This window comes from Merops nubicus, unplaced genomic scaffold (assembly GCF_000691845.1).
Source record: "Merops nubicus isolate BGI_N331 unplaced genomic scaffold, ASM69184v1 scaffold18206, whole genome shotgun sequence".
Taxonomy (NCBI): Eukaryota; Metazoa; Chordata; class Aves; order Coraciiformes; family Meropidae; genus Merops; species Merops nubicus.
The window spans coordinates 1-55,362 of NW_008614569.1; the positions used below are offsets into that span (position 1 = coordinate 1).

The 55,362-nt window shown below is 45.8% G+C and overlaps 2 protein-coding genes across 2 annotated transcripts; one reads left to right on the forward strand and one right to left on the reverse strand.

The window, feature by feature from the left end:
• Positions 1 to 4,847: 4,847 nt before the first annotated feature.
• TACR2 (tachykinin receptor 2) lies at positions 4,848 to 14,088 on the forward strand. The gene is made up of 5 exons (XM_008942288.1): positions 4,848 to 5,251; positions 8,529 to 8,723; positions 12,089 to 12,245; positions 12,851 to 13,047; positions 13,893 to 14,088. Exons 1-5 carry the CDS (start codon positions 4,848 to 4,850, stop codon positions 14,086 to 14,088), a joined length of 1,149 nt encoding a protein of 382 aa, XP_008940536.1.
• A 3,783-nt stretch (positions 14,089 to 17,871) lies between these two features.
• Positions 17,872 to 52,183, reverse strand: HK1 (hexokinase 1). The gene is made up of 18 exons (XM_008942287.1): positions 52,142 to 52,183; positions 48,778 to 48,940; positions 43,557 to 43,705; positions 38,623 to 38,742; positions 35,799 to 35,894; positions 34,463 to 34,562; positions 34,188 to 34,371; positions 33,813 to 33,968; positions 31,605 to 31,838; positions 29,575 to 29,879; positions 28,843 to 28,991; positions 28,620 to 28,739; positions 26,692 to 26,787; positions 25,894 to 25,993; positions 23,580 to 23,763; positions 21,347 to 21,502; positions 20,429 to 20,662; positions 17,872 to 19,696 (listed from the first exon to the last, which is right to left on the reverse strand). The coding sequence occupies exons 1-18, from the start codon at positions 52,181 to 52,183 to the stop codon at positions 19,552 to 19,554; spliced, it is 2,733 nt and encodes a 910-aa protein (XP_008940535.1). The 3' UTR covers positions 17,872 to 19,551.
• Positions 52,184 to 55,362: the final 3,179 nt, after the last annotated feature.

The window sequence follows — 55,362 nt, forward strand, 5'->3', positions numbered from 1 at the left end:
GTTTGTTTGTTTGTTTGTTTTCTCCTCCTCAATTTCCTTTGCCGAACTGCTGAGGGGTTCATCGTTCACGGCTAACCCCGCAGCTGGAGTTGGCAGAAAATAAATACATTGCTCCTCAGCCAGCCACCCAACTCTGCTGCTGGAGTCCAGAGCAACACAAAACCTCTGCAATTTTAAGATGAAAATACATAAGACTGAAACTGCTGCCTGGGTGCTGGGGTTTATTTGATTAAAGGTGCGTAAACGTTGCAAACCAGAACCCATACACTATACAGCCAAGCCACAGCATTTACCTTCTTCATAACACCCATGCAAAGAGGGTTCCGACCTGCAAATAACACCGCGCAAGCGCAGCAGGGGACAGGCACGGTGCCCAGGCTGCCTTTTCTGCCAGCGTGGGCGTTTATCCATGTCCCGCTGCCCTGACAGTGGGTCAGTGTTGGGTCTTACTCTGTGATCATGAACTGCAAGCGCCATTCATGCCTACGAGACGAAATAAGCCCTTTCAGGCTGTCAGCGCTGCACTCCTGCCCCACAAAGGACTATTTTCCTCGAGGGGAAAAAAGTCTCATTCAAAGTGGCAGACAATTGCCACAGAGTTGGTTTCTGCATCCTGGCCCAGAGCAGGGACAGACAGCATTGAAAGTCAGTGTCTGGCATCAGAGGAGATGAAGTGCAGCAGCATTTATTCTTAAATTACCTAGCAAAGAATCTGGAAAACGTCCAAGCTATGTGGTCAGTCACACGTCGTTTTGTTAGGTACAGACAATAAACCAGTAGTTGCTACCAAAACCACTCTTATAAAGCCTAAAAAATGTCCTTGGATAATTCTATTATAAAAAGCCCTGTTGTTTTTGCATGCAGTGCTAAACTCTGCTTCTGTGAAAGAAATAATCCAGCCCAGGTCCCTGCCAACAACAGAGCAGCTCATCGCCCCTTCCATTTCTGACAATAATGCGTAATAGAAGTCCTAGAGTACTCTTCTAAAATATCAACGACTTTAGTTGAGACAAATTTGCAAATATCCCTGAGACTTACCAGTGGCATGCAGGCTGGAAATTGCATCACACATTGTCTAAGTACCAGGATTTAGAGTCCACTGCAGGTTCTTCATGTCTCATGGACATCCTTCACATCCAAACTCTGTCACTTACACTTTTTCCTTGTTTGTGTATTTAACTAAATTGATAGTTTATGTTTGACTTTCCTGACTTCTTACCTTTTTGTTTGTGCTCTAATTGCTGCAAATAAAATTTCAGGGCACAACTGGCTAGGTGGGAAGCCAATTAAAAGGAGTGCTCATTTTCCTGTTTTCTATTCACTCGGAATTGAGCCAATATGTCAAAATAGATTCCTGTTATGAAACCGCATAAAATATATTGAATAATCTTTTTCTTTGTCTGAATCCCAGAGTTGTCTAGAGAACAAAATGACAAGATTTCTGGATACAATTAGTATAGCTTAGCAGCAAATGGTGGTTTAAAGTAAGCTGTTATGGATTGCCTGCGGACCTGCTTGGTTGCACTCTCTCCTCTTCAGTGTGATGCAGCACAGAGCTGCAGGTTCCCAGCCAAGAGTTTGGCACCTGTGCCAGCATCAAGGCAGATCATGCATTACAACATCTGCTCCCGAGTCTCAGCTAGTGGTGGTTTTGTCCACATTAAGGATGAACGACTTCCATGTTTCCGCCCTCACCTCCCTCCAGGACTACCTGGGTTGTTGCAAGTGTGTACAAGGTATGGTAGATCCCATAGGCAGTCTTCAAAAGCCACAGTCTGAAAAATGTGGGAAGTGAACCCGCAGCTAGCCCTGCACCAAGGTGTGTCAGAAGACCCTGAGGTTTTCAGAGCTACTAGCAGAATTTTTGCTGCTTTCTTCCAGCCCACACCTGGCTGATAAAGCTGCAATCTGGCTGCATGTTGCCCCACCCAAGGTGGATGTTCATGGTCCTCACATCCTACTGTCAGTGCTGTTCCCTAGACAATGTCCTCCCTCCCACAGCAGAGTCCAACACACAGTACAATTAAAGCCTCTACTGCCTGTATTACCCTGTATTCTTTTTCCAGATCACAAAATGCACCTTATTCGCCCTTCTTGACCTTCCAGAACGGCATCTTTTGTTTGCATCTCTCACCCTATGTTCAGGGATTGGTGACTCAGCATGGTAATGTTTAGCCTTGAGAAATCCTGCCCATAATAAAAGCAACAGTGAAACCAGCCAAACCCCAAACTCCTGCTCTCAGATAGTCCCTTTCCCCAGTGTAACTCCAAAATCATTGTTGAGGTGAGTTTTGGCCATAGTTGTAGGCAAGTGTGACTTTCTGGAGGAATTTCGAGCCTGCCTTAGTAAAATTCATTCCCATTGGCATATCAAAAGGCACACGTCAAAAGACATCACTGGCCTGTCTCCAGGACAATGAGATTCTCAGTCCACAACCAGCAAATGAACAAAAGGTGTGGGTGTGTATAAATGAAAGCTGACTTGTTTGATGAAATATTGACCAAAGGGTGGTTGCTCTCTGATTATCGACCTAGTAACAGATCAAGGACCAGGGAAGATAGTTCAGAAGAAGGTTCCTAGGAAACGTGGGCACCCTTCCATCTTTAAAATCAGGCAAGAGAAGTTATGGTTACACCACTGAAGCATCAAAAAGTACACTCGTTTTTTTAAGTGCTTGCTTGAATTCTGCTTTCTATAACAAAGACTGATAAGGCACTTTAGCTGCACTCTCAGCTAAACATACAGAGGGTTTTGCTCTCCTTGGAATTTGAAGAGATTTGAGCAAGCCAAAGGACAAAAATCTGAAGAACACTATTAGCTGTTGAATTCACATTGCAAATAATGAGCAGCCCTCCTGGACTGTATACAGAAAGTGGAAGGTTCATAAGCTGTTTAATGAGGTGTCAGCGGAAGACTTTCAAGAGGGGCCTGGAACAGTTTTGTGATGCACAAGGGAAGGTATGTACAAGTGTTTTTTACAGTTTCTGGGTAAGGCAGTGAATGGGTTCACCTACAGGGAAGTCCATTGTGAGGAGGAGATATTGCACGTAGTGCTACAGGTATTCATTTCTAAAAAACAACACTTGGGCAATACTCTCTTGGGGAAGACTTGCTTTAAAGAGTTGCCATAGTTAGGTGATGGGAAAACTGAAGGCTGCTTCCAGAAATTAATGAAAAATGGAAAGAGTCCAAGCTGAGCTGATGGAAGGATCCTGAATGGATAAATACCACCCTGTTAGGGAGGAGCCTGGCACAGCTACAGCTCCAGGAACTAGGGGAGATGGAAAACCACTGCCATCATTTTAATATCTGTAACCAGGTTTTAATACCTGAAACACTTCTGGCTTCCAGCAGAGCAGGCATGAGCCAGTGCCAAGTACTCTTTGAAATCTCAGCCTCGACGTGTTGCTTATGTTTATGTCATTTACTGCAAATCTGAGAGTGAGCCAGAGAGCTGTGTGCAGAGCGGAGATCGCAGTAAGGGGTTCCACTTTCCTACAAGGACCAGATATTGCTCCTTGCATGCATCAGGCCAATAATTTTCTGCAGCACACTCTGGGAAAGGGGATGCAGCCGTCCAGGGGAATGCCCCTTGTTCAGCCCTTCAGCATTACAGAGCGTGCAGGCTGGGAGCTGAGGCGCCCCTGGATGTTTCTGTCCTAGAGAGCAGCCAGAGAAGGAGTGCTGGAGCTCTGGATGAAATCTTGGGAGCCAGCTTCCCACTGAAGCCTCATTAGAAGTCCCAGCTCAGGACTGGCCATCACAAATGCCTCTCTCCTGGTGCTATTTGCTGGTGACCTTTCAAGCATCAATAGGACACGTTGCTATAATTTAAATAAATTGAATCATACCAAATCTACTCAAGGAGGCTGGTCAAGTCATATTTTACAGGACAGTCACTATTAATTAAAACATATTAAGAACGTGGATAAGCCTCCAGATAGTTGCAGAGAGCATGACTACCTTGCTAAAATTGTACCAAATGTATTTTCTTTCTTGCTTGCTATGAGAGCTCACAGAAAGCCAGGGAGGGTCCCGGAAATGCAAGGATTGCAGGAATGGTAAACCTGGCAAAGCAGCTACTCTTGCATTTAAGCCTGTAAAACCTTGATATAGCAGCACATCCATTTCGGAGGCTATTTCAAAACAAACAGAGAGAGGGGGAAAAAAAAAAGTTTCAAGTACCGCTTTGCCATGTTTCGGTTGATGTCAGATTGGTTGTTTAAATTTTGCTTGCTTGAGTCTCCACCTCCTTTCAAAGTTCTCTTAAAACCTGTGGAGGATTTATCCCAGTACAGCTCCTGTCTCGTACTTAACAGTTACACAGGCAAAGAAAGACGAACGTCCTCAGGCTGGCTGCAGAGGATTCGGATACCTGGTGCCTTGGAAAACTGCTGCTTTCCACTTGGATTGAGGTGTTCTCTGGCGGGATACTTCCACTTATATTTTCTTGGCCCTAAAAATAATCTTAAGGAAGACACTGCCTGTCACTGACCTGGAAAACATCTTCCCCCTTGCTCCCCATTTTTTTTTTTACTTCCTTTTTTTTTTCTTTTGTTTTTAGAAGAAAAAGAAACTCAAGGGGGTGAAGTTGTTCTTCAATTTTTACTCTTCAAGCATAGGTTAAAATGCCAGGCAAGAAGGCAGCCCTTGGTATCACTCATCTCCTCCTGGAACTGCATTGCATCATTTGGAAAAAAGGACAAGAGGACATGAGACTTCTCATCCCAATGTCTTTTTAACAGCACTTAGTCACACACACAGAGATTCATAACACCAGCATCTACTGCAAGAAAATGAGGAGATGCCAGAAAATTTTATTTTATGCTTAGCCAAAGAAAAAACCATGAGCACATTTTCCATTTTAAATGCTACCAGCATTTCACAGGCTGAATCCCTCGAGGACAGTGGCAACTGGACAGCAGTAACCCAGTTTACCCAGCCAGGATGGCAAATTGCTTTGTGGGCTATCACCTATTCCTTCATCATTATCACATCCATCATTGGCAATGTCATCGTCATCTGGATTATTCTCGCACATAGGAGAATGAGGACTGCTACCAATTACTTTATCGTTAATCTGGCTCTTTCAGATTTGCTGATGTCTGCTTTCAATACCATCTTCAATTTTATTTACGCCAGTCACAACGTCTGGTATTTTGGTGAGGAGTTCTGCAGGTTTCAGAACTGGTTCCCCGTCACCGCAATGTTTGTGAGCATTTACTCCATGACAGCCATGGCCGCAGAGAGGTAAGAGGCAAATGGAGAAGATAAGGTCAAAAAAAATCTATTTTAAGTTATAAAAAATTGCAATGCTTCATGCAATTCACCCCCACTTACTGTGTCAGGTGCCTTATCAGCAAAATGGGAGGAGTGCCAGGCAAATAGACTGTGGGGTTAGATACTAGCTAGAGCATGAAAGGAAGAATCTGCTGTCTTATTCCTGGTTTGAATCACATCCGAATGTGAAACCAGTGGAAGGAGCTGGTATTTTATTATTCCTGTGTTACTGATTTTAAATTGTTTCCCAGTCTTCCTACAAACTTTTTTTTTTTTCTTAAAACCACAAGAAGGATCTCCTCAGTTGGCCAGAGCTGGAGTGACATATGCTGCAGGATGCTGAAAATACCAGCATCCACAATCCCACTTGCGAGTTCAGCAAACCACCAGAAATAATGGGAATTGGATCAGAAATAGCAAAGTCTGCTCCAATAGTTCACAAGAATGACTTATTCCAAGAGGGAGGAAAATAATTACAGTGATTTTGTTTGACTTCTGAGGTAATTTGGTAGTTTCATAATACTCTCTTACATCTGCCAATTCTCTTTTACTCGAGCTTAAATTTGTGGGCTCTGAATGTGTTTACAGCCCATTGTTAAGTAGTGTAATGGTGGTTTTCTTTTTACTAGAAAGCCAAAAAGTCCATGGGAATTTCCTCTTTTAATGGCAATGGCATGTAAAAGAAGTAGAGGAGGTTAAGCTCCCTTCTAGGCTCTCTGCTCTCTCCTTCTCTTCATCTTTCCCATCTTCCCTCCACTTCTTCCGCTCTCTGCATGGCGTTGGGAACATCTGTATCTTCTCCTTCACACACCCCTGCCGCAAACCCACACTGAAGGTCTCCCCTCAGTGTCCAGAAACACCTGGCAGCTCTTTATCAAGCCCTGGTGTTGACTTTGCAGTTTCCTTCAGGTTTCCTCCATCCCTTATCGAGTGTGTGCATCCATGAGCCCTTCCAGTTCCCTTGGGAGCAGAGCCAGCGTCCCTCCGGAGCCATCCGGAAAGCGTTGCTCCCTGAGTCATCGAGGTTGCTGTCAGAACTCCTGACCCTGCTCCCAGTTCAGCTCACCCCAGCACACCCAGGAAAGCCAGCGATAGACAAATCAAACCAGATAAAGAAAGTGGCAGCAAAAAGGTGGCTTTGCCTGTAATGCCCTCTGAGACCCGCCCAGGAGCTGGGGACATGGCACAGCCAGGCAGTGGCCCCTGCGGTCACTGAAGGATCACTAATAAGCACAGGGCTAAGCGATGTGTTTATCAGCCTGCAGTTGTCCAGATGAAAGCAAATCCCTATTTAGAAGCAATGGTAGCTCAGTTTTAGACTCGAATATTCTTTTGCTGATCCTGGCTTTAAATCAAGGGTTGTCGGTAACTGCTATTTTATACATGTGGTTTGTCAAAGAGTATACCTATACATTTTAAATAGATCAATTTCAGCCTGTGCTCATGTCTCCCTACTAATACTCTTTGATGATTTTTTGTAAAAACACCTATACAGCCAAAATCTCTTTAGTCACCACGTGACTAATGCACCGATCAGAAAGAAAACTTGGCATCTCACTGCAAACCATATTTAGCTATTCTTTGCTTAACCTTAAAATAGATCCTGACACTGTCTCCTGGAAACTTGCGCCTTCCATTTATTGTTATGAGAACTTGTGTCCACTTGGGCTTCGTTGTTTAGCTTTGATAGAACAATGCCTTTTGAACTGGTTTATTGTAAGGAAGGAGGCTAAGAAGTGACAGCACTTTAAGTCATCTTTGTCTGCCATGGAAAAAAGGCCCTGGCAATATTGCCCATCGTTGGGATTAGGATCACTCTTTTTCCCCGTTTCAAGGTGCTCTATGTACCAGACCAGCTATTTCCACCCCACACTTCCTGCAGTGCTCCAGGCAGATGTAATATATCAGCTCAAGTTTCACCCTCCAGTGAGCAAAGCTTCCTAGGACCTCTTCGGAAAGCATCCAAGAGTGTCCGAAATTCGGTTTGCTTTGCTTGCATGGGACAAGGAGCAGAAGAAAGGTGCTGGGAATGTGGCCCCAGCATTCTGGATGTCACAGGGAGCTGGACATGGAGAGTGAGCACAGGCAGCACAAGCAGTAGAGGGGCAAAGGCAGCCCTGCCACACAGCAAGAGCAGCCAGGAGATCTTAGCAGATTTAAAACCTCCTAGCTTGCAGGACCTTGCCACTGGATTCCTCCCTGACCAGATCTGAGTGCTGTATAATACTGCCTGTGATGAGCTAAAGAAAAGCAAGGTGACATGACCAATTTATAGGCAAATAAGACTCTGTTGCCATGCAGCTCTGGCTTACTTACTGTGCCTTCTGTCCTGCAGCAGCAGGCGGGCAGAGCTCCCTCCCCTCAGCCTGGCCAAGAGACAGCACAGAGTTTGTCAGATTTTTGCTATGAAAACTAGGAGGCAACTGGCATTTTCCACTCTCTTTTGCCTTTGCAACAGCCACAACAAAGAGTACGGAAAGCATGACAAGAAATGCATAATTGATTATGTACTTGTTATGATACCGTGCATTTCTACACAGGGAACTTAAAACCAGAGAGTGACCCAAGTAATCTAATAGTCAGATGTGCTGTGAGGGCTCTGAGCAGGTGTGGGATGAAAGGGTCAGACTTTCCCTTCCACTGCAAGCATAAGGGCTCTAGCATTTACCAGCAGTTGTGGATGGCACATGAGTTTTCCACAGCTAAAAATCAGTGGGGAAAAACTCAGGGTAAAGGATACTCTAGACCCCTCTTTGCTGTTTTGATAATAGAGGGCATAAGTTTGACATAAATCAGGGGAAACAGAGTGTTTGGGGGTTCTTTTTGGTAAAGGGAAGAGAAAAGGGCATGGTATTAAACAGTGCATAACTCCAAATTAATACTGGCAGTTCACAGCATGAATTTTCAGACCAAACATATAAAGCATTTGAAAAGATTTAAAAAATTAAAGAGTAAAAAAAAAAAAAAATTCAAAGAGGAATACTTGAGAAGACCATATGCAGAAGGCATAAATGATGGCTTCCTCCTCACACTAGAAGCACCCATCCACATGGTTTTAATATATTCTGCCCTAAGACTTGCTATCCTCCTCTCCAGGAAGGATTTTTAATTATTTATAGATTGAAACCTATCAAAATGTCTCTATAAATAAAGCCAGCCATAGCATCCTGCTGAGTTTTTACACTTGCTGTGTTTGTTGTATGGTTTGCTAATGCAACTACAAAAGCATTGCCTATTTTTCTTGCAGGTATGTGGCCATAATTCATCCCTTCAAGCCCAGGCTCTCTGCTGGAAACACCAGAGTCATCATAGGGATAATCTGGCTGCTGGCATTTGCACTTGCCTTCCCACAGTGCTTCTACGCTGAGATCATGGTGGACAACGGAACGATGAAATGCATCGTCATCTGGCCTGGGGACGTGGGATCCAAGCACCAGCTCGCGTAAGAGAAACAAGAAAAACCCCAATTCATGCAAAAGTTAACTAGGAAACAATCTCCAAGCTTGGCTTCAGGTAGTCCTTGGAGAGAGGAGAAGGGGGCACCATGCAGCAGAGGAATAGGGGTCTGTGGTAGCCCATCAAAGCTCAGTTTAAGCCAGCTATGGCAAGATCTGCCAGATGGTCATGGCTCAGGGCAAAGAAGGGTGATGCACCATCCTCCCCTGCTTTGAAAACTGGTTATAAGGTCTAAAAACCCTAGAAACAGGGCTCGGTGGTTTTGAGAGAAACCACTGTGAAAAGTCTCAAAATCAGCAATAAATCCTAGTTCCAAAGATTTTGGATTTTCTTTACCTGTCAGGCAGGAAGAAACTGGGTATCTTTAATGCTGAGAAGTCACATAGTTAGATAAAAATTATGCTGCTCTCTGTGGAGGAAAAAAAAAGAAAAAATACACCAAAAAAAAACCAAACAAACAAACAAACAAACAAAAAAACAAACAAACAAACCTGAAGAACATGTTTCAAACATCCTAGGGTTTTATAGACTGACCTATCTGGGCACACATCTGTGCTCCCTAAAGCTCCTAAACCTCACAGCAATTTCCTCCTGCTTTACAGGAAGATTGTTCAGCCAGATGAAACAAGCCATACCCCACACTTAGGGGATCTGCTGCAATTAATTATTATTCAAAGCATGTGATACACAGAACAGTTTGAGAAATTCATCAAGAAAAACATATTTATATGAAGTAGTAATGGAAGAACTGTAGAAAAGGAACAAATTGATTAAGAAAATGGAAACAATTTTTCAGCCAAACCCAAGTGCTAAACTCCCCATGCCCATTCTTCACTGTGAATGCTTTTGCCCAGCTCCATGCACTGGGGACATTTTCCCCTTCTCAGTCTTCATCTCTGTCAGACAGCTGGATGCCTCCTATGGTTTATTACTACCAAACTAACTGGTTTTCACACTAATATGTGCAAAGTTCCAGGAGGTTCATGTAAGTTTGGCTAAGCTACAGCATATTCAGCCACTGGCAGTCAGCTGTCCTCAGTCTCCAGAGTCAGAGCAGAGCAGAGAGTAAAATCAACTTCACATCAATATTGGGTGATGTTCCTCCCAGCGCTTCTTGGTTGGTACCCCATGGCATGTGGCAGGGAACACAGCATACCAGGCTCCTGTTGACTGAGGAGGAGGGGTGGCAGGAAATCACTTATATAAAGTCACTGATGACTATTTAATTTAGATGAAAAGAGTAAGGTCTATTTCTCCCACACCCACAGTTTGGGAAGGAGTGAAACAAGGGTTTCCCAGGATACAAACAAAATCTCTACAGGCTGGAAAGACTGGTCTTAAATATGGCAAATAATGGGCCAGGTTCGCTCTGGGATCCACAGCTGAAGAGCAGCAGCTCCTGAACACAACACATCGCTTCCTTCACTGGCTCGCTCTCCCTGAACAGCCTCAGATTTGCACATCTCAGTAGCTTTCTCAGAAAGGAAGTTGAAAGCAGCACTCCCCTAGAAATCACTTTGAGTGATGGATGTGCAATACAGAACACAGAGAAAAAGCCACGTGCAGCCATTCACGTCCTAGTCCAAATACCGAGGAAAAGAAATACTAAGAAAAAAAAAAAAGAAAAAGAAACCAAAACCACAAAGAAATGGAGAACTGATTCCTCTGACTGTGGGTCCTCCAAATCCTTTGTAGTTCAGTAAAACCAGCCCTTAAGTTTTCTAGACTTCAAAACAAGAGAAAATCCTTTTCTCCAGAAAAAAATGTGTAGAATTATGATAAACACAAGTGAAAAAAAAAGAACAGGACCATGCACTACTCTGACTGCCAGTGTCTGCAAAATACTGGATGTGAAGGGAAGGAATTTGTAGAATTTTAACCAAAATAACAAACTTTAACCACAGAGGATTTTTTTTTTTCTGATGACAGGTTAACTTTTCAGCAAAGCAGCAAAACTACACAACTAAAAGTTTTTTTGCCATGTGCTCAAGCATAGGATCCCACCCTCTCCTTCTTCTCCCAGAATGGGGACTCTAAAAGGGCTTTGCTGAGCTCCACACATAGTATTAGACCTTCAAGAGAGGTGCCACTCTGAGGACAACCAGGGAAGGTGGAAAACAGGCAGGGACAAACTTGCCACATTTCACAAATATAGTATTTTTCTACATGGAGCCACCGCTCTGGTATTTGCAACCACCCCGAGGAGCAAACACCACCAAGCAGCCCAACACCCGTTTTGACAGCGCTCTGCAGAGCAGGTGACCTCGCTTGAGCATTGTCATACTGAGAAAGGCCATTTGCACCCAGCCTTTTGTGGTCATCACCACCAACACCCGTTTTGACAGGCTCTGCAGAGCAGGTGACCTCGCTTGAGCATTGTCATACTGAGAAAGGCCATTTGCACCCAGCCTTTTGTGGTCATTGCCAGCAGCCTGTGCCAGAGCCCTCCTGCCTAATCCTCCGTTTTACACTGTTTATGTTAATTTGACAGCTGCTGTAACCAAGTGAGCAGTTTGTTCCCTCCCCATAAATGGTGGTCGCTTAAAGTAATCAAACCCCAGCATGAGTTAACCAGCAGAAGCTTGCGGAGTAACACAGAAAGTTTGGAAGGGCAGAGCTAAAATACAATGGAAGGAGATGCCAGAGCTTTTGGCTGGAGCAGTAACCAAGTAGCCTGTTGGTGATATGTAACTGTGCATGCACATGCAAATAGAAACAGCCAGCAACACAAATACAGCAATGGCTGCCACTCACTTTCTGCGTGCTGCAGGCAGGCAATACTTCCTCGCTGTCTGCAGAGTCTTCCCTGATGACTTTGTGCACCCTGTGAGCAGCCAGCTGCATATTGCAGTCCCTAATCTAGTTTTCATTTTGCAGTCGCAAATCCAGTTGTTTGGGTTTTTTTCCACTGTTGCTGAGCTAAGCTGTGGGTACTTTTGCATTCAAGTTACTCTGTAGTTTTCAAACTATTTCTTTTCCATACCTGTGATTTAAAGGTTTGTATTTTTATAGCCACAAGTCCCAGTCGTCTGTCTTTCCTGACTGCAGTAGGATAGCAAAGTTCAGTGCAGGTGGCCATGGACTGTAACCCTCCAGTAAAAGATAAATGACGTTACTGCACCTTGAAAGAGCAGTGAATCCAGTCCAAGGACTGATCACCACACGAGAGACACGAGTTTCAGTTGTTTACAGAAGTCCACATAATGATGTTTGTGGGCAAAATTTCTGCTTCTTTATGCTTTGGTGTTGAAGTGAAGGGGAGCCAGACATATATGTCCAAAAGATAATTTCTGAAAGATCCTTCAGGAGTCATACGGCCTATGAAAAAACCTGCTTGTTCTTCTTTTTCAGGTATCACATGGCAGTGATCGTGTTGATTTATTTACTGCCTTTAACGGTGATGTTTGTTGCATACAGCATTATAGGAATTACTCTGTGGAGCAGTGCGGTTCCAGGCAACCACCTTAACAGAATCCGCTACGAACACCAAGTTAATGCAAAAAAAAAGGTCAGAAGTGAAACTTAAAAATAATTACTCTCAGCACACCAGCTGTGCTGGCTCCAGATCCAAAACGGAGCATGCATTTGATACAAAATCTTGTGGGATTGGGTATGAAAGGCTGACAAAATATTTTGAGCCAGGGGTAAAAGGCATCACCCAGAAAGTATTAAAATTAAAAAAAAAAAAAAAGGTGCTCTACATGCAGCAGCCAGCTTCCAAAGAAGAAGGGCTCATGTCAGTAGGCAGCAAGCCAGTTCCCAGCACTCCTTAGAGAGACATGTGGATAAACCAGGGAAAAATGCTGGACAGGGTGGAGAGGTTTCAGTGCAACAGCAGTTGTCACATTTCCCTACCACATCTCTCTAATGTAGGATTTCCTCTGCAAGAAAGTCCACTCGGTGCACTGGGAAACACTGGCTCAAACTCTCTCTCTGTTCCCAGTTTCTGTCAGGGCTGGTTTCTTCACCATAGCTGCCCGGGTCTAGATAGCATACACAGCACTACAGGAGGGCAAAACAGACCCAAACCAAAAGCAGCATTTCCCATACCCGAGGTAAGCCCAGACCATCACCCAGAGGTGCAGGAATAACACACTGGTTTTGTTTTCCTAGTTTGTGAAGACCATGGTGGTAGTGGTGATCATTTTTGCTGTCTGCTGGCTGCCCTATCACATATACTTCATCCTGGGGAGCTTCAAGGAAGACATCTACCAGCAGAAGTACATTCAGCAGGTTTATCTTGCAATCTTTCTCCTTGCCATGAGTTCCACGATGTACAACCCCATCATATACTGCTGTCTTAACCAAAGGTGAGTAGGGTGCACGTGTGTGCACAGAGAAAACAAAAATCTCAATCTAAAGAAGCGTAACTCTTTGGAGGTGAGAAAAACTGTGATTTTCAACTGCAGTCTATAGGCTGAGTAGATAAGTTGATTTTACACCCTCTTAAATAATGTGAGATGAGCCACACTCCACGGGTGAGATTTTAACTCAACCCATTTCTGCCTCTGAATAAAGTGCAGCCGGCTGGCGTATGATCAGCGCAGCCACATTTGGACCCGTTCCCACATGCAGCCTCCTTATTTCCAAGGAACAAGGGAGGAATCTGTAATCCCTGCAACACATCTGCTGACCTAATGCTGGGCCAGCTCAGCCACCTGCTCCTCCCAGGGCACCATCTCTCCCAGAGTAGCCCTGAACCCCCCACATAGGCACTGGGCTCACCCCTGAGGGGAGCAAGTAACCCCCGGGTGACCTGCTGAGAGTCCCATCTGGGCACGCTGCCAGGGGCGAGCGGCTGGAGAGCACAACCCGGTCGTGCCAAGAGATGTCTCTCTTGCTCCGTGCTGAGAACGGGCTGCTCTCAGGACACTGGTGTGGCAGGACACTGAGAGCATGGGGAGCTGCTCTGGCTGCCCTGGGGATTTCATTGTTTTGCCATATTTACTTAAAATATAAGGAAATCTGATCATAAACTCCTGTTGCTTTTCCCTCCATGGCTTTATACATTTAGCTTTTCACCTCACTCTTGATTTCAGTAGAAACTTTTCATATCTGTGGTCATTCAGAGGTAGAACCGAGTCATGGATTTGTTCTTTCTCTGTACAATTAAAAAGATCATTTCACCGTTTAATTTATTTTTTTACATTTACAGGTTTCGTTCTGGCTTCAAATTAGCCTTCCGGTGGTGCCCATGTGTAAAAGCGACTGAGAAAGACAAACTGAAACTTATGTCCCCATCTCTTTACCAGACAACCCACAGGAAGTCAAAAGACCCAAGTTTCAACACAGAAACCCAACTGAATGAGAAAGAGAAGACATCATTTGCCCTCACTCAGCTAACGCTTTGATTTTCTCTTGCTGGTTCCAGCTCTATCCTAATACAGCATTTCAAGGCAGCAGATTGTAGAAGCCTGAGGCAGGTCTTTTTTGCTTTTGTTTCCTACAAGACTTTTTCAGATTAAATCAGGATTAAAAGCAGCCTACTGATAATACTTACGTAGATCCAAATATCATCCAGTTACCGGCCAGTAGATGCAAGTTCAGCCCTCCCTTACACCAACAACTGCAATACAGAGCAGAGAGATTTTGCCCACGAGGCCAAAAAAGCAGTGAAGCAGACCTGAGGCAGTGCCAATCAGTAGAATATTAATTATTCTCTTCCAGATAATGATGTCCTGCTTTCTGTTCCACCAAGACACTTAAATCTGGAAAAGAGATGATGGAGCAGGAGGGCTGGCCCAGTTCGGAAGGACCCGCAGGGCTGCATGGGCATCTAAGTCCCATGGCTCAGCAGTCCCAAGGTGGACAAGACCATGGAACAAAGCTTGTTTACAACAAAGGCAAATATTAACAGATCTAGACTGAGAACCCTACCCTGAAAATTTTCTGAATTATGGGATTTTCAGGCCTGCAATTTCACCAGCACCATCTCTCATCAGTTAAAAGCGAGAAACAGTTCCTTAAGACACCATAACTATATAGATTTCTACAACCTTGTACCAAAAATGATGTCATGTTTCTATTAAACTGTGCCCAGGTGATTCCCCCAATTTCACATGGTTAATTGCAGTGCCTAATTTAGAGAGTGAGGCTCTCTGAAGAGCCAGTAGCTGGGGGTAGGATGCTATGGGTTGATCAAGGCTCACAGATCCAATCTGCATCCACCTCCTTTCCCTCTTCTGAGTCCTAACCACAGTCTGACCCATTGCTATCTTCTCCCAGACAGTTCCTTCATCTTCCCTTTCCTGACTTACCCCGTATTTATCACCACTGTTCTTCTTTTCTCAGACATGAAAATAAATGCTGAAATATATAATCTTCAAAGCCTGAAGCATTATGTTCAGGAATGCAAAACAGGAGAAGCTGAAATATAAACATTATATAGAAGTAATTCAGCTTTTAATACTGGTGTGATGAGTAGCACCTCACAATCAACTTCATCTTTTGAGACAGGTTTGTATATAATATCACAGAGCCATACCTTAGCATAAAAATAGCACCTTCAATGCCAACAAGATCCAGTTATTTGAAATATTCCACTTTGCTCTGTGAATGCAGAACTACAAAGTCTTGTGAGGCTTAAATTCCCAAGGCTGTTTCAATACAGGAACCAGCAGATACATCTTCCTTCTCCACTTAAATCTTCACCTCCCTGGCTGCTGTGGAGAACAATTATGTTACACAGAGGCCCAACAAACTTGTCTTCCTCATGGGACAAAAGAGCACATGGCTATATACCCTTCTTCAAAAGTTCACTGGTTTAAATCATACCAGCAGGTAGTTTCTAGTCCAGATATTATCTGTGCAGCCCTCTTAACTGGCCAGCTTGCTCTTCCTGAGGCTGCACTGCTGGCGTGCATGCAGGGCAAAGGAGAGCAGTAAGAGGCATTTGCAGACAGCCACCACCAAGTCTTCCTTCTGAAGGGACTCAAAACCATTTGGGAGGGCTGCTGTGCAAGGGACACATCTCTGGGATTGGACCAAAGGTTACAAAGACTCTTGCTCCAGGGAAGTGAAGCACACCTACCACAGAGCTCACTATTTCATACATGTAAATTGTACCACTCCCATGCCCAGGTGATGTGGTTGTAAGGCTTTTAAACCCTTGAAATCCTGCAGCTTTCTAATGCAAATCTTTTTAGACCAAACAGATCTATCTTAAGCATCCCATCTTCCCCTCCATCTTCCGTCACACCTGAACAGACAGAGCCTATTCCAGATGCCCAAGTGTCATGCACGTTCTGGCAGTGTGCCCCCTGTGCAGTCCTTGACAGACACCAATGTTTTCTGGCAGCTCAAGGCATCTCTCTCTCTTGTTTGGGTGCAGAAAGCAGAGGATGATTTCTTCATGTTGCAAGCCAGATTTCCCTCCAATGCCCTGGAGGACTCTCACTGCAGATCCTGAGAAGCTTCTCCGCCAGAAACAGCAATAACTAGTTAAGAAAGTAGAGATGCTCTGAGCTCCTGATAGATACTGGAAGAAAAGGCATGCCAGGGCAGACTACGTTATTTCCTGGGATAGAACAGGAACACCATGCTTCAAAGCAAATACATGTAATTTTCCATATAAATACAGGCACGATTAAATACCATGCAGTAGTAAAACACCTCCAGGTCAGCAATAAATCCCTCCTCTGCAGTTATTCATGCTCTAAGTAGCAATGGAGCTCCTGCAGCCAGTAAAGAAAAACATTTGAAGAATCTCCCTTTTATGGCAAAAGAATGAACAAAAAGCACAGAACTGGGTTCAGAAGTTTAGAAACACTTTATTTTGCCTTCTGCTATTTTCTTAAGAAAACAAAACAAAACAAAATCTGCTTGTTTTAAAACCCATTCAAAAGGCTTCTGAGAGAACCCCCAGAGGAGTAAGGAGCAGATGACATTACAACAGTGGTATGCAAATGGTCTTTTCCCCAGGAAATATAAGATTTTTGTGTTCATATTGCAGTAATTACAGCTTAACAATTAAGAGGACTATGATTTTATTCACCAAGCCTAAAAGCTTTAAGTAAGACATCTCAGTCATTGCTTGGATAACATTGGAGACATTTCTTCAGACAGTTAATAGTTTGTGATTCACTTGGAACAGTTTCCTAGGGGTAGGAAGTACTCTGGAAATGGAAACCCCACCGTGTCTCCCTTTGGAAAAAGAACTGTCGTGTCTTATCAAGTACATCACCTCTGGTCCACAGTAGGAAAAGTTGCGCTGTTAGAAACACAAACTCACTCCCTAATTGTTATGAGCTGGATCCAATAAACAAAACGACCTATGCCAGCATCTCCAAAATTCAGTCACCCTGAGACCAAGTTTAACTTCCACTTCTCGTTCATCCTCTATCCTGCACTGAGCCTAGCCCTCAGATGCTGAAGTGCTTCAAACCCAGGTCCCCAGGCTCAGCTCACACCACTCCTGCAGCACTGCTGGTGGCAGGCCCAAGATTTGCAAATCTCCAAGCAACTAAAACGCAATGTGTCCCCCTGTGCCCCAAAAGATTCTCACCTTCTTCTGTCTCCTATTTGGGGTCATAGCTGCACGTCAAGAGTGTCAGAGACTATTCAAGCTGTAACATAAAATGGGTTATTGGAGAAGTACAACTTCCGTGTATGCAAGGGGGCTTTCGTAGGCAGCTCCAACACAGGGTGTGCAGACCAGCAGTGTGAGCACCCGACACTGCGATTCTGCAAACGTCAACCCTACGCACACAGGGAGCTTACAGACTCTGACATGCATCAGGCTTCTGGGGGGACACAGCGACCGTAACGTATCCACCACCGTGTACCTGGCAAAGCCTAACAGAATCACATTGGCTTGGGTGCAGTGGGCTGAGGCTTTCCTGCACTGCAGATCCCCGGGGCGTGAGATGCACCCGGACAAGCTACATGCCCCCTAAGATTTGGGCGTTGTCAGCTCTGTGCCTCTGCTGAACTACATCAGGAAACACGAGGCATGGGGACCTGGGTGAAATCCACCCTGTTTGAATCTGACCCCGAATGCCCGGGAATAAAAACACACACACAAAACGCAGGCACCACTGGGATTAGGTTGCAGCTCTCCCTACACAATAGCTCTTCCCAAAGCACTAAGCCACCAGCCAACAGCACCTCTTCCAGAAAGAACCACTAAACACCAGTTAACGCACATCAAAAAAGTTTAATATTTTCACAAGTATCACGTAACACTAGTATCGGAGCTACTAGTGTGCAAAGTAAAAAGACTCTCTACCTTTGCAAAACCAGTTAGGCATGCAAATTTTCAGGTAGACACACACTTAAAGCTGCAATGACTGTGACTCACATATTACTTTACAACATTCACTCACAGTGCACCATAATGCATATTGAAATGTTATCGATAGGTAGGGCAATCCAAATCTTAGGCGAGTGGAATGAGGACAAAGAGGAGTAACCTGCAAATTTCCATCTACTTTCTGCAGGAAAAGGCAACAGGGAAAAACCATGCAGACATCTCAAATTCATTTTTGGTAGAAGAGCAGGAATTAAGGACTATTGTGTGGTCTCCCTCTTTGCAGAAAGTGGCGTGACTTGCAACGTTATTCAACATCTACCTTCCTAACTGTTTCTCAATTTAAGTAATGCAACTGGTATGCAAATATGCTAATGGCATTGACTCGACAGAGGACAGGATACACCGAGTGTATATGATCTTTGTTGCTGCTTTAGTCCTTGGAATAAGCTGGGTTTGATTTTGGCTTTGCAGTTTGTTGAGTTTACGCAACCGGGTCCTCAGGCAAGATCAAAATCAAACTCTCATATTCCTTTCTGATTACTAATTCTAGCTGAGCGTTTGTGTTTTGAGTGGCTGCTTAACAGTATTAAAGATTAAAGCTTTGTGTGGAATCAAACACCCATTTAAGGCGAGAGACAGAAGGACACACATCCGAGTGACACCGTCTAGCTGTAGAGTCAGTAGAAGGGCAGCCGCAGTGCCCTGATCTAGACTAACAAGAAGAGATAGAAAATATTTTTTATAAGAACTCTTAAACAGAAGAATACAGCACAGCCCACGTAGGGACCATAAAACTACCGATTTCCCAGGCGTGGAGATTTGGATTACCCCAATCACCAACCACTTTGTTTTACTCTTCAGGGATTTCTTGCCAAAACGTGACAGATTTCGCCCAGTAACACAACACTACTCACAGAAGCAATGGGAAATACCAGTGGAACCAGATCTGTGGGACAAGGGCGTTTACTTTTACCATGACAAAACAGGCATCAAGGAAGCAAGTAAGTCGCGTTGTCAAGTCCCACTACAGAGTTACGTGTGTGCACAGTGCTGACACACCATAACGTTTTCACAACCGCTTTAGATGAAACAACAGCAGGTAGATACGCAGGAGGGAACTGTTGCTTCCCCTTCGCTAAAAGCATCAACACCCGGGTCTGGTGGTCAGCGTGCTGGCAGTGTGCTTAACAGGGATGCTGCAAAGAACACATTTGGTACGATGCAACGGTAGCTCTCAACTCACATCACTTGGGGGCAATTTCATCTCGGACAACAATCGATTTTGGACACCTGCAGAAATTATAGACTGAGTTTTCCATGACCTACAGATGGGGAAGGTACCAACAAGGTGAATAAGAAACATGCAGATTGGGGGTCCAGAAACAGGAGATATTATTAACAGCACACATTCTATCTTGTATCCTATTTTTTATGTCATTAGTTGTACTTTTTTTTTTCCCCCCGATAAAGCAGTGAGTTCTGGGTTTTTACCAGTTCTGACTATGCAGTCGCTGCTTTATGAGAAAGTGCTCACAAGACAGGACCGGGGCCAGGGTTGTGGGGTTCAGTTCTGCTCGGCGTCGCGAAGCCTGCACCCCACCGCCGTGATGAGCGCGGCCCCTTTCCCGCTGCCGTCCTCAGACAGCAGGAAGGTCACGTCGCAGTTGGGCGCCAGGTCTTTGACTGTTTGGTGCATGATCCTTGAAAAGCTGCGGAAGAAAACAACGGCAGCGGGTGAGGGAGGTCCTGCAGCAGCTGCAGAGCGTAGCAAAGCTACGGGCTTCTGCGATGCTCCCCCTTTCACCAGGGAAAGACCAAATTGCTGCAGACTAGCATGGATTTCAAGACTGGCAGCGCAGAGGGAGTTAAAGGAAAAAAACACTTGCTTTTCACCCCTGCCTCTCTTTCTGTGTGGGATTAACCTGGAGTGCTAGTACCACAGCTAAGGGGAGAGCAGAGACCTTGCACAGTCATCTCCTTTCCACCCATCTCCCTCCAGGCACATCAGAGATGGGCACTAGTCCTCTCCTCCTCCTGCAGCTAGCTCTTTTAGACTCCTGCCCCCACCTGCCACTGCTCTACAGCAGCCCAACTCCTCTGCACACTGAGCAGGGACATCCTCCAAAGAGCCACCAGACACTTCAGCACTGCTCTGTCGCTGCCTTTGCATAGCCTACAGATCCTTCCCTTGCTGTGTAGCTTCCAACTTGTTTGGCAACCTGCGTCCCCTTCAGTTTGTCACCACCCCAAGAATCCTTCAGAATTCCTTCTTGATCTTCTGGTGGCCTTTACAGAAAGCCCCAACCACCCCTGATTAAGATTTCTTTTCCCTGGCTCTGAACCTAGCAAGTGAAAGCAACCGGTTGGGTGCGTCAAGAGAAAGGATGTACAAGTGTCATGCTACCGATGGCAGGCAAACTAACGAGGAGGCCGATACTCACTGTGGATGTAGTTTGTACAGAGTCCCATCCACACCAACCGTTATCTCCAGGTGCTCTAAACCTCTGTTCTCCCTAATCTTATCTACAACAGCAGCCATCCCAGCACCGCACAGCTGAGCTGCTCGCCTCGACACCGCTCCGCACACGGTCTTGACGATGATGCTGTCGTCGCAGGTGCTGTTGAGGCCCAGCTGCTGGAGGATGGCTCGCACCTGCAGCAAGGCTAACCTGTCACTGCAGAACCAGAAGAGCACAGTGGCTATTAAAGGCTCCCCTCAGGCACACACCACTGCCACAAACCCCACCGCGCTGATGCCTGCGTCCACGCACCCACACCAGGCAGCAGCAAGAGACCTTGGGGAATGCAAGTTCATTCCCCCCAGCACCATGCTGCAGAGCAGGAGAGGGGCACAGGCAGCAAGGGAGGTTTTGAGTCCAGCTCTGCATTGCCTCCTCTTTTCTTACCACAGGGCATTCATGAAAATGTTTTTAATGACCACTTTGGAGTTTTCCTCCCATAAAGACTCAACAGGCTTTGAGATTACTTTAAAATACAGAGTCTGAGCAAAAAAGACACAGAAATATCCAGTAAAGAAGTGTTCATTCAGCTAGTGTTTGTTCATTTCAACAATTATAGCTAGACACACACAAGGGGCACAGGAAATTGGTTTGATTCCCAAGCAAGCAAATAAAATGATACGGCAAGGGAATCTTTGACAGCCATGATTTAGCAGTGAGCATTGCTAGAAACTCAGATGTAAAGAGTCCTTCTTTACATGTGCAGGCTCATACTGAAACCCAGATTATCTCTGGAGAACCAAGCAACGCTCTCCAACTGTCCCTCCGCTCCAGCAGTGTCACCAGATGAGCATTATGACACTATTTCACCCTAAACAGCCTTCTGTGAAGCACTCTTACCTCTCAATCTGAGAAAGGAACTTGGTTTCAAAGATGTGTCTGGTCTTCAGAGTCTCTGAAATCTGGCCTCTGAACAGGAACCCCCTCTTGGTGAAGTCGATCAAAATGTTGCGGACTATTTCCCCCAGGTACATCCCACTGATCATTTTCTCATACCTGCAGTGAACGACAGTGCCACAGCTGCTTCACATTTGCAAAGGCAGCATCCCAGCTGCCTTATCAGCCAGGTGTCCTGGCCACACACATCAGGGACATGAAAAATACAACCCAATTTACACAGAATGGCCATTTACTAGAAAAAACTGGGCAAGAAAAAGCATGAAGACTCAGCGGGAAGCCTTGTGAGTCTATCTACAAACACTTCATCTGTTCCTTACTACCATGTTGCCCTGGCCAGGCTGTTGTTAATGACCGCTGATATTTCTCCCAGATGAAAGAAATGAGAACCAGAGCAAAGAACAGTGCCCAGATGAAAGCCAAATTTGCCAGGCATCCCTGAGTGGACCTCAGAGAAAACTTGTCTCCACTGCACAACATTTAGGAGCCCTCCTGAAGCACAGCTGAGACCTTCCACAGAAAAAGCTCAGTGGCTCCCTGCAGCGAAATTACAGGAAAACCACAAGGTACAGTCACTACAAGTGCAGTGTTTTTAAGGGAATCCTATGCTGCAAAAGCCTATAGAAGATAAACAATGTGAAAAGTTACGTCCAGCATGTTCACTGTACAGGATCACTGACCTGTAAACTAGCAAGCTGGAGGTCCAGGATTGGTTTATGCTTGTCATATAATTCCAGTGCCTGGCTTCCAGCAGGGAACCGGTAGTCCAAAAACCACAGGGAGGAACCAAGCTGTCTTGAACCTCTCTCGCCCCAACTTTGCACACAAGACCCAAATTTCCCACTTGCAAGTGTGCCCCAAGACTACAGAGAGGGAATATCTTCCACCTGCAGACCTCCTCCTGGTACACAACAAGGAGTGGTCCACGAGCGATTCTCATCACTGCTACAGGGCAGCTCTGTGCTGAGGAGGACAGGAGTCTGCTTTGTACTTCTTCCCCTCCAGCATCATTCTGGTTTGAGTGGAGCATTCTGGGGTCTATGACCAGTGCCCCTTACCAATTAGAACTGAACACTTCCATTTCTTTACAAGTGCATTTAGTGATACATCCTTCATTTCACCTCCTGAAGCTCTAAAGCAGGGTTTCTGCTCTGGATCAAGCTGAACCCAATGCGCCATCCCACTGGAAGCAGGCCATGAAGTCCATTTAATACCATGAGCTCTCTCAGGCTTGTACTCAGCAAGTGTCCTCCCCCTCTTAAGTGTCTAATTCTCTCTAGAATAAATTATTCCCCCTGGCATTCTCGACTACTGCCTTTGGCTGCTTACTCCATGCCAACTCTGCCACTGCGTCAGGCTCGCTCCGCATCTGCCTCTCTGGGTCTGTTTAGGCCTAAGTTCTAAAGCGCTTCCCAAAGGATCTGCCAACTTGTCTGCATCCCCCAGATTTTCAGGCACATTTACTCTAGTCACAAAATCTTTTTAAAAGCCCCTGGCTCCAAAGCATTGCTGCAGAGAAATTATGAAAAATTGTAGTCTAGGCATGCAGCAGTCTCAGCCCAGTTTTATCGGTGCTGGATACACCTCCTCGTCAGCCCTTTCTTGAAGCAGACAGAGAAGCACTTGCCCAAACACAAGCTGGACCCCCTAAAAGGGATCAGCCTCCAGTGGAAAGAAACGCAGATCCTCTAACATGACATATTTAATCCAAAAAACTGCCTGTAATAAGAGCTGGTTGCAACTGCTAGAAAGCTCCTGACTGCTTTACAGTGAGCAGCTCCAAGTTCTAACCATGCTGCCTGGTCTCGGCTGAGGATTTCTAGAGGCAGAGCCCTCTAACAAAGAGAGTTCAGCTAAAAGAGATTAAATTGAGACCAAAAGCAAAAGAATGACAAGTCATTGTAACTGCCCCAGTACAACACAGGATAAGAAAAAGGATAAGAAAAAGGATCACTTCATAATTTCAAGACTCAAGTTCTCCCCATGGCAGTAAATAGGCTGCAAAAAAGCAGCGGCCAGGAACAGCACAGAAGAGGGACGTCCCACAGGATAGCAGGGCTGCAGTCATTTTCCACGCCTAACCTCTCCCTCCTCCAAGTGGGAGAAACCCAATTCTTTCTTAAAAGCATTTAAAGCAGCCTGGCTTCCACATAGCACTCCATCTACCCCACAGTACCTTTGCTTTCCAGCATTTAGTGAATAGTCATCAACCGCTTTGTCATATATTGTCCGGATGTCGTCCAGGCAGCCATTATCCCCAAACGCTCCCCACTCCGTGTTCACGCACATCCGTCCTTGCTCACCATCCACCATCTCTATGTTTCTCATCTCTTCCATGTAACAGGCATTGCTGCCAGTTCCTGGAAGAAGAGAATACTGACATTATTCTTTTTTTGAACAAAACAACACTAGAACAAGCGCGACGGCCCTGACAAAACATTTGGGGGGATCTTGAATGTGCCTTTTCTGAATGAAGACATCAATCATCATTTGAAATGTCACCAAAAAATCCCACTCTTCAACAATTCTACGATGGAGAATATTACTGATGCGGCGCACCACTCGGGACAGCTGGGCTGAGGGTCCTGTGCTACAGAGAGGAGCAGCAGTGTGGCACTTTTTGGCACATCAGTCTTCATGTGCTTCTGAATGCAAACGCACAGCAAACAACCAGCAGGATTTTGAAGTTAAGAATCACCTTCCACAAAGCCTATGGACTCACAAAATTCAGGGGAAAATTTGCTGAGTCGAAAACCTCAGTTGTGAGGCATCAGGAAAAGAAAACCCCGGGGGGTTTACCAACTAATTGCGGGGTATTTTTTAGTTCTTGCCTTTTTTTTTCTGACTCAAATTGGTTAAATCATCTCTGGCAGGAAGGTTACTTCCATATTGAAATGATGCCATATTTGATTCTGCTAAAAGGGGATCCTAAGGAGCATGCTAATTGCAAAATTCTCCAGGTACAGAGGGGCCTTAGGGAGCAAAACTTCAGTAGCACAGAGGAAGCTTTTTCTGCTACGTGGGGCAAAACTTTTGTTGAAGTTGCAAACCAACTCCCATTTAACCCTGCATCACAGATTTGGCACCAACTATATCAGCCAGTCAACTTTCCTTTGCAAATTTTTTAGGGTACTGTATCAATAAAGTCTGAGAAAGAATAGATCCTTCTGCAGTAATCCCCAGCTGTAGGAGAGCTGAGCCACAGCACAGGGTTGGGGCAGGGGGCGAGGGGTATGGAAATCTGGGCTTGCAGACCAAGACTCGGGTCTCAGCTTGCAGGACCAAAATAGAACAAACCCAGTTGTGGGTTTGGGGACCATCAGCACTGGCCAAGTTTCATCATCCAGAATGAGCTAAGTAAGGGCTGCCTGAATAAGTGGATACCTATTAATTACAGGCTTTTAGATGATGTCCTGTTGCCAGCAGATGAAAAGCAGAAACCTGGTCTCATTAGTGGCAGTTTCCAAAGTATTCAAGCAGTGGAGACTCAAAGCATCAGCTCTCCTGGGCAGAAGAGGTGGCACTGGGCAGACAGGGCACCAGCGTGACACGAACTCACCCTTGCAAGAATACTTTTCCCTGCCAAGTGACAGCAGGAAAGCTTCCCCACCTCCCTGTGCTGGAGAGAGCAGGATGGCTGCCCGCTCATGCAGGCTCCTCAGCAAGCACTGTCAGCCTGGCCAAGGCAATTCAGGCAGGGCAGAGGGAGCTGTCAGAGCCCCGGGGCTTTGGCTCTCGTTATCCAGATGTACCCAGGCTACCCCCGAGCCCCTGTGTTGTACAGACACGCTGGCTGGAGAGCTCATCTGGCAGGGCTGCAGCAGACTGTCCTCAGAGGGTGCTCTCAGCACCCCAAGGACACGCTGTCTTCCCTGCAGAGAACTCTGTCCCTGAAAACACGCCACCAACCGAGCTGTGCAGACACAGCTTCCTACCCACACTGCACTCTGCTGACTCATCCTGGACATTTTCCAGCTGTCTGGAGGAGAGGTTGGTGGTGGTTTATTTTCCTACAAGCCAACTTGCAACTGAAAGCGTTCACAAAGCTTGCAAGTGCCTCTTCCCCCTCTCTCCTGCTGAAAACTCATTTCTCCCGAGAGCACTGGGAACTCACACCACTCCATGCCTCAGGCACCCCAGGCGTGACATTTGCAAAGGCATCAGCAGCTGCCTGTGGAATTATTTCAGCTGTCTCACTGCTGGGAAAGGAGCTGTCAGTCGCTGCACTTTGTCCATCAGAGCTTTCCCTCACATGCCATTCGGGAATTGTGACTGTGCTTAACAAGTTTATTCTGAGAGACCACATGTATGAGGGAGGCTGTGGGCTACCTGAGCACTAAACTCTTATGGGCTACTCCAGGAGCTGGTGAGACTACCTGAGCCCTGGTTTTTCAGTTAACCACAGGGATATCTCCATGAGAACACAGACAGATATGTGGATATGCTGTTTAATAAAAAAGTGCCAATTAAAAAGCATCTCTAACACATACCCACAATGAGTCCAATTTCACAGTTTGGGTCTTCATAAGCACAAGTCATCATCGTGCCCACCGTATCATTCACCACAGCCACCACATCCAAGTCAAACTCCTTTGGAAGAAAGAAACACAACAGTGAGAACTCTGGGTTTTGGGCAATCCCTCACACCAAAGGGGACACAAAAGGAGCACACCAAAGGGGATGCTGTCAAAACACACAAACAACAGGTTGGAAAGTATCAGCCTGATTTCATACATGCAAAAATAGGAATTATTTTAGGGGTGGGAGGGGGAAAAACTCATTTAAGGTGCACTGAGGTGCATTCCCCCATTCACTATATTGAAAACTGCCTTCTCCATGCTCTGATGCAGTGAAAATTGACATAGGGTTTGAAAGAAGCCTTCAAAGTTCTGCCAAATTTAGGAAATTAGAAGTCTCTGGGATAAAAAAAAAAAAAAAAACAAAAACAGCAAGCAATGAAACAAAACCCCCAGCATAGCTCCTTTTGAGTAGCCATTTTGGTTTGGTGGCTGAACTCTCTCATTTCCACTGTGCACACTTCTAGGCCATCCTACATGGTGGTCAGGCTACATGTCAGCATCAGAGCCAGCACAGCCACTCAGCATCAGGGGCTGCTGTATCTGGAGCTGCTGCAATGCAAACACCTGCTGTGCAGGACAGGAGGCAAAGCCCACGTCCTCAAGGCATGCAAAACCTGTGAGAGGGAGCCAGCCTGACCCACAAGGTCTGTCAAGTCTGGAGAGGAGGTAGGAGGAGAAAAAGAAACTACAGCCACCAGAAAAAATCACCTCTCTTCTTTTAATTCCTTCTCTAAGCAAATACACCACATCTTCTCCTTCACAGTCTGTAGCTTTGAAGCCTTTTGTCCAATTGAGAAGGATACCCTAAAAAGAAAGAAAATAGGAAATAAGTTTCCTGGTGCACTACTGATTGCTGCAAAAATCCTGCAAGTCCTCTAAGGGATGATCACTGAGCATCTCCATCTGGTAAGTTCCCTGCATTTGCCCACCTCCCCAGCCCGTAGCAGCACGAAAGCACAACACTTCACAGAGGTGGGCACAGGTTATTGCACAACGCAGCTACAACACCATGGTCCCAGCAAAGGGCCATGAATATTTATGTCCAGTCAGTACATGGAGTCATAGGGGACCTCAGCTCAAGGAGGAGATTCTCCAGTATTCATCAACACAGGTGCTATGTTTTGCTGAACAACCTGTCTTCTCTCTCAGTCACACTCCAAAGTTTCCCTGCTTTGACCAAGCCGCCTATCATCAGCAAGATGAGAGCACTTTAGAGCTGGCCATTTGAATGCTGCTCCTAACAGCACTGCCTATTTCCTCCTTCCTTGTATATGAATATTCATCTTATTTTTGCTACAACTGAAATGTTATTCTGTACAATTGACATTTCAAATACTTCAGTGTGAGGCTGTACAGGAGAATCTCTATTAAAAGGAATATCTCTTTATACACGTGGAATTTGCACCTAAAACTACTAATCATGCTTGGTCTCTGAACTTCCAGAGTAATGCAACAAACTCAAAAAAAAAAAAAGCATGACAGAATCAACAAACTCCAAATTAAAAAAAAGTGTGACAGTAAATGTGTCTGCCTTCTAAAAAAAGTGCTAATTACACAGGAAGCTATTAGCAGCTGCACAGGGGATGTTGGTGGAAGTATGTGGCAGTGAAGAAGTTAAACATGAAAGTGAAAAGAAAAAGGGTGGACCTGACAGGGACACGCTGCAGGCTACACTGTCACTCTTAGGGCAATACAGCCAAGTAGGCCCTGGACCATCCACTCCACCCCATGGGACCAGATCAGCTGGGGAACAGGTGCTGGCAGGAGGGATGGATTTTGGCTTACTGCTCACAAAACCAGGGAAGTATCACAGGCCAGCAGGTTTACGTGATTGGAAAAATCATGACACCTTAAAAAAGGGATACTACCAAGGAAAATCTAAATGCTTTTATCTGTCATAGCCATACTGTCCTATTTTAACTCCAGTAAATTTAATTTTCTTCCTAGTAGCTGGTAAAGTTCTGTATTTTGGATTTAGAACAAGAGCAACGTTGGTAACACACTGATGTTTCAGTTGTTGCTAAGCAGTGTCCTAACAAGGACTTCTCAGCTTCTCATACTGCCCTGCCAGCAGAGGCTGGGGGTGCATAAGCCACTGGAAAGGACACAGCAAGGACAGCTGACCCAAAAGAGCCAAAGGGGTATTCCATACCATATGATGTCATGCCCAGCACAGAAGCTGGGGGGAGTTGGCCAAGGGGCAACGTGGCTTGGGGATTGGCTTGGTCAGCAACTGGTGAACAATTGTGTTCTAAACACTTGTTTTGTATATTCCATTATTATTATTATCCCTTCCTTTTCTGCCCTATTAAACTGTCTTTATCTCAATCTGTGAGTTTTACTCCTTTTTTTTTCCCTGATTCTCTCCCTCATCCTACTGAGGGGTGGGGAGTGAGCGAGTAGCTCTGTGGTGCCCAGTTGCTGCCTGAGGTTAAACCAAGACACGTGGGCTGAGCAGCATTTGCATTACTACCTTTAAAGAAACTATCTGTAGGAGCAGCTGTACTGGTGGTCAGGGTCAGAGCACTAACCCTCCCCTTGTACAACCTCCCCGTGTCAAGCAGATGATATGAATGCTGAGAAATCAGGCCTAGCATAAGCACAAAAGCAGATTCAAAAGATACTGAAGGACTTACAGCATCCAGACTGGTCTGCTTGCAGGGGAAGGAAAACGTGAAGCCAAGAGGAAGACGTGCGCCTTTTATTCCCATATAATCCAGGAAGTCAGAAATGCAGGTAACAATATGATCAAACAGCTTTAAAGAGAAAAGTAATGGATTTGAAGTTGTACACGTTACATGATCTTCAGAAGCTATTTAAAAAGCAGCAGTGCTGCAAAAGAGAAAGACAAATACTCACCTCTTCTCCTGTTCCCTGCATCACCTCTATAGGAATGGCATAGATCTTGTTGTGCATCTCAACTGTTCTCCTTTTACCGCTGCGGATTTTCACCAGCAAAACTCTAAAGTTTGTCCCTCCAAGGTCAAGAGCCAGAAAGTCTCCGTTCTCTGTAAAGAAACATGCATGTGTTTAAAGAACCATAAGCAAAATCTAAAAATCTGATTTGCCCAGAAAGCTGTTTGCTATAAAATCTCTTAGAAACTCAGTTGGGAAGATGTTCATCAAAGAAGGATATTAGAGGCTACTCTAATTATTCCAGCCCTTTTTCTGGTGTTTTTATTGTTTTTGTTTTGTTTTAAACCAACACAGGAAAGAGGACTGGCACAAGCGTCCCCTGAGTGAAAGCAGAAATTTGGCCAGTCAACCTGAAAGGCAAAGAACTGTCCAGGTTGTGCAAACAGGGTTCAGATGGGTCTGGGTTATGACCCCAGCTGTGGTTGTCTCCCCCAATGCTGTGGCTTGCTTGAGCCCTGGGGTAAGGACACAGGGCCAGGCTGCCAGCAACCAGCAGAAGGGCAGTGCAGGCTGCCCTGCCCAGGGCTGAGATTTCCTCCTTTGCACAGCTCAGCAGGCTCGCTCTTTCACTGCCCCACATCTGCTCACTCTTCCCCAAACCCAACCTCTAGGAGACCATTTTGGGCACGCTGCAGCCGAGCCAGTGCCCTCAGTCCATCGAGGGCGCGCCTCTACCTGTCCCATCCGGCGTGCTGCGGACGAAGGTGGGCAGCATCTTCACTTTGGCCGTCTCGTGAGTCTTCTTCTTCAACCCCGCTTCCATCTCTGCCCTCATCCTCTTCTTGACCTGCAGCAGCTGCTCGTGGGTGAGCTTGAACTCGGCCAGGGTCTCGTCGATGAGCCGGTGCTGCTCGGACAGCCGGTAGGCCACCGCCGTCACCATGGCCGCCCCCTTCCCGCTCCCGCTCTCCGAGAGCAGGAACCGCACCTCCGAGTCGGGCACCAAGCGCCGCGTGGTTTTGTGCAGGCGCCGGGCATACCTGTGGGGAGGGGAGCCTGAGAGCCCACCGCCCGCACCCACAGACCCCGAAACCTCTGCTGCCAGCACAGACCGACCGCAAGAGGAGCGAGGAGCCTCGTCACGCCCAAACCAGCTGCAGCCTCCCAAGCAGGAAACTGCCAGGAAGAGCAGCTCTTCCCCGTCACCTCTTTCCTTCTGAATTTCTAAGAAAAGCCAGCAAAAAGCAGGGGGGAGCATCAGAGTCTCATCCCCAATGCCCCTCTGATCCCCGCTGCTGGGGTCATCGAGCTGTCCTGAACTCACTGGTTTAGATGGTGTGGGGAAAGAGCTCAGCAACAGAAACTGCCCACATGTTATCTTAGCTCACCCTCGATATGCCCATCTGGAAAAACTAGTCAAAACAGCAATCCTTGAAATTTTTTTTGTTTGCTAAATCTTATGTTTTTCTTTAACTAGGGAAAATACTTTTTTCCAACAAAACAATGAGCAACTGGAAGTGAAACATCAAACATATTTGTCCTTTCCAAAGCTTCCTCATAAATGACAGCCAGCCCTCCCAGCCAGCTCCGGTGCCAATGTCCTGTATGCTGTATTTCTGCTCCCCTTCTGTACCCAGAGATAAATCTTACAGCCAGGCTGGAAACTTGACTTATTACTACCAGTTCTTATTTACTAAACAAAATCCTTTTATGGTGTGCACATAAACTTCCTCCATTTCCTCCTCCTGAGCTTGGAAAGCCTTACACAGGTGCTGCTCTTCCAGCAGACACAGGCCAGCAGCCACTACCTAACACCCACAGCAGTAGAGCTTGGGAACCGGGCTTATTTTTGACACTAATACTCACACCAAACCCTGTTGCCAGGCCCAGGTATATCCACAGCAGAAGAGCTCAACTTCCTCCCTGATTTCTACATAAATCTAAACAGTTTGAGTAACAATATAACTTTTCAAGATGAGGAAAATCAGGACAAAACTAGTTCTTAAAGGGCTTGATTTCTACATAAATCTAAACAGCTGTTTGAGTAACAATGTAGCTTTTCAGGATGAGGAAAATCAGGACAAAGCTAGTTCCTAAAGGGCCACAGGAATGCATGTACTGATTTTTTTCTTTCCCCTGGTTTCCAAGTATATCTTCAGAACTGATTTCTACATAAATCTAAACAGTTTGAGTAACAATATAACTTTTCAAGATGAGGAAAATCAGGACAAAACTAGTTCTTAAAGGGCCACAGTACTGATTTTTTTCTTCCCCCTGGTTTCCAAGTATATCTTCAGAAAAGACTGAAAAATATACAGTTCAGCACAGTAATTTTCATGACAACAGTTTAAATTGAAAATGGGGACCAAGGTACATGATTGCAGGTCTCCTCAAATCCTAATCCACAGGCACAAAGCAATATTTTACATAAAGACACTCTCCTTCCAAGAGGTCTATTGAGATCCCTTAAGGTATGAGTTCAGACCACAGTTTTCACTGATACTGCAGTATCCAATTACTCAGGGGTTTGGTTCTTTGTAGTTTTGTTTTGCTTTGTTTTTAAATCTCACCCTACTTCTCCACTTCAAGACATCTCTCTTTTCCACTAAGCTCCCCATCTCAGACCAAACCCCCATGCCTGTGTTTCAGGTTCCTCATCTCACACCCAAGCCACATGCCTGGGTGACATCTTGGCATTACACCCTCGACACTTGCCAAACCAGAAGCCGTGTCAGGTGAAGAATCTTAACAGGTGGAGGACTCACTGTGGATGCATCTTGTAGAGGGAGCCATCAACCCCCACGGTGGTGCGGAGGCGGCCGACCCCTTTGTTATCCCGGAGCTGGTTGAGGATGGCACCCAGTGTAGAGGCTACCAGGTTGGCCGAGCGGAAGGACACGATGGTGCAGACGTGCTGGACGGCGATGCAGTCCTCGTGGGATGGCTCCACCCCCAGGCGAGTTAAAATTTCTTTGGCTTTGTTCAAACCTTCTTTACTCCTACAAAGAGAGAACAGTAAAGGGTACTCCTTAGTAAGAGAGCTATAAAATGGAGGACAGAAGGGTACCCAACCGTGAGCGTCCCTGCCTGGGGTTTGCAAAAGGCAAATTTCTTAGAGGTCTGGACTGGGGAGCTCCATGAAGCTTGAAATGAAATGCCCCAAATATGCATTAATTCACAGGTAGAAACAGCTTTCCATTAAAGCCTAGTGCAAACATGCCACTTACAAAACGCAAAATTCCAGGTATCCCTGTGGGTGGGATTATTCCCATGTGTATCCCAGAGCCTGCCTTCCCTCAGGCTTGTTCCCCACAAGAGAAGAGGTATATCATATCACTGGAAAACCATCCAATGATAAGTGTGTGCAAGTCTCTCTCCAAAACAGACCACATTTTCATCGTACCAGACAATCAGACCAAATCTCATACTGAGTAAGCTTCCTGTACGCCACAAGTGAAAGCATGAAGCATGGGACCATGACCACCCCCATCCTGGAGCACGGCGTGGGTGGTAGCTCAGGCTGCAGTTGGTCCAACAGCAGAGCAGCAACCTCATGACAGCTTCTTCAGTGCACCCTCAAGAAAATTGGCAACTTCCAAGCACTTTTACAGAGCCTGGAAGAATGAAATGTTTTTTTCATCACACTGATGCTTTAAACTTCAAACAGATTCTCTCTGGAGCAGGAACCACCAGCCCCACAATTCAGCACAGGCCTGAGCATACACCAAATCCCACACTCACTCGCTTGTATGTCTCAATAAACTAAGCCCAGGGTGAAAAACAAAACCCTGGGTGAAGGTTGCCTAAGTGATTTCACCCTGATGGGTCTCTTTTCAGGCTTTTACAATCTCATTGGATTTCTGCTTCTTGCACTGTATTTTCCCTCATTAGCACCCAGCCTGAGAGCAAAGTTTCTGGCACAACTCATCCACGTCCAGCTCCCTCATTTCCCAGACAAAAACACAAGGAGTATATCTTGTCATTACTAACTGCAGTCCATACATCTTTTTAAGGACTCCTGCATCTTGCTAGCACCAGCTAGAAATTTGGAGCTGCACAGGGATACACTCCCTGCTTATAACCAAAGCATTCTTCAGGAAGTGAGGTGGGATTTCAGGGCGAATTTTGCTCTTAACTGAATTTCTCAGCAACTGCATTTTTCTCATTGTTGTTCAGCATTACATTGGTCCACTACATGTTCCTCTGTGGGTAAGACAAATGAACATAAATGTTTAATGGAAAGCTGTTCAGATAACAGTCTGCAGGGATAGGAGTAAAACGAGGCAGGGAGCAACAGCCATTGTAGAAATCACTATTCTCTTGGTGTTGCAGTCGTGATCAACATCAGTACCTCCATACAAGTGAACTAAAATCAGCAGCATTTCAAAAAGAAAAGCCAACCCAACAACTACAGCACAAACTATCCCAGTGATGTGAATTTCAAAAACACAGTGGAAAGAGTCAGTAAGTACTGACCAAAGGGGTGATGACACCATAAGAAACCAACTGGCGCATACCTCAGAGGTCGCGGTGTAGCAGCAGGCACTGCCTACGAGACTGAATGCTCTGCCTTGTCACGCTTGTTTTCCTTCTGCCCAGCAATCCCGTGGATACAGCAAGAGGCAAAACAAGTATTTGCTTGGAGGCACTAAGCCAATTCACTCCTGTGTTTAGCCACAGGGTAGCAACTTCTGAGTTTTTGTGAGCAGGGCAAGAGGTAGCATGGCACACACCCTGTAGCTGTGTGGACTGGTAGGGTCCATAGTTCCCAACACAGAAAAAGGGAAAAATCTTGAGAAGGAGGGCACAGACTGCCTGCTGGGGTACTGCCCCATGTGCCAGCTGTGTACCTTCACTGGAGGATGGTAGCCACCCCCAATGCAGCACATCTCCCCACAAAGCAAAAAGAGATACTGGAAAATCAGTACTCAGGCACTGTGAAACCCAGGTTGTGAAAAGGGATGGGTACTCACTTTTCTATGGCAGAAACGTGCTTTGTCTCAAACTTCCCTTTGGTGAGGAGCTCAGGGGTGATTCTCCCCTCAAAAAGCAGCCCCTCCTTGGCCATCTTCACCAGGATGAGCCGTACCAACTCCCCCATGTACAGCCCGCTGACCATCTTCTCAAACCTGCAGGAGAGGACAGCAGCAATCACCCACCTGTCCATGGGCAACGCTGGGAGGCAGAGCCCAGCTCTGCCACCACACCACGCAGCCCAGTCTGCAGTTTGCCTCACCATGGGCAAAGCTGAGCTCTCTTGAACTGCTGACTTCATAAGGCAAGTGGCAAAGGGAGCACAAAGTGGAAAGCAAAAAAAACCAAAGTTCACAAATAACTGCCTCACTCACAGCTGCTTTCCAGGATTCAAGGATCCACGGTCAATCTCTCGATCAAACTCAGTCCTGATGTCTTCTAGCGAGCCATCATCTCCAAAGGCCCCCCACTCCGTGTTAATGCACATCCTGCCCTCATCCCCCTCCACCAGGTCGATGTGCCGCATCTCCTCCATGTAACAGGCATTGGTGCCAGTGCCTTTAGGGAAAGGACATCAGAAGGTGCTAACCAAACAGGCCAGGCAAAGGGAGAAAAGCCACGTGCATGCTGCAGCAGCAATGTGTGTTACCAATGATCAAGCCAACTTCGCAACGCTGGTCATCAAAACCACAGGTCATCATAGTCCCGACGGTGTCATTCACAACAGCCATGATATCTGCATCATAGTCCTGTCAGGGGAACAGAATGTTACTTGGACTACACAGCTTCTCTGGGAAACACCGCCTGTTGTTTATCACCAGATTGCTTATATCAACTAATTTCACAAGGAAAAGAAGCTAATTTGTCTGAATAGCACAGCTCATCTTTTTAAATATAATCCATTCCATCTGCCAGTTCCTTATCCCACATACCCGAGAAGACAGTGAGAGCAGATCAATGCACCAAGCAAACAATAACACAGTGCTAGCATAGTTCTAGAGATCAAATCCTGCTGTCATATAAACACCCTTAGGCAGGAAAGACAAGGGCTCAGTTTGAGGGAGGGAACTCTGCAGTGAAACATCGTGGAGCAATTTGATGCAATTGCTTGAGAAGTCAATCCAGAAAATATTCCCAGGTTGTGTTTCTCATATATTTCCCCATTATATGTATTTCTCATAGAATTCATTTAAAACACCTAAGAGTTTTATTTCAAGTGAGGATTTTAATACAAAAATATAAGCAAATAACACAATTAAATAAGCTATCCAAATGACACACACTCATTCCTTTCCAGCTTCTTCAGTGCTACTCTACCTGATACCAGTTCTGATGATAGTAACTTACTATAGTAAAACTCAGGTTTAAGTGACCACAACTGCCCAAACACTGCCCAGTCTCCGATGAGTTTGTATGCTGAGTAATCAATATATCACCTGGATGCAGGCGTTACACAAACCCAAATCCATTCCATCTCACACACAGTGAGATGGTTTTTTTGTTTAAGTCATCAACTTGGTCACCTTCACCCTCCATAAAACCAACAGTGAGAAACTGCAGGGAACGACACAGCTCACTGAGCCCAAACTCCCCCTTCTCTTCTACTCTGCTCCTGTCCTGCTCCCAGGCAAGGCAGTTGCACAGCTCAGCTGAGTGCAGACCCTGAGATGCCATTTCTCAGGAATGGGATGTGTTACTGAAAATCCACAGCACTCTCCCAGTTTCTGGAAAGTGAAAAAATTGCTGATGGTTGCCAGCAACAAACCACAACATAGTAACTCAATTCTGTGCTATGAGGAAAATCTCAGCTTCCACGTAGCAACTCTGAGGTTGATCCGTTTTCCCAGGAAACAGCAAAAGTACACATCTTCACATGCTCCGTCACTCAGATCATACACTCAAGTCAGTGACGTGAAGGGTGGTTCCAGGCAAAGAAACATCAGTTTGCTGTGATACAGTTAAAAAAGGGACAAAGCACAATTTACCCCACGTTTCTTGATGGCCTTGTTAAGCAGCCTCACAACATCTGCTCCCTCCACTCCACTCGCTTTGAAGCGCTTCGTCCAGGTTATCAGAATACCCTGACAAAATAAGAGAGAGACATTCAACAGCATGCCAACATAGGACACAAAATGGTTTTTGTTTTTGTTTTTTTTTTCTTAAAAACAAGATTTTATACTTCAAATGCATCTTCAGCTCTCTTTTCTTATCTGACCTAACAACCCAACCTGAGACAATCACGGTCTTTTATTCTCATTACAGTAAGCTGAAAGATGGGAAATCATTTTCCCCTCCTTTGCAAGAAAATGGTTTGTTTGCATTTTGTATTTTCAGCCTACTCTTCTCCCTGTTACTCCTCGACAGTTTTTCTTAGAAAACCATTTAATCCTTTTGGGCCATGGAAATCGACTGCTTTCAGAAACAGCTGACTGTGCAGGACTGCCTAAAGAGAAGGGATGTGATGTTTGTACATCCAGGACTCAGCTGCAGCTGGGATCAAACTGCTTCATGTTTGCTGCCTGGAGTCCCAGCTCTCACTGTGAGATCATATTTATGGGTTCAGGTAAATGGAAATACTGGAAATGTAGAAATGTATGCCCCCCACTTACAGCGTGGATCAAAAAGGAAATCCTGGTAGTGAATTCCTTGTCTGCTAACCATCATAAAAAGCCTGCAAATCCCCCAAGGTAATGACTATATCTGTTTTGTTTCTATTTAGATAATGCCTGGCTGACTTAAAGTATTCAGGATATAAGTAAATAATAATAAAACAAAGAAAAGAGCATTGACAGCAGTCAACAGGAAAGACAACTCAAATCAGCTCAGCTTCTCATACCCACCTCAATACTCAGACTTATTACAACAAATAGGAGTCCAAGAAGCTAAAGAACAGAAAAGCTGAAGCTTAGAGGTATGTTTGCCTACACCTCAGTTTCAAAATCTACCACGTGTCTTGCGCATGTTTGCCCTTCCAGCTGGAGCAGCTACAGAGGACAGAGAGGTCAGGGCAGCTCTTCTGAGACCAGGAGGTATTTCTCCTACCACGAATGTTGCCTACATTTTGCCACTGTGCTACCCTCATTAGCATCATTTAGAAAGCCAGCAAAGCCCCGTGCTGCTGCGCAGGGAAACCGTGGGCAGAGCCCACTCTGCAGGCACAGCTTTCACAGGCAAAAGGGCCCTTTGTTCCATGTAACTTTTATCATTCAGGAAACTGGTCAAACCACACTGGCACAGAGCAGCTCCTCTCAGCGTGACCGGCCGCTGTGCTGGAAGGATTTTTTTGCTTTGCCAGCAAGGCCTTAGCAGCAGGGAGGAGCCCTTGGAGTGCAGCAGGGTTGAGCAGGACCCAACCATGTGGTGCCACCTTGTCACCCTTGGAGAAACCAAGGACCACCTTGATTTCTTCTCACCAAGAACAAGAAAACAGAACCCAGCATAGCCTCACAGAAGCAGCAATCCAGGCACGAATCTGGTCCATGAAATCCAGAAAAATGTATTTTTCAAGTGCTCAAAATATCACAAAAACTCTCAGAAACAGAGGAGTTTCTGTTTGTTTGGGGTTTGTTTGGTATTTTGTTTGTTTGTTTTTATTATTATTAAAGGAGTTTCTCTTTGCTTGGGGTTTGTTTGGTTTTTTGTTTGTTTGTTTTTTTATTATTATTAAGAGACACGCTCCCTTTCCTCTCACTATCCTCCTCCACTGCTCACCTTCAAGTCTCCCCAGGTGTCCCAAAGCCATCCCACATGCTACCTGCCCAACCCCTGCCCACACAAGCACAATTTCAGTCCAGCTGGCTTGAGCAAACCAGCCTGCAAACAAGTGCCTTTCATCACACAGCTAAACAAATTTTCTCAAGGACAACTCAGCTTCACAACCACGTCCCCAGCACAACTGCTGTGGTCAAGTAGTCTGAGCCTTACCATACACAGCCAGACAGGAAAGCTGCACCAAAATCAACTCATCTCTTCTGAACTGATGCAGGAAAAGGCAGCACTCTGTTCTTAACTACGTTCAGTTTCAGCTCTCAGCATCACTCAGGAAGTACGAATTGCATTAAAAAACACACCTCACCTGGCCCTCCTCAGCACCAGCATCTGAGGAGCTGTTGCACCAGGCTAACCTAGAGACCTGCAAGCTAGAAAAGCAGGTTGTGCCTTAACAGTGCAACCTCTTGGTGTTGGTGTGGATTTAACTTCCTTGTACTGATTTGCTACAGCGTTACCGTGGCAACGCTGCACCAGGAGGCTGCTGAGTCATTGGTGATCCGAGGAGCAAAAGAAGGAAAATATCGTAGTCTCCTTGTCACGGGAATCCCACCAGTCACTTCACACAACACTGGTTATTTCCATCCCTTTTTAAAGCACGGTGCTTCCATGTGCCCTGCCCCATCCCCTTGGTGCTGAGCACCCAGGCGGTGGCATCGCTCAGCACCACTGCGCAGGAGGGAGAACCTGACCTGGATCCGGGCATATACTTGGGAAGTTCAGCAAAGTCTGAGCAAATGCTGCTGGGCTGGGTCCTTCTCAGCTACACTCCACAAAGAGGTGAAAAAGGCTGCACAGGAAGGAAGAAAACCTGCTCCTGTGTTTACACAATAAACCATAATACTGAGGAGCCTGTACAAAACATCAGATGCCTCTTTGTCATCCCTTAACCAGTTCTGAACACAAACATTACAACTGAGAGTGAAATATAACACTCATTTATCCCAAAAATGAGACCTGTCTGGAATACTGCTTTCACAGCAGTGTTTTAATAACACGGTACCTCTTCTGCGTATTAAGAAAATTGTGAAATCTTCTTACCTCATCTAGCTTGGATTGTCGACACGGGAAAGAAAACGTAAACCCAACTGGCAATTTCTTGTCTTTGATTTGTTGTTTCTCCATAAAGTCTCCCAGGCATTCTGCAACATGATCAAAAAGCTACAAGAAAGAGGGAAGTATAAGACCACCGTGATTAGAAATACAGTTTCAAGAAGAAAATGTTCCAAGCTGTCTGCAAAAGCTGCACTGGGTGAGGGGAAAGGGGAAAATATCTGCTCCAAATTTTAAAAGATATTTAAATGACAAATCTATGAAAATACTCTCAGGTAGTGTACATTAACACTTTAAATAATAAATTATGGAATATATTGTCCTTTTACATATATATAGAAGCCCTTTTCCTGAAACAAGCAGCATGTGGCCTGTCATAAACCTTCTACTTAACATCTTGATGAGAACAAAAGTGCTCTTTTAACCTTGCAATAACATGAAGGAGCAGCTCAAAAGAACATTTGGGATCCAGTCCCAAATGAGGTTGAGCACTTTGACAGCTATGCAGAGAAGATCAACATCTGCTTCAGTCAAGCACTGCTGAGATCAGAGAAGCCAGCGCTTTGCAGGAGCCACCCAAAAGGACATAGTCTCTCAAATTTATTCCTACAGAACACAACAAACAAACAAAAAGGAAACCCAGGGGATTTGTCCAGATATTTGACATGCTCTGAGAAACAACCCGAAATGGGAACGTTTTATGCATTTTTTTTATAATCCTGAACCACACAGGCAGCCCGCACCAGGAGAACTGGGGATAATTGGGAGGAAGTACAAAAAGGTATCTGTTGGTTAGAATTAGCCTGCCCAGCTTTGTTAAGAACAATTTACAGAGTCTTGAAGAGAGGGAAAAAACGCTACAGACAGGCTGCAGCAATTACAAGAAATGAAGAGTAATATTTTGCCATTCGAAGCAGGTCAAGAAGCAATGTGTAACAGTTTAACAGAGGACCTTAAACACATTCCTAAAATGAGGTCAGATTTGATTAAGCAGAAGTACACAGTAGTTTTCCAGGGAAAACGTTGCCACTCATTGTCCTGGGCAAATCAAGGACATTTCACTGAACGCACGGCATGGGAAAGCAGCCTATGCCACTGCACTTCCTTAGGGTTGTTTTCAGCTGTCCTGATGAGGGAGTCAGGAAATGGAGTTATGAATATCTGAATTAAGTAATAAATTATGACAATGTCGCCAGGAGGAGCATAGAAATAACAGGAGTGTATGTTTTCATTATGTTTCCCACCTGAAAGCATCTTGCTAAATACTCAATCCTACTAAACTTTCATCTGCTCCCAGGATTACAGCTGATAACCAGGAGCTAAGCTCAAACCCCGAGGAATTCAGAGAGCAGGAAGCAGAAATATTGGCTGTGGATGTCGCTACACAAATCCTTCTCATGCAGCAAACCAAGACTGCACAGACAAGAGGCAGGACCTGCTTTGCAAGTCCAGCTGCAAAAGGTGCCTCAGCATTCCCAGTACACTCCAGAAAGTCCATGCGCCAGCTGGCGTTTGCTAGCACAGTCCTGGCATGAGCTGCTGAAGCCCACCACCCTGTTAGCACCATGCACGCCTGCTGCCAGCAATGGCTCATGAGTCATTAGGGCTCTGGGCTGGCAGCAGAACCCGTGCCACAGCCTGCATGGGCAAAGGCAGTTAACTATTAGCCACGTTCTAGACACCGCAGTAGCAGTGTCTAGTCAGTAGTGCACGGTCTGGCTGTGCTACTGTTCTTAGCAAAGCACAGGGGGAAGGCACTGCTCAAAAGGAGAGAAGAATGAGAAGGGCATTGGAAGGGCTTCTTTGGAGCGTGTCCAAACAAGAGCAACAAAGCCAGGGAAGGGTCCAGAGCACAAGCCTTGCGAGGAGCAGCTGAGGGAATTGTGGTTGTTGAGTGTGGAGAAAAGGAGGCTCAGGGGCAGGAGGTTGGAGCCAGGTGGGGGTCAGTGCCTCCTCTCAAGGAACAAGTGATAGGACAAGAGGAAATGGCCTCAAGTTGCAACAAGGGAGGTTTGGGTTGGACATGAGGAAAGATTTCTTCCCCAAAAGGGTTGACAAGCCCTATCCCAGGCTGCCCAGGGCAGTGGTGGAGTCCCCATCCCTGGAGGGGTTTCAAAGCCGTGGAGATGTGGTGCTGAGGGACATGGTTTAGTGGTGACCCAGCAGTGCTGGGTTGGGCTCAATGATCTTAAAGGTCTTCTCCAACCAAAGCAATTCTACGATTCTGTTATTTTTGTTACCATTGATGATAGTAAGATTTTGCCTAAGAAGACTCAAGGCAGCATCTGTATGTGCTTGTGCCCAGATTAACATCAAAACCTTGCAAACGCCCAATAACTCTGACAAGACAGTAGAGGCAGCATTACAAAGTACCTGCAGACTTCCTTAGATTTGGGATTTAAGATTTAAAATCCCAAGTGACTTGAGGATAAATCCAAATTCCTGCCCACCCACACGTGTGTGGTTGGCAATGGCATGAACCAGATATTGTATTAAATGTCCAAGAGGCAAACAGAGTGAATGCCACAGCCAAGAAGAAAGAATGAGCCAGGTTTTATACCTTTATAGACCTGAAGTGATATAACCACGAGATGCTGAGCAATATGATATCAGGCTTCATTACTTCCTCTGACTGTGAAGTTGCCTGCTCAGGTTGGGCTACAAGAAATCTCCACAAGGATGCATTGGGCCAGCAGCCAGTAAACTTTGGCAAGCAACAGAAGATCTGAGTGCAAGCTCAAGCCCCTTTATGGAAAAGATTTAAGAAGCAAGGAAACCACATCTTCAGATCAGGAGAACAGCCTCAAGTCCATAACCTCCCTCCAGTGGTGGCACAACACTAAAAGCAACATCAAAATCAAGCCTCAACCCATTTGCTGCATTGACACAGACAACAGGCTTCTTACAAGTGTTAGACCTGCTACTACACTGCTGAAGTCAATGAGAATTTTGCCCTTGACTTGGACAGGGAACTGTCTCCAGCTGGCAAAGCTGTCAGCCTGTGACTGACAGATGGACAAAAATAGAAGTTTGAATGCAATATCAAAATGAACCATGCTAGTGAGGCATGAAGTCATAAATCACAATCCTCTCAATAAGATGATTATGTGCTAGGCTGTAAGAGTATAACTCACTGAAATTAATGACACAGCTTGCTGAAAAACAAGCTGATCTGGCTCAGAGATTTCAGAGAACCTCAACTGTATGTATCAGTCACAAGTACCAAATCAGCACCTGCTTGTTCACCTTCTGGGCATCTGCCATGCTTCCCTGTGAAGTCTCACAGCAAGTGTTTTAGTCATGGTTGGATGTTGTCACGGGACAACTTTGAACCAAGATGCAATTCTGATGATGCTTCCAGTTCTCCCTTTCCTGGTACTTAATTAAGGGGAGTGACTGTCCCCCCAGGGTCAGTGGAACCCTTGCTTGCCTCTCTTTCAGCTTAAGAGCCATGACAAAGCCTATCAGTCTGAGCTCCACGCTGCTGCTTCCCGACAGCCAAATGGCCTTCAGATATTTAAAAATTAAAATGTAAACAGCAGAACCCTGAAAGAATGCAGACCTGATGTCTCCTTCCCTGGTTTCTCCTTACCATTCTTATCATGTCTCCACCAAGTCTCACCTTAAGTGAGCCTGCCTTGCCTCCCAGGGACAGAAACTTGTCCCCTGGGTGTGCGGGCAGCTCTGCTGCCTGTCAGTCTCCAGCTCCCAACACCCCTCGATGGACAAGCAACCCTGCACTCCAAACCTCCAAACTTTCTGCCAGTTTGGCAGCTCACCCAACTTCTTCCCTGCCTCCACAAGCAACAGGCAGCTCAGCTCAGCTCCTCACCAAAACCGTTTCTTGGGAAACCCTCTGCATGACCTTTTGGCCAGATAATGAAGTAATAATGTTAGGAAAAGGCTTTAGAAGAAAGGTATTTTATTGCTGTGGTTCAGATATCACAGCAATGCTGATAGCAGTACTACTTACAAGCCATGATTGCCATCTTACACTCACTGCTGCATAAGAATGCCGCAGCAGCTATTAGATATATACATTAAGGGTAATAAGGTGACTATAGAAAATATATTCAGGGTAAAAATGCTCTTTGCATAATTTTTCTTCTTTTCCTCTTTTGTTTATTCCCCTGAAACAAGCTGTAAGTTTTCTGCAGGTCTCATACACCTAAAGAGCATCTCATTCTAGTAAAAAGTGTAAGAAAACTTTCGGTTTCCAACAATGAAAATTACCTACTTTGTCTGACACAGAGACAAATTTGTCAGTAAAATATTCATTGCAGTCCACTTGCTGATGATAAAAAGAAAATAAAACTCTTCCAGAAAAAAACAATTTGAAATTCAAGTAAACGGATCCAAACATTTTCTACTCTTAGAACACAGGAGATTAAAAAAACCGCCCTGTCATTTATTCAGCAAAAATTATGTTGAAGTTGTGCCAAAACATTCTATCAGCTTCCTGTAATTTTTCTAATGTACTTGTACTTTTCATGAATGCTGAGTTGCTCAGACTGCCAGGACAGATATGTGGCTGTCATGGGTATTTCTGTCCCTGATCTAACAGCACAATTGCAGGGCTGGTCATGCTCGTTGCTTACAAAGACTAAGTTGTTTTCCTGCTGTCCATTCCCGCCTGTGGAAAGTAACTTTACTATACAAGTCAGAATTCCTATTTCTAGGCCATTTTTTCCCTAACTCAGCCAAAAGTTTCCCACACAATGACAGCAGATTTGCAGCACCCATGCATGCTCAGTTACACTAACTACCACTTATTTATTTCCAGTATCAAGTCTGTAGTTGAGTCTGTGGATGCTGCAGGCGCAAGAGTGAAGATGCTAAGGTCACTCTTGTGATGTTTTCCTAAACTGGCAGTGTGAAAGCAGCTAATCTGTAGAGAGACATCCTAAAGAAGAGGTTCTTACCCGTGTTCCACTTCCATGCATGATATCTTCAGGTGTATTATAAATTTCGCTTTCCATTTGTACCGTCTGCTTTTTTTCATGCGATACCTTCACCCTCAGAATTCGGAAATAAGAACCACCAAGGTCCAGTGCAATGAAATCTCCTTTCTCTACGTGGAAAAAAAGACACAAGTGGTTAAAAATTGTATGCAACACCAACCTGGGATACATTAAGTTCTGTTAAGTGTAACACATCAGCAAGTGTCCAGTGCCTGCAGCAAGAAAGTTCTAGCCGCAGGGAGTCCACATGAAGCATCAACCTAATTCCCTACAATTTAACATGAAGCTGGTGCAACACCAACCACCATTGATACACAGGCAACTGCTATGAGGGTTTATCCAAAAAGAGTGGATTAACAGCAGACAGTCTGTATCCAGATCTCATATCAAAGCTGGCAGAGCAAAGATCTCAGGAGAAAGACCAAAAGATGTTGAGAACATAGACAGCAAAATGAATGAAGACCACTGATGAGCAGTCTTTTGCTTTAAATGAACCTGTGTCATTTCGGCAAGTAACAGTGAATGGTGGCTGGACTGTGCATTACTCTGAAATCAACAAATTGCACACAGATGTAGTTAAAGCAGGAACCACTTATTTCACCCCTGGAAGCTGAGGCTCACTGCAAACTGCAGTCAGATAACATAAGTCAGAGAAACAACTGTCTGAAAAATCACAGGGTGACACAGCACTGTTGGGGGAGATATTTAGAAGTTGTGATCCCTTGCTTCTAAACAGCTCCCCAGGAACCAGGGAAATAGTTAGGAGACCTCCACTTCCCTCTGCGCTGGAGAGGGATTTGGACTTCAAAGTTATGAAGCCAAACCCACAACCCCCCAAACCTCCCTAGACCCCAGGGTGTAATTCAGGCAACAGAGACGCGTGGTCTGGCTACCTGAGGAATGACACTTCCAGCACCCCCTGGAGAGCAAGGCAAATAGATCTGACTGAACTGCTGGCACTATCTCGCCTTATCAAAGAGGGAGCAAACAAAGAGAGTAATCGTTAAAGTTTGCAAAAAGATAATATTTAGGGAAGCAGTGTGCACAATCTATCACACAGGAACGTGTGTCCAGGCTGCAGTTAATCGCCGAGGCTCTTTGCAAGCATTCGAGTCTGCACACGGGTCCCCAGGCTCACCAAGGCTGCTCGAAGGGCAGTGAAGCTGAGGTGCATGGAGCTTTCTCACCCTGGTTTCCTCACTGACCTGTACCTTTCTGCAGTGTCAGAAGTGCCCTGTGCCACAGCAGGATGAGCCGTTTCCCCCACATCCTGCACCACTGATGTGTATTGCCCATCCCACCCTGAAGCGTTCTGTGGCCTATTCTCATTCTTTCTTCCAACCTTAAACTGTGGGCAGGCCATTCCCAACATCACCATTTTTCAGTTTCTATCTAAATTAAATATGGAAAGGCTCTAGCAGCTGGGGAGACTGGTACCTTTTTATGTGTCACCTCAAACTTCAACTCCTCTCTCAGAGCCTTTTGACCCTATGCTGTCATAAACATATCAGGTATGCAGTTTACCCATGAGGATTTCCAGACGTAGACTTGCCTCAGATCACCCTGCCCAATCTCAGATCAAAACTCCTATAGTCTGGCTTAGTAGTGAGCTGCTCTTCCTCATCACCCTATGCACCTTCAGGAGCCTCCTCCCATTCAGCAAAGCTGAAGAGCTGGATGGAGTGTCCCTCAAGGCAGGGCCTCTAGGAGGAAAAGGCTAAGAAAGGCAAAGACACCACAAAAGCCCTTACAATTTTCCAAGACTGCAGTGCAATACAGCAAACAAAACACCATCATGCCAGAAACCACAAAGAACAATAAGCTACATACAGAAAAACCTAGCAAAAAACAGTGGAAGCCCACAACTCCTAACGATCCACCTGACTTTACTGCACTGCAACACAACTTTTCCTTCGCTGCTTAAGACATGAGCAAACAGTTTTCCAAAATACAGATCTTGCAGTGCTTCCCTACCTGTGTCTGAACAGCATGGCCTTAAACATTGCTTTGCTCCAGCACCAATGTCATTTAAAACCTGAACATATCCAAATTGTAGATGCAATTCCCTTCATCAGGTTTGGCATAATAAATTCAGCTACTCATAACCCCCTTCCCCTCAACAAGACCAGAAGCAAAATATTGACCACGAGTGTCTCATTAAGCCAAATACTCAAATAAGCTTCATCATATGAGCATCATTTGTTGAATGCAAGTCATTACCTCCAACAAATAATGGAAAAATCAACACTGGACCAGATGGCCCTTTTCCAAGCCTGAACACACCTTGGTACACATCTCAAGCAAATACTGCACTTCAGAAATATCTTCCCTGGCAGCAATTTAACAGATTAGTGTGTTTGATTTCCAGCACCATCAAGTTCATTGCAAGGTGAAATTTATTAAGAATGATACTTTTCAATTAAGAAGGAAAAAAAAAAAAACTCTAAACTACAATGTAACACTTTTTGTATGCAAAGGTATACTTCAGGAATTAAACCCAAGTAGCAGCATTTAATCTATGCTTTATAACAGCAAGATGCAATGAAACCTGATGTAAATTAATCTAGGAAGATCCTTTGAGAGCATTTTTAATTAGCCTGAGATATTGATCTGGGTGCTCTGGACAAAAAACCTTGCAGCTTGTAAAATAATCAACTGTGAATGGAGAAAAAACAACCTTGCTAACACAAACATCTTCAGAGTCTCCAAAATTATTGTTCAAAACCTCCTTGTTGATAAGGTATACAAGCACAGATCTGATCCCAAACAACAGGATTTTTCTGAATAGTCAGCTCTCATAATAATAATCAGACTCAGAGGAAAGAGCTTACAAGGCAGTAATTAGAGACAGGCCAGAGAAAAGGGCAGGCTTTCAGCCTCTGGGTTTTCCAGAGGGACAGCTGAAGGCAGAAATTGCCATCAGCCAGAAGCCAAAACCCACTCTTTGGGCACAGCCACACAGACACATCCATGAGGGTCCCCCAAACCCTTTTGGGGGAAGTGTGTCCACCCCTGCTGCATCTGTGTGATGGCCAAGCTGGATGTGGCAGGCACACGCAGGTGAGTCAGGAAAAGAAATGCCATGACACCTACCCACAGCAAATACCGCTCATACCTGGGGTCAGAACGTGCCCTTTCTGGGAAATTACAGAATGGTTTTGCCCACGTTTCTAACAGCTATCCAGAGACACACACAGCCTGCATCTCCTGACGTGTGAGAGAGGAATTGTCAGGGGTAAAGAGCTGCCTTGCACCAATCCATGCTGCAAAGACACTGCCACAGCACGCCTGTCCCAGACAGGAGCCAAATGGGCACCGGGTCAAGAACTGAGCACCCTGTACACAACACACCAGGCTGCTTTTTTAACTAGCTGAGTAATACATGATCTGAAATGAACGCCTCAACATACAGACATGCTTACACTTGACCATGGCTGCCCACTGCGATGGCTTGTGCTCAGCCCTAGAAGCATTCAGCAATCTCTCAGCACCTTTCCTGGCTGGGTGCAGAGCCCTTCTTCCTTGGACCATACAGCATCTCAAAGGCTCCAGAGTTTGTGCCATGGAACAATTTACAAAATTACTGGACTCGCTGCAAGCAGTTCAGATGTGCTAAACTGTAGTGCCTGACGGAGCAGGGTGCTGGAGACAGGTCTGTATTCAAACTGAACTCAAGGACACACAAAGGAAAAAATGGGGATTTCAGAGCCATAGAATAGCAGAATCATTCTGGTTGGAGTAGACCTTTAAGATCATCAAGTCCAACCATTAGCTCAGCACTGCCAGGTCACCACTAAACCATGTCTTTAAGCACCACATCTACATGGCTTTTAAATCCCTCCAGGAATTGGTAAAAATGCTGGGATTCCATGCAAAAGCCCTCAAGGCACCTCTCCTGAGCAACCCCTGCCTGTGACCCAGCTGTGCATAGCAGCTTCTGGCTTTCTCAACAGGCTGCAAATTTCAACATGACATTTCAACATAACAGCCAGCAGTGCTAAATTAAGGGAAACACAAGACTCAAGTTTGTTCTCCCTTTGTTTTGTTTTGTTTGTTTTTTTTTTTTCTTAGACAGAGAATCAAGTTTCAAATGAAAAGGTTACAGAGGCAGACAGCAACAGCAAAGTAGAACTATCCAAGGTTTCCATCTGCCAGAGAGCACCAAGTAACACAAAGCACCAAGATTCATCATGTTCTTTCACCCAATAAATTCTCAATTTTATCACAAAAAAAAAAAGCCTCAGAACTGGTAACCATGTTATGCAGCTCTTGCAACCGCATTTTCTGCACACAGGGACATAATTTGTGGTAGGCACCAAACTATAGTTAACCAACTTGTGTTACAGGAGAAGGTGTCCTGGTTTATCCCTAGACCATGAAAAGAGGAAAGCCAGTATTACCACTAAAGAATAAACACTGTTATATACTGTTTGTAAATATATTTATATACTCTTTATATATAGTTGGAGTATTTTTATAGGCACTAAAAAAAGTAATAGGGGCAATCTTGGTCTCAAACGCCAACACAACATATTTTCTGTTTCTAATAGCTCTTTATGACACTTTTATCAGGTGCAGTGAGCATGCAAAAAACAAGCCCTACATCTGGATGGAAAAAGCTCAGTACACAAGAGCAGCAGCTTCAGAGCCACATTCCCTGAGTTCTGTGACTTTGCCCTAAGACAGTCTGCAAAAGGTACCTACCAAAAAAGCAAAGCAAATGCAAGGAAAGTCAAATCGAGCTTATAAGTGCTCACAGTTCCACTGGGTAAGAAGTAAGGAGGAAATGCTGAGTAAAGCAGCAAATAACTAAAAGCCACTGTATTTGTTAAGACTCTAGATCACATGACTGTGAATTCCATAAATCCAATACCTTCCTGTGCGAAGCATTGATTGTTGGCAGACAAATCTCATCGTAAACATATTGACTGCTAGTGGACTGATTGCTAGGAAGGGCTCTTCCATTAGCATCAAAATGGGTTTGACACAGGAATCACAAAATCCTCTGGCAGCTGTGGGAACAGACCTGCACACAGAGGGGAGGCTGCCTTCAAAATGTTCTCTGGGTTTCCCAGAAAACCAATTGATTGCTCTTGTTCCTGGTAGCACATTGGTGTGTTTCTACAGGTTTCCCACAAAGCACACCACGTTTAATATGGAATACAAACACTCAGCTCCTTACCTGAACCATCAGGAATGGACCTCACAAATGTAGGAAGCATCTTCACTGCAGCTGTTGGGTTAAAATCTCTGGAGAGACCGTTCTTCATCTCTCTCCTGAAGCGAGCCATAATGTCTATCAGCGTTTCGTCAGAGAGCCGCATGGCGTAAAGATACTTATCGATCTGGGGAAAAAGACAAACACCACCACGGAGTGAAAGACTGCTCTGAGGTGCCCAAGGGAGGGTACACCCCTCTTTAATTGCAAGAATAGCATATAGCCTCAGCTCGGACCCGCAGCTGTGGCCAAGCTGACGACACAGCCACACGCTTCATGCCTTTTCTTTTGACTCAAAATCAAGGAAAATGTGCAAGGGCAAGGACCTGTGTAAGCTGACATCCACCTCACCCTACTGCCTTCTCAAGGCAAGACCCAGTCCCACATCATTCTGCCTCTTCCACACAAAACTGTTTGGCTATAGCCTTGCACCACCATCTCCAGCCCTTGCCCCACTTCTCAGCATTCCTGACTGTCCACAGGCTCAATAGCTGAGGCTAAAAATTCCCTCTTTTGGCACCTTGTCCCAGCTGGGGTGATGTGGGTGTCACTGCAGTCCACAGGAGATGCCTTGTAGTTAACGCCTTTCATTGCAAAGGAACTTCCACAGTGGTTTTGGAGCTGTGAACTATTTATGCATAGCAGACCACTTTCTTTATCCCACTCCAAAGCTATGAGAGCCAGAGGGTCAGGAGAGGCAGAACTTGGCTGTGGGCAGGTAGCATTTTCCTCCTCAAGACAAAACACCACCTTAAAAGCTGTTGACTTCTCTCTTGTGGCTTCCCAAGACAGGAACTTTCTTTACCTCTCTGGAAAAAGTAGGCAGTTCCAGTTTTCCAATAATATTGCTTTCCATAATACTGCACCCATCTTCAGCATCAGGCAGAGTGTGAGAGATGCTTTGATGCCTCAAAAACACAATTTAGCCTTGCGGGGTTCCTGCTAAACACACATGTCCCACCCCTTTTAGCTCAGCTGCTGGTCTATTCTTGCCTTGTTTCATTATCTGCCTTGGAAATTTGGTTCTGCAACAGCTCAGACCGAAGCCACACCTTCAGGATCACCTTTGCTTGAAGCTTCGCAGGACCAAGAAAATAAAACCCTGCCCATGTTTTCTGTCCTCAGCAAAACTGGAAAAGCGACCTCACTTTAAACGCTAGGCCGTCTCTGTGCCAAGGCTATCAGTGTCTCCTTTGCTGCTCTGGAAGCCTTGAGAGCAACTCAGTTCATCTCCAGATGGGCATAATGTCCTACACAAAAATGCCACATGAAAACCCTCCATGTGAAAGGTGTGTATGCAAGAGCTCCATACACCTGGGACTTTGAGACAGGAAGCGATGAAAAATGCCATTTGCAAAGGAAATGGAGACAATCAAAATGTAATTAAGCACTAAACTGGCTGTAAAACCAGTGCAAATTTAATTGCTCCCGCAGAAAGTACTTCTGCTGCACGAAGTTGAGGTCTGCACCAAAGATAGTGTATCTCCCCGAGCCAGGTGCCCTCCCACAGTGACCAAGCACTGTCACGGGCCAGGGACAAAGGTGCAGATACCTGGCCTGATCCTGAACCACAGGGGCCACAGCTGGAGGCTGCACAAGCTGTGAAGGGTTCAGCACCATTGCTCACAGAGGAAGAGCAAAACAGTCATCACACTGACACCAAGGGGAAGTTATAGCCACAATATGAAACGAGACCACGTATTTGCTCCATGAGCTGGTGAAGCGACAGTCCAGACATACAGCTAAACTGTAGAAGAGCTGAGCCCAGGTTCTATGCAACAGAGGCCAAACGCAAGACCCCAAGGCATCATCCCCACTTCTCAGCTGTGTCCTGTGCCACCCCAATAGGCTGACAGTCCCCTCATAGCAACAACCAGATCCAGCCACTGGTGTCATTTCACTCCAAGAACAAAAACCTGGACAGGACGCACCCTGTCTGCAGCCCCAGGTGCTGTGGGGATGGATGCAGAGGCTGGTGTTGGGCTGGGCAGGAAGGTCTCTCCTCCATAGCAAACACCACCACGATATTTTTTTAGCAGAGTGTCAAGCCATGATGTCAGAGCATGAGGTTATTCCTTTTTAAAGGGAAAGGAAAAATAACCCTCTTATTAAGTCTGAGCTTTCAACAGCCCACGCTGCTGAGAAGAGGCCCAATTCCCCAAATCTCCCACACTCACACATCATTTGCACAGCCAGACTTCACCATGCAATTAAAATCCCCCTCTACAAAGCCCCACTGCTGCATCTTCCTCCTAAAAAGAGGCCTGATGGATTCCCCCCCACCAAAAGTTGTTCCTGTTGTGAACGCAGGTTTTGGTGTTTGCACAGTCAGGACCAGACGAGCCCGTTGTTCTCCCCACCTCTGCCCCTGTGCTGCCCTCAGCAGTGAGGGAAAACGGGGAGGGAGGGCTCTTTTTCCTCCTGTGCAAACCCAATGAGCACTGTCAGCGCCCTTACATAATTGGGCTGGACCCTCCTCCTGCACAGGGAGAATCGCCTGGCATGGCATGACACTGGGTCGCATCAAATCGAGGCCATCTTCACCGCTGAGCCTCACGGGCTGGGGAGGCGGGGAACACGGGCACGAAACCTTGCTTTGAAACAAAATCACTTCTGTGTGTTACAGTTGCCAAAACTACAAAAAAAAAAAAAGGGCAGGGTTTTTTTCTCCCAGGCAGGAAAAGGGTTAGTCATTCTGGCAGCACCATGGCTGCAAGGGGAAAAGACAGCACAGGCCACCCTGAGGGAAAACCCTCAGCAAAGAACCATAAATAACTGGGGGGCGGGGGCAGCTGGAGGCTGGATTATGGGATGGAGGTTTAATAACTCCCTGCTCCGTCTGCCATAAAAGCCGATCAGAAAGCAAATCTCAGCCTTATCCGAAAGGAACCTGTGGAGGGGCTGGCAGGGACAGGGGTGGGAGCTGCCAGCAGCATGCAGCTGGACCCACAGACCATCTGAGGCTCCTGTGGCCACAGCTCCATGGGACATGGGTGCCAGAGCTTCCCGGGGGATGGCAGGGGGCGAGAGCAATTTCAGGCAGGCCGTTGTGTGGGCAAGGAGCAAAAAAACACTCCTTTATTTAGCTGCCATCTCAGAGTCACCTCCCAAAGAAGGGCATCTTCCCAGAGTGCCACTATAGGAGCCCTCCTCAAAAGCTCAGTCACTTTTTTTTTCCCTTACAAAAAAAAAAAAAAAAAAAAAAAAAAAAAAAAAAAAAAAAAAAAAAACACAGCCAGACAGAATCTATGAGTAATTTTTTTCAAAATAGAATTTCATGATCTGAACCATATGCACATACTTATTCTTGGTCACAGAGGAAGGATACTTTTTGTACTTGGGGAAAAGGAATTTCTGAAAATCCAGCCATCACATCAGCCTCCACAGAAAGCTGTGAATAATTGCATGTACATAAGGAAACAGCCAGCACCAAGGGCCATTCCTTAAATGCACAATTCCCTGGACACTGAAGAGAAAGCAGTTGCACAACAATTTCAGAAATTATTAGCAATCATTTTACTGACAGAGCCTTTGCACAAAACCCCTTCACTACAAGTAAACATTTTTCTGCAGAGCTAGTCACACTCCATACTCCTTTCAGCATCAGGAAGATTCATCAGGAGCCAAAGCGTGTTAAAACAAGTAGTTCAGACATCCTGAAACTGTTTGTGCTTACTTACAATTTATCACATTGGTTCCTAAAAAGCCCTTATACTGCCAGGTCACCACTACAAGGCTTTTTTTGACACTAGTTGCTATATTTTACACCTCCACATTTACATGCTGCTCTTGGAATGCAAGATTTTTTTTTTTTGTCTTCTCAGGTAATAGGATGAAAAATTATTGTTCACAACAGAAAGAAATCAGGCAACACCTAGAGGCTCCCTTTACTGGGGCCAACTACTGCAGGTACAAACCTGCTGGAAACAAAAGGTACCCAACGGCAGTTTTCCAACAGCTCTCCTGCACACAAACCGGTGGCACAGATGCCAGGGATACTCCATGATGCCCATATCCCTTGAGGATGGGAGTCAGTCATTTAGAGAAATCAGGGCCTGGGCTTGGGTTGTGCAAAGTCCTCTGTCACCACAACGATGCTGAGCTCCTGCTGCTGCCCCAGAGGATCACAGACGTTCAAGGAACAGATGTTTTCAACAACGTCTGGATAATTTATCCTGCTTGCTGTAAAACCACAGGCGTATTTATATGTTGGAGGGCATTGTACATTGCTGGCTTGCTTCCGCATAGTAGGGTCACGTGCAAGCGCTCGTACACGTGGTTTCATTAGAAAATGCCCCTTTGCAGGGGCTGCAGGGACACAGGCTGCCAGCATGCGATGGACAACCCATGCCTTGGACACCACACACCCACCCTGCCTATTCCTCCCGCTTGCCACAACTCCTCCTGAAAAATGTTCCACAAACTGCAAAGTTGAAAAAAAAATTACTCTCAAACTTAAGGGGGGTGTATAAAATCCAGCGATTACAACTAGTATGGAAGTAGTAGTTCTTAGACCTGAGGGTGTGAAGCCACAAGTCCCATCTGTGCCCCCTAGTAGGGTTCTCACCACAGAAAGGCAGTGTTAAGCATTAGTGCCATAGAGGGATGGGAACCCAAAAAAAAAGGAAAGGGGATCACATGAGGGAAGAAAGAAGTTCAGCCTCCATGCAGCTAAGACCAAACAACAAATCCAATCCCAAATTCACTTTGCAAGTATTTCTAAGCTCCTGTGACCCACAGCAGCATCCTCAAGGTGACCTGTCACCTATGCCAGCAAATGCCGAGCCGATGGCTGCCATGGCCCAGTGAGGCAGGGGAATAGCCACGGCAGCCAGGAGCCCAGTGGGGCAGAGCTCTGAACAGGAGCAACGCCTTGGCTGGCAGACCCCAGCCACAGGCACGTACCAGCAGAAAGTGCTGCTCTCCCGGAAGCAGAGGGGAGAGGGAGGGACCTGAAATGGAGCCATGCAAGCACGTATTCCTCTCAGCCGCACGCTGGGATGGAGCACAAACCCCTTTGCCCTGAGGGGAACCAGGGATCGGAGCCCACCAGCTCCAGGGCAGCAGAGCAGTGTGGGGCAGAGCCTCTCCTGCAGAAACCCTCCCGACAGGGCAGCCAAAAGTGAGTGGGCTCAATATCCGCTCCAAAAGGATATAAACAGGAAAAGATGTCTTATATCCTCCAAAAACAGTAGCCTGTTTTTTGTTTGGGATTTTTGTTTTTTTTTCGGGGGGGAGGTTGCCTTTTTTTTTTTTTTTGTGGTTTGTTGTTGATTTTTTTTTTTTTTTAATAATTGGATTTCATTCTTTTCCTTCAGACAAAACCAGGCTGATCCATAAGAATGCTTTACAGCTCCCTGCCCAAACGATTTCCCGTGCCATCAGACAATAGCAGCCTCATGGTGCCAAACCAACCCGCACTAAATGACCCCCCGGAACACCACAGTTCCCCCCCGCCCCCGTGCTGGAGTACTCCCAACACGCTTTCCCCACACAGCCCTTCTGCTGCTCCTCGGGCAGCGTGCACCCTTGTGCTTATCTTGGCTTTCTAAATATAACTGGCACAGCAAGACAGAGAAGGCCTTACCCAGGCCTGCACGCCTGGCGCCAGCAGCAACACTTACAAATCCTTTGGGAAAGGGAAAAAAAGGGCCTGGGGAAAAAGGGAGAGCCAGGTGCGTGGGGCCAGAAGGCTGCATGCAGCCTTCAGCTCCTCATGAGAAAAGCTGGGCGGAAAACCAAAAAGACACAAACTGTGGAAGGAGATGTGGAAAATATGGGGTGCTGTCTCAGGTTTTATCCGACAGAGGAGTGGCTGTGGGTGAGCATATCTTGAGCAGGGCAGGATAGGTCACCCACACACAGGAGCTGAGGTCTCCCAGGCATAGCTGGAAGCCCAAAGGGAGGAGGTGCTCTCACACCAGGACAAACCCCCCCAAGACCACTACAAATCAGCTCTGCTAATGCTGTCACTGAGGCTTCCCCAAAATATTTTAGGGATGCCTTCAGCAGGCGCTCAGCCCTGCACTTAGGTGGGTCACGCAGCGCCGAGGGAGGCGGTGGCAGAGGGGAAGCCCCTGCTCCCTGACCTCAGCCCAGCTCCCTAACAATGCTTGGTGATATTTGCAATTATTCTCCCATTTTGCGTCCCTGCATCCCTAGCCCCAGGCTCTCCGCTGCCTACAGCTCTGCAATGTGCTCAGCCTGGACAAAACTGCCATGTTTTTATTTACCCTGTACTCTGCACCCGTTTCCTTGTGGCAGTGCTAAATCCGAGGGCTGTACTAACCATACAGCAGCAGCAGTCTAACGCTAAAGGAAAAGAAAAGCCCACAGAAATACTTCTTCCTTTTTAAGCACAACTGACAACCGCTTCCTGTAAATTCACAACCTGCAGAGACACATAATTCAAAAATTACCTGTTCTTCCTCTTCATCACCCCCATGCCGAAGCGCCAGAGGCCCACAGGCACCCTGGGGAAGAAGGGCAAGTCCCCTCTCCAAGGATGCTGGTACCTGAAGGGCCATCACCATCACCCTCATGGCCAAA

What these genes read in the sequence shown, in the direction of transcription:
- HK1 (XM_008942287.1), bottom strand. Translation starts at nt 52,183, where the DNA reads ATGGCTGGATTTTCAGAAATTCCTTTTCCCCAAGTACAAAAA. An exon ending in AGGCCATCAAGAAACGTGGG is followed by an intron (nt 34,563 to 35,798) that starts GTAAATTGTGCT and finishes TTCCCCTGACAG; the next exon opens with GACTATGATGCAGATATCAT. An exon ending in CACGTTTCTGCCATAGAAAA is followed by an intron (nt 31,839 to 33,812) that starts GTGAGTACCCAT and finishes CTCTCTTTGTAG; the next exon opens with GAGTAAAGAAGGTTTGAACA.
- TACR2 (XM_008942288.1), top strand. Translation starts at nt 4,848, where the DNA reads ATGAGCACATTTTCCATTTTAAATGCTACCAGCATTTCACAGGCTGAA. An exon ending in GGATCCAAGCACCAGCTCGC is followed by an intron (nt 8,724 to 12,088) that starts GTAAGAGAAACA and finishes CTTCTTTTTCAG; the next exon opens with GTATCACATGGCAGTGATCG. An exon ending in AAGTTAATGCAAAAAAAAAG is followed by an intron (nt 12,246 to 12,850) that starts GTCAGAAGTGAA and finishes TTGTTTTCCTAG; the next exon opens with TTTGTGAAGACCATGGTGGT.